This window comes from Leptidea sinapis, chromosome 30 (assembly GCF_905404315.1).
Source record: "Leptidea sinapis chromosome 30, ilLepSina1.1, whole genome shotgun sequence".
NCBI lineage: Eukaryota > Metazoa > Arthropoda > Insecta > Lepidoptera > Pieridae > Leptidea > Leptidea sinapis.
Genome location: NC_066294.1, coordinates 6773731 through 6838866, shown reverse-complemented (window position 1 = coordinate 6838866; position 65136 = coordinate 6773731). Strand labels below are relative to the sequence as shown.

Genomic DNA, 65136 nt, shown 5'->3' with positions numbered 1-65136 from the left:
GTGTTTGGCGTTAAGATCGCCGCCCACTATGACTGTGGCCCCGTGGCCGAGTAATGCTTCTATATCTGTGTATAATACTTGTTTGTTGGGCGGAAGATAAGCTTAAATAACAGTGATCGGCTGGTGATTCGCCATACTGACCCGGATGGCAGAGGCCTCGATGTTAGTGAGGACCGGAGGATCTATAGGTATACAGTGTAGAGAGAGACCTTTTAAAATAAATGAGGGTGCCGCCCATACGGGTGGTGCGATCATTCCTGACTAAGTTATAATTAGCGATACGTGGTTTTAGAAATGTCTCTTGCACTAAGAATAGGTCTAATTGATGTTCGTGAGCGAACTCCTTCACTAAGTCTTGTTGAGGCTTAAGGCCTTGGGCGTTAAAATACGCTATACGGAGCGTATGTGGTTTAACCCGTCCGCTTACGTAATTAGGCATCGCGAATGTTTTTATACTTTCGCCCTATATCGGTGAGGGCACGGAATATTTTGCCGTTGTCTGCCATAACTTGCAGGAGCGACGGCGGGTCGTCCCGGACAGCCTCGAGCCTGCTGGCCAGGGCTATTATTTCATCTATGTCGAACAGCTCTGACAGTTCGAACATGAAGGCAAAGGAGCTGCCGCCTTGGTTACCTGTTGCCGCGGACGCGGGCGCCGATGGCCTCGGTCGCGGGACCGACGCCGCCGGGCGGGTCGCTAGCGGTGGCCGGAGGGGGGCGGGGGCCGCGAGATTGGCCTCTTTGGCAGCGTTGGCAGCCGGAGGAGACCTCGCCCAGGCGTTTACCTTCAGAGGCGGCGCAGGCTTGAAGGTCGGAGTGAACTCCACCTTCTCTGCTCTGCCTTGCGGCTGGCGGCGCCCTGGGTGACGCTTGTGTTTGGGTGCCTTGGGACACCCGCGATAGCTCGCGGGGTGCCCCTTCTCCCCGCACAAGACGCAGGCCGGGGGCTCCGCGCATTGCGCTGGTCGAGGGCACTCCGGCGTGCCGTGTTTGCCGAGGCACTTCACACACCTCGGGGTGTGTTCGCAGTTGCATGCCGAGTGCCCGTATAACTGGCATCTGTGACACTGACCAGGCTCCCCGCGGTTGCGAGGAGCTTCAGCCCGGATGCCCTGAAGGGAGCAAACCGATTTTATGTTAAAAATTTCCTTTCCCTCTTGCGTGAGGTCGAGGACGACGAGAACCATGTTAAATGGTTGTTTGTTGGTGGTTCCGCGCATACGGTGCACCTCGTGTGCAGGGTAACCCTGCTCTTTGAGGTCCGACAGAATGTCGGCCTCGTCTTACTCTCTGGTGACGTTTCTAATAACGACCTTCAGACGCTTCTCCTCATGCAGGGCGTACGTGTGGAAACCCACACTCAGCTCTCTAAGAAGGGATGTCAAGGCGCGGTGGTCCGCTACCTCTTTGGTCTCTAATTTGATGAGAGATTGGTACGCCCTCGCCTGGAAGGAGAGCGTCTTCGAGATCCTATTTTTGATAACCAACCAGCGGCCTCGGTCTCCTATAAAAATAGGAGGCGGGCGCTTGGTCGGAGGCGGTACGCGGGCTTTAGCGGACGCGGGCGCGGGCGCGGGAGTGGAGCCAGTCGTGGCCGCGGCTTTCTTGGCGGGTGTGCCATCAAGAGTAGGCGATTCGCGACCGCGCTTCTTTTTACGGCTCACGGTGGTGAAGCCGTCCGTGTCCGATGCGACACTCTCCGCTCTCGACGGTAGAGCGGTTTCCGGCTGGGCCGGTGAAGCACTGGAAGCCTGAGGGGCTTCCGTGCGGTCAGGAGTGACCGCGGGAACCTTAGAGGTTGCCTGCGCGTCAAAGTAAGCCTGAAGGACAGGCGGGCGGGCTGATCGGGTGATCACTTTTCTCGGTTTGACCGAGGCCACGGAACTAACATCGGAGATGTTGCCTAATTCCATTTCGGATTCCCCGTCGGAACCCAAAACGTCAGACGACGAGTTATAGTTTTTGGATTTCGTTTTAATAGCGGCATCCACTGTCTCGTTGATTGTTTCTTTCATTAGCGGAGCGATCTTCTCCGTAAGGAACCTATCAATTAGAGCGCTGAAAAAGCCCTCGTCGGCAACCATTGGTGAAGCCATGGTTGTAATATTTAGCTAAGTTGAGCGGGTGACAACCCCCGCTGCCCGAGTCAGGCAGAGGGGGAGTATAATGATTAAGTGGACAACTATAGTAAAGTTGTACACTTGTACATTAATAAAAATGAAATATACAAAAATTAAAAGAAATTAATAATATCAATTAAGCCTAAGACTTAGCTTTACTGGATGTAGACTGGCTGGGCCGGAACCCCGATGCACGCTGTGCAGGCCCCCGCGGAGAAGACACACACGGCACGAACTGCAACTCACAAACACACACGATTAGCGTGCAGAATCGCGAAACACAGCACAGGTGCTAACTAACACGATCGTAAGACCGGGTAATTAACACAGATAATAACTAAGCTACGTTCCGCGAAGGAACGTAACAGGTGCGAGACTCAGAGTCCCGAACAATAGCGCGAGATAACAATAGCTAGCCCAGGTGGCCTGAGCAGATAGTGCGATAACGCAGGTAATAAAAATATTCGAAGGAGGACAGATAACGCGGCACGTGTGCTCGCGTTGCCTGCCTGAATCGAACTCAAAGTGTGTAGTAAAAGTAATTAAAATTAATTACCTACGGTCTAAACCTACGGTCTATTATAAACATCAAAAGGTGACAGTTAGTATCTTAGCGAAAACAAAATACATTAACTGAAGAATATTTAAATCATTTTTCAATCTACTCGATTACGAGAAAAAAAACCCCCGTTAGGTTTATGTACAAAAGAAATTCTTTAAATCTGTATGGATGTTATTACTTAGACCATTTTAGTACACTATAATACCAGCTCGGGTTAGATCTAATACTATGTATATGTTCCGATATGCACTGCGAGCACTGCAGAGTGCTATCAATGAAGAAAAATTCGTTTCGTTATGGACTGCCAGTATACTGCCGCAGTACCCTAGGGAAATATACGTCATAAATTGTCGCCATATTCTACTGTGAGCACTGGCGTTTTCGAGGTAAGCAGTACTTTGATCACGTGATCAGTAAAAAACCACTCCAGTGCCTAACGTTTTATAAACAATACAACAAACCTACAGTTTAATCCCAAAGTTATAAAGTTCTGTAATTAGTTTGAATTCATAAATAAAAAAATGGAAGAATTGCAAAAATTAAACTTATTAGACTGTATTAAAAAACATAAATTACTGTTTACTATTAATAATAATTAATAAAAAACTACTTACTCTTATAATATTATAAATTACATTTACAATTAATATTAATTAAAATATTTTTAAGTTGATAGTACTCCAACACTAGAACTAGAAAACTTTAATAAACTCATTTGATTGCTGCGTCTAAAAATGCGGATGACAGTATACGGGATTGCATTCCGTTTTAAATACTAACCAGTATAACTAACTATAAAGGAACGGCTTCACAGTATACTAAATTGACGTCACACTACAGTGGTCGCAGTGTATATCGCAACATACTCTATAATATCATTGACGTAGAGTGTGTTTGTTCATGTTGAGTCACGGGCGTAGTCACGAAATATCAGATCCGCAGCATAATATGCAAGTGTAACATAACGGGCAAGCTAGCGTCTGGCTGGCTGGTAGTATTTTACGCACAGAATTAAAAAAAAAGCCGGACCTAGCTTTTCTAGAATCACGCGTTTTCCACAAAGTACCACACAAGTAATTTTTTACTTTGTTTTGTAAACCTTTCATTCACCATTCAACAGGATAAATATAGTTTGTTTCTTTCGATTTTTGATCGTCAACGAAGACGTAGCTTTTAAAATACAGCATGTGCAGCTCGAGATTTTACTTCCTTATTTTATACAAATGATTTAAGTTTTCTTTAGTGTTAATTCCGCCAATATTTGTTTTTAAAAACAATTCGACACGTGTTTCGCCTCTACACGAGGCATCCTCAGGACGTGTTGTCTCGCCTGAAATTTCATTACTACAAAAAGGCATTAAATACAATATCAGACCGGGTCTAAACCAAAAAACGCTCGATACATTGGCAGTAGATTCAGAAGTGGCGTGTGTTAGAAGTCAACAAGATATGGCCGTTAGATATCAAATTTCAACTATTTTGAAAAAACCATCGTGTACCACATACAACCAAAACAGTTCAGATAAACATGTTTTCACTTCTTTACAAAATAAATTAAATCAAGAAAATTTAGTCATTTCAAAAGCCGATAAAGGTAATTGCCTTGTTATTCTAAATAAAAACGATTATGAACAGAAAGTAAATGATATAATACAAACCGACGATTTCGAACGTCTGAACTCAGACTCCACTAAAAACTTTACTTCAGAATTAAAAGAGTCCGTCAAAAATTCGTCATTTATTTCTCCAAGTAAATTAAAATACGTAGTTCCCATGAACCCGCGACCTCCCATCTTATACGGTTTACCTAAAATTCACAAAGAAAATAATCCTGTCCGTCCAGTAGTTTCTTATATCGGTGCCCCGACGTACGACCTTGCCAAAAAACTTAATGTAATAATAAAAAACAAATCATTATTCAATCCTCAGTATAGTTTGAAAAATAGTCTAGATTTGATAAATAAAGTAAAAAATACCAACCTTCCACCAAATGCCAAATTATTGTCTCTCGTTGTAGATAGTTTATTCACCAATGTTCCATATGAACAAAGTTTAATTATCCTTGATGACCTCTTTAAAAAACAGAGGATACATCCCGGTGAAAAGGATGACATCATCAACCTTACTAGGTTATGTATGAAACAAAATTATTTTAAATTCAAAAATCAATTCTATCGCCAAGAGGAAGGATTAGATTTAGTGATCCCATTGATCACCATTAAGTCCAATTATGGCTGAAATATTTATGGATAATTTTGAGTCTAATTACGTGGTGAGATTGAGAGCATTCTAGAAGAAACGAGGCAGTAACACCACGGCACGCCGCTCCACGCTTAATGTGGACTTTTGCTACACCAGGGGAATCCACTCGAATTTCAGGTTAAAAGAATAATAATGGAAATTAAAAATCAAACAAGAATTTGACAAAGCGGTGCTAATATTGAATTAGCATTTTATTGAGTCATTATGGTTGATTAATTTGAACTCTTCATGCTATACGCCGTCCACCACCACCCTGAGACGGCGCAGCCGGCCTTGTGTTTCCTTACGGAGGCGCAGATATGTCGACCTAGCGATACGTCATATTTAACGTACCCCGGGTATAAAATTGAGCATAATTTTTTGCCGCATGTTAGGGAGGATATCTGCTGTCGCCGTCTCGGCAAAATTGAGGGTAGGGACTTGTCTACTCTCTGGCTGCGTATAGATTAAGAGTTTGGCACTACAAGTCAGCAGATTTTGATAGGATGCGTTCCTTTTTTGCATCCTTCCCTTGGGGCAAGGTATATTTCCCTTCGGATGATCCAATTGTCGGCGCTATTGCAGTAGCCGAGGTGATACAACCGGGCATGGATATTTTTATACCAAACTCTGTAGAACCGATCGGTGACAGATCATCGTCAGTTAAAGCAGCATTTGACTGCAAAAACAGGCATATCCAACTTTGTTCTAAAGAGGAAATTTAACCGTGCCTCCAGATTCTTTAAACGGCTACTCGCGAAATCGAAGCACGTTGTCAAAATCGGCGAGCAACTTTCTAGTTACTTATTTTTTAAGTTCTGGTCGTTGTCGAAAGCTGCTCTTGGTAAATTCAACCAGCCGTCCCAGCCGCCGTTGCACATGAAGAATGACACCCTGGCGTAGAGAAAGCCGATCTTCTCTGCGTTCTTTTTGCCTCTAACTCGCCTCTTGACCTCAACGGAAAAACACCGCCGGCGAGCTGTTTCGTTGGACGTCAGGAAGTCGAGCGGGCCGGATGGCATTTCTCCAATCGTGCTTAGAACGTGTGACCCTGAGTTGACGCCGGTGCTAACGCGTTTATTCATTCCCACTCACACTCTTATTAAAAAGACGTAGTCCCTGGCTCATGGAAGTCAGCTCTTGTGCAACCGATATAAAAAAAGGAGACAGTTCGGATCTGACAAACTACAGGCATATAGCTATTACCTCCCTGCTGTCCAAAATCATGGAGAGCATAATTAACCGCCAGCTCTTGGTATACCTAGAGGGTCACCAGTTTATCAACGACCGACAGTGGCAAGGCGCTCTTCTGGCACGTAGGTCACACTAAAAGTTTTGCTTGACTTATAAAAACAACAAGTCATAACCAAAATATAATGTTTATTGGTTTTAAAAAATACTCTCCTTTACATTTTAAACATTTTTTCAAGCGATCGAACCATTTTTTAAAACAGAAGGACCACAGATCTGAAGGCATGTTTTCTACGTGCTGATTGAACGCTATCACTGCCTCTTCTCATCAAATCTTTGATTTTGGGGAAAATACAGTACTAGGTCGGGGCTATGTGTAGGATGGGTGACCAGTTGTACTTTTTCGCTTAAAATGAGTTAGTTTTGTTGGCCGTGTGTGAAGAAGCGTTGTCATGATGTATACATATACATATATAATATACATATATATAATAATATTTTTAATGATGTAGATCTTTTGCGAACTTTTTTTAACAACCAGGGTACACAAATGGTAGAATACCACTCGGTATTAACTCTTTTGATCTTCAAGTGGAATTGTGCAGATGGTAGTCGTAGCTGAGAAAAATCGCCTCATGGTGCTCAAGCAAGGTGCTTCTCTCCCAAAAGCATTTTCAAGACGAGCGGCACAGGCACCAAGGTGGAAGGCCTGGCAATTAGCCTGGATATAGCGAAGGCCTTTGTTCGTGTGTGGCACAAGGCGCTCCTCTCAAAACTTCCATCATGTGGGTTGCCCGAAAGCTTATGCAAGAGGACCTCCAGCTTCCTCACTGGGCGCAGCATACAGGTCGTTGTCGACGGTTATTGCTCGAACCTGATGCCCGTGGACACTGGAGTGCCCCAAGGCTGTGTGCTATCTCCCACGATGTTTCTTCTGCATATCAATCGTATGTTGGACATCTCCAACATACATTGCTATGCAGACGACAGCACTGGAGATGCCGTATACACGGGCCATGCAGGTCTCTTTCGGGAAATCATCGATCATCACCAGTGCCGGGAGACACATGTGTATTCTATCGAGTGCTCTCTGGAGAAGGTCGCGGTATGGGATAAATTGAACCTTGTCCAGTTTAACTCCCACAACACTAAAGCTTGCGCGTTCACCACTAAACTAACCCCTTTTGTCGTATCACCGCTCTTTGACAACACTTCCCTTAAAGCCTCGCCTAGTATCGGAATACTGGTTCTCGAAATCTCGAGCGATTGCCAATTTCGTGGCCATCTGGAGGGCAAAGACAAATTGGCTTCGAAGAAGCTAGTTGTCACTAATAGAACACAGCAATACTTCAAGGCGGCCCACATTCTAGCACTCTACACAGTGCATGTCTGGTCACACATGGAGTATTGCTGTCATCTATGGTCGAGCGCACCCCAGTATTTGCTCTTAGAATTGTCCGGGAGCCAGTGCTCTGTCAATAGCTGGATCACTTGGCTTTGCGTAGTAATGTCTCTTCATTGTGTCTTCTACCACATTTACTAGGGGAGATTTCCTAAGAACTGTTTCACCTGATTCCTGCCGCAGAATGCCACCTTCGCACGACACACTATTAGTTAGGATATCATCCCCACCATCCAGATGTGTGACGGTCCTCCACAGTGCGGGTTTCAAAGAGCTTTCTTCCACATGCTACAAAGATGTGGAATGAGCTTCTTACTGCGTGTTTCCAGGAAGATACTTCATGGGTACCTTAATAAAAGCGCATACACCTTCCTTATAGGCTGGCAACACTTCTGTGACTCCTCTGGTGTTGCAAGAGAATGTGGGTGGCAGTGATCATTTCACACCAGGTGACCCGTATACTAGTTTGTCATCCTTTTCCATAAAAAAAAGCTAGGCAGGGAGACCATTACAAGTTTTGAAGTATGAATGTCAAGTCACAGCTGTCACAAAATAAATTTTGCATCAGCACAGTAAATCCACCTGAACGTCTCAAAAAACTATAACCAGTATTTTGTACCAATAGAAAGTAGAAAACAATAAAATATAATAAAAAATGTGAATACCAAATTAAAAAAAAAAGATATACCATGTAAACTTTATTTTCATATTGCTGGAATTATGGCTAGATAAATAAGGTTCATATTTTTACAATAAATACTTTTCTCATTAGATTCCCATTATTTCATAAAACTCCAACTCTTTTGGTGTTGAAAGGCTTCCTTGAATTCCATAACAACATTTACCCTAAAAGCTTAAAATGGATCATGTGCAAATTGGGATGTTTAGCTTTGGTCAGTGTTGGGTCGTTCAAATCCCACATGAATAAATTATAATACAAGTTAATGTTAAATATATATAAACTAACAGGAGAAAAAATAACAACAAATTACTCTATTTCTATCACATGTTAAAAATTACTTTCAAACATTAGTAACAATCTCTTTATTTCTGCTATCCGAGCAGCCTGTGCTTCTACAGGTACCATAGACTGCGATACTTCCTCACCTTTAGCTAGGATTGTGTACATACTTTTTATATTATTATCCATTGCGTCACATGTTTTACCAACTGCATCTTTATATACATCCATATTTTCTGCAGTGAGTGAGGAATTTGAGTGCAAAATACTTGAAAGATTCTCTATTAGGTTATCAACAGATTGAGCTATCTTTTGGGCTTCATGTTCTAAGTCATTTAAAACTGTAATATCAATTTGTCCTATCTGTGGTGCCAATATTTGTCTATACAATTTTCCAGATGGTGTGCTTGATCTTGAAGCACTTGAGCTGCCGAAAACTGGAGTTTCTCCTTTCTTTGTAACTGGACTTGAAAGCTTAATCTTAAATTCTAAGTTGTCAGCCACGTAGTGAGTCATATCACCCTCATATCGGACATGACCATCTATGTCTAATGGCATTTTATCTTGTTTACGATTTTCCGAGGGTAAGTTGTAAGGTCTTGATGGACCAGGCTTAACAATATCATCGGATTGTCCATTATCTGAGTGAAATGATATTTCACTATATGATGCTGTCATCTTTGCGGAAATATCATCATCCATATCACCTTCATCTTGTTTTAACTTCACATCCCCAATACCCTGAATAATTTCTGTAGGTGACTGTTGGTCGTCAGACATCTTCAAGTTAACAAGATTATGGAAAATAATTTAATGACAAGCATTTCATCTATTTGAATTTCTTAAAGACTTATGTTAATAAGAATTTGTTAAACATATTATAAAGCCTTCTAAACATATTTGACGGTGTGAAGTATTCAGTGTTGTTTGAAAACTAAATAATTTGAAGTAAAATTGCAACATTCACTTTGATAACTTCTACACAACTCATAAATCAAGCGGCAAACAACAAAACGAATTTAATACAATATTACCATAGTTATCAAATTTAATTGATATTATCTAAAACTCACAAAATGCAACGAATACATAATAATTTTAAAATACTTTAATTTTATAAATAATAGGACTACTTGCGTACAATTCCACAGAACCAAAGAGGATGTAAATACTAGGTATTTACGAAATACACAGAACGCTTTTACTTTAACAACTAACGAAACTAGTGGGTACCTACAATTCGGGCGACCGGCGAATCAACATGACAGTTGACACCTGGCTCAATAAAAGGCATAAAAGGCATTTATTTTCTCAAAATTGATTCCTTTAGAATTCTTTTTGATGTCATTTGTGATAACTACTTACCAATGACGTTTGTGCAAAAAAGTTTTTGTTTCTATTTCACTATCTAGTACGAAATTTTTTTTTAATGTTTTAAACGTCTTGTGCATGTATCAGTTTATGGTAGCAGCTTTAAGTGTTCATTCGATTTATATTGAAATAAAATGGTGTATACCCATTTTGTCATTGGACATGTCCTTAAGGGAGTACGAGTTACTTAAGTAAGCGAGTTACATACTACATCATCAAAGGACACTGTGGCAGGCGACTTAGATCCCTCGCGACAAAAGTTGGTTCAGTATAAAAGTTTTATATCATCTTCTATGTTTATATTATGAGTCATAAAGTTCACTTATACCTCTGTCTACTTCAAAATTCGTGAAATTCGTAGCACAGATCTCAACGATGCTTACTTCATCTAAAACATCTATCTTGTTTTGCACAAACATTAAAAACTCGTTAGTAATAACATCCGCCATTTTCTTTTACTTAGACCACACACCACATATTTTGTTTTAACTTTTAACGCATAGTGCACGAAACACGTGCGTACGCTACGGTGACGCGAGCGTCCATGTAAATTGTAGTTGCTAATATAAATATATATATTCTACTTTAAAAAGTCTCTCAAATCTTACTTAATAAAAAAAGCATACTACTCATTAAAAGATTTTCTTGACGATAAAATAGCAAATAATAAAAATTAACTTCGACTGAACTCAATATCATTGTATAGCTAATGTCATTATATTATAAATTAAACTTAATAAGCCTATGAAATAATAAATATTGTATGATTGATGTTAATCTAAGTTTGCTTGGGATGTATATCTTTTTTTAGTATAGTACAATATATATAATTGAACTGAAACATACAGAAATTAAAAAGTGAACTATGTATTCCTCTATAAGTTTGCATGCCTTGTGGGTTAGGATAAGAGCACTTGTTAATTATAAGCCAACAACATATTATTACCTTATCTTGCAAATAAAGATGATTTGATTTGAAATGTTGTGCTTATGTTGAATTAACAAAAAGTGATATATATCCATGTATTTGCTATCAAAATAAAGTATGAAATGTAACCAATGGCGCTACTGATATTATATACCGTTGACGTTAACGGTGACACCTCGCTTAGTCAAGCTCCGTATTGTTTTAAATTTTAAAGCAGTGAAACCCGAATATTAGAATTTAAAAACTGATTAAAGTGAAAGGTATGAACTAAAGTGAACTGTGGTCAAAAAGTGTTGTTACAGAAAGTTAATTTACCGGTTTTTATTATAGAAACAAAATTAGTAGTGTGGTATGCAGTGCAAAAATTTAAAACTATTGTGGGTACAGTGAAAAAAAAAACTTTGCCGTCGGGTTGACGTAGCAGTCTCGTGTTGATCGTTTTGCCCAAGTACTTAACTCTGTGGCTAACTAAGGCGTTAGATTGTGCCGCGTCGAACCGAGTTCGAATCTCAGCTCCAAAAATATTTTGTTTTTTATTTATAATTTAATAACAAGATTATTGGGTGAAGAATTAAATTCCTACTTGAACATTCATTGAAGTTTATTATCAGCGGAACTAGGCGCTTGTGTCGATTTGAAGCATTCGCACTATGAATTTCCAAGAGTGTAATAAAAAGATAGACCGTGGATGCCTTTTAAATTGTTCCTCGTGCAAGGGTCCACACCACTTTTCCTGTATGAATATTGATTCAGCAAAATTCAAAGATCATCGTCAAGAACTGAACCGGACTGTTAAATGTGGCAAATGCAAACGTCATTCGTTGACAGATACGCCTACTCTGAACTCAACATCTTTCAACATTGACACAAATGTCAATAAAGCTAACCCAGTATTGCAGTCTCCTAACAACCAAGATCATTTCGTAACAGAAAACCGTCTTCGTGACATTCTCAGACAGGAAGTGTCACAAATAATTAAACAGCAAGTTGCCGAACAATTGAAGGACATCAAAACACAGGTTAGAAGTTACCAAGATTCCTTGGAGTTCTTTTATATTTTTTGAGATCTTCGTATTGCTTATCAATACGAAGATCTCAAAAAATCGTTGGACGAAAAAAATGAAGTCATAAAATATCTTCAAACGGACAATCAAAAACTACAAAGTTCCGTTAAAGATTTGACAACTAGGTTGAGCAACGTCGAACAACTCATGCGCGAATCTAACGATGAAATAAACGGGCTCCCTGAACATCGATCCGAAAATCTGTCCGCAACTCTTATAAGCCTTGCTGAAGCTGTTGGATGCTCTATTGGAGATGCTGATATTCAACATGTTACTCGCGTGGCTAAATTGGACAAAGAAACTATAAGGCCCCGAGCTGTAAGAGCAAAACTACGAAGTGCTCGTCAACGTGATACCCTCTTAGCCGCAGTCACAAAGTTCAATAAAAATAAAAAGGCTCATGAAAAGCTAAACTCTGGCCATTTCGGTGTTTCTGGAAGTGCTCCTCTTGCCCCAATCTACGTTAGCGAACATCTTACCCCAGCAAATAAGTCTTTACATGAAGCTGCTCGAACAACGGCTAAAGTCTCGGGCTATAAGTATGTATGGGTTCGTAACGGGCGAATCTATATGAGAAAAGACGAAACGTGCTCCTGCATTCTAATCCGCAGTCATGACACTCTCAAGTCAATTACTTAGGAACTATATGTATTTTATGTTTTAGATTTAAATGCGACTCAGTTTTCCATTTCCAAATTCGATTCTGTTGACATATATTATCAGAACGTAAGAGGTATACGTACAAAAACTAATGAAATATATTAAAATATTCTTCAAAATGAATATAAAATTATAATTTTTACCGAAACATGGTTAAACAATCAAATATTTGATAACGAATTCATCGATGGTCGTTATGTGGTCTACCGCCGTGATCGCCATACTTCCAGTAATAGCAAGTTAGATGGCGGAGGAGTTATGATAGCAGTAATGAAAGACATAACTTCAGCACGTATCAGTCATTATGAAAGCGAATGTCGAAGATCTATGGATAACTATAGAGTTGAATCTGAATAGCATCCTTAAAAAAATAAAAATTTGTGCTGTCTATTTACCTCCACCTGTCAAACTTCACACTCAAGCTGCTATTATTAATAACGCTAACTCTGTCATCGATCATACAGAAGAATTAATTATAATTGGAGATTTTAATCAGAGCTCAATTATCTGGTCACCCGTAAACAACAGTACATACACTCTACCATCATACCACCACAATCCCTTAGGTTATAATTTGATTGATTTTATCTCTACTAATAATTTATACCAAATCAATAATATTCAAAAAGCAAACGGCAATATATTAGACTTAGTACTTTGCAGTTTCAACTCTGTAAATATAAGTAAACCATTACAATTATTGTCTAAATTAGATCCGTATCATCCTAATCTCGTTTTAAATCTAAGTTTTCCCAACCTTACCTTCTTTAAACCTAAGCCCCGTAGCGATTATAATTATTTCAAAGCCGACTATGATGCTATTAAAAAAGAATTAAAGAGCTATCCATGGCAGGACCAACTAAAAGAAAAACATGTAAATGAAATGGTTTCTGTCCTATATAACAAGTTGTGGAAAACTATATCAAAATATGTACCAAAGCGCAAGGTGATAACTTCCAGATATCCTCACTGGTATGCTGGACAACTAATAAAATTACTTTCGGAAAAAAATAAAGTCCGTGCAAAATATAAAAATTATAGAAACCCGCGGGATCGACTGGAATTTGAAATCCTCCGGAATCGGTGTCACTCCTTACATGATCATTGTTTGTCTGTTTATAGGGACAATATTGAGGACAATATAACAAAAGATCCAAAGGCGTTTTGGCGATACATTAAGGATAAAAAGAAAAATAAATGTAAACTACCTGACAGAATGACTAAAGACCGTGGCAAATATCGGCCCTGAAATAGTTAACCTTTTTGCCTCCCACTTTTATTCAGTGTACTCTAATATAAAGACTTCTACACACAATCACCCATCACAAATACTATCGGACACACTCATCAATTGTATTTATACAACAGAAACAGACATTATTAAAAAAATCAAAAAAATAAATATTTTTAAAGCTAGCGGCCCTGACGATATCCACCCATTTTTCATTAATAAATGGAGTACTGTTCTCTCTTTTCCTCTGTTTCTAATTTTTAACAAATCATTACAAGATGGCATATTCCCGGAAGTATGGAAAGAATGCAAAATAGTGCCTATATTTAAAAAGGGCGACTTATCGAAAGTAGAAAATTACCGGCCAGTTGCAATACTATCTTGCCTTGCCAAGCTCTTTGAATCTCTTGTTACTCCTACCATAACTAGGCATATCAGTGCCACTATTTCAAATAACCAACACGGGTTTTTCAACGGAAGATCTGTCCAAACAAACTTAGTTTCCTACGTTTCCAATATTTGCAGTGACATAGATAAGGGCCATGAAGTACACAGTATCTATACAGATTTTAAAAGCGCATTTGACAAAGTTGACCACAATTTGCTTACACTGAAATTAAAAACCGCCGGTGTATGTGGTTCACTTCTTAACTGGCTTATATCTTATTTAGGAATGAGATCCCAAATAGTGATGACCAACGGTTATAAGTCACATACTTACTATGCAACCTCTGGTGTGCCGCAAGGATCCCACCTTGCACCAATCTTATTCTTGTTATTTATCAACGATATTAGTTCAGTAATACTCCACTCCAAATTCTCAATATTTGCGGACGATTTGAAGCTTTATGTTACCGCATCCCCTGTCTCCTGTGCACAACTACAAGCCGATTTAAATAGAATATGGACATGGTGTAACACTAACAATATGTATTTAAATATCAGCAAGTGCTTCCTTATAAAATTTACCCGCAAAAAGAAACCATCGAATTTTGTTTACACGTTAAATAATACAGAGATACAAGAAGTAAGTGAAATCCGTGATTTAGGTGTTCTTATCGATAATCAACTCACATTCAATTCGCACATAGACTCAGTCGTTAAAAAATCTACGCAGATGCTTGGCTTTATGAGACGCAACACCAATAAATTCCGTCGTGTAAAAACTAAAATACTGCTGTTTAATGCTCTAGTACGAACCCATATTGAATACGCAAGTGTTGTTTGGAATCCTTTCTACAGTTTGCAGTCGCAACGCATTGAATCAATACAGCGGTCTTTTTCGAGACATCTAGCTTTTTCAACACCTGGAATATCTTATAGATGCCCTTATACCCAACGCCTCGACTTCTTTAAACTTCATTCACTAAAATCTCGTTGCAGCTACCTAGATTTATTATTTCTGCACAAAATAGTTCATAATAAAATAAATAATTCTGACCTTCAAGAATGCATATCCCTCTCAGTACCCTTTAAATACCCAAGACAGACGATATCCAAGATCTTTCACATTCCTTACTGTAGAACAAACATTGGACTCAACGCCCCCATCGTCAGGCTTTGTAGATTATACAACGAAGTAAACTCAAAAAATTCAGAAATCGATATTTTCAACGATAATTCAAAAAAGTTTGTAAAAATTCTCGCACATCAAGCTATCCTGTGATTTTTTTTTCCAAGTAGTATGTACCTATATTTTAACCATATAAATTATATCCTTACTTTATATACATTTTAGTACTTAGACATTTTTGACTGTATAAAACACACTGTTCACTGTTACCATTGAATGATGTGTTCATCTTTAATTGTTACATATATCAGAATAATTGTACCAAGCATAAGTTTATATAAATGTGTAATATATGTAATGTTGATGATCCAAATAAATAAATAAATAAATATATGGAACAGAGATAGATATAGATCTGTCATCCGAAGAATAAGAAATTCGAAATTCATTCACCTGGACACAAAGTTTATTTTTAAAGTCAAAATTAGAAGTCATAGTTCGTAGGTAATATATTATTCTTTGCAATTCACCCACATTGCGACTTCATGCCTTATCACGACGAATGACTATTTTACGATGAAATCTGAATTTCGTATTCCGAACACGACCTGCGAAGAGCGTTTTCATCGAGTGTGACTTTTACCAGTCAATGAGAACATAAGTGGCAGGTGCGACGTTTAAAAACGTATCTCATAAGATTTTTCAATTATTGCTACTCATGAAATTGTTCCATCCCTAGGTTAGAATAAACCAACCTAAAACTATTTATCTACAAGTCAGATAAGCTAACATCGAAACTGAGGCGAGAAGCAACCATTCTCCCTCTCCACGTTCCCTACCCCGCCGTTATCCTGTTATCACTTTTAACAACTTAACACACTGAACACCCGTAGATTATTATTCATTATTATACTGTTAAGCTCGTTTTCTTACATTTTTTTCTAGCATCAGAACATAACAGAATTATAAATAATTACTAAATATTGTTCGGAATATAATAAAATATAAAAAAGTTCGTTATGGTAGGTAAGGCAGATAAGGAAATTACTATAGCTATTAATTGATAAGGACATAAACGATCGGGTTTTTTTAAAATCTGTTGAATTTGTAACATTATATTGTGTACATACCTTAAAACTTTCGGGTTTACACTCGGTGGTACAACATTAACGTCCAATAACTCAAAAAGTATAAAAATTAGAAAATAAAAGTTATAACCAAAAAATGTACATAGAAAAGCTGATCCATAATATTCACACCCTTTTTAAACAAATGAAAAAAAAAAATGGATGGCATCCATCCATTTTAATTTTTTGACAATATTTTAAGATTTCTCGGCCAAGATAGAAAAACCCGTTCATTTAATGGCCATAAATCGAAAACAGTAAGTTGCGAAATTTTATTTTCTACATTAATGGTCTTTCTTAACTTCTGCCTTTATGTGCATAGTTTGGAGATATCGGCCATAAACTTTTTTCAAGAGCTCCATTTGGATCGCGCAGCATTTTGTGATTTTATTCTTAGTATGTTACCTGTGTTAAAACTTACAAAAAAAATTACGAAAATTGTGTGTTAGTTTAAATTCTATTTTTACTAGCCTATTTGTTGGAATCAAACATGGACATTCATGTTGTCTCGCCAAAATCACGTCACACATCCTGAGGATGCCTCGTGTAGAGGCGAAACACGTGTCGAATTGTTTAAAAACAAATATTGGCGGAATTAACACTAAAGAAAGCTTAAATCATTTGTATGTACATACAATACAAAAATAAAAACAAAACTAGCGACTTGCCAGAAAGCGATGGAAAGGAGTATGTTGAAAATCAGAAAAATTCATTAGGAAAAGGACAAATTTGATAGATGCTCTTGAGTACGCTGTAACACAAAAAGGCGCTGGGCAGGTCATGTGGCGAGATTCATGGACAAAAGATGGACAGTAGAAATGACAATTTGGGAAGGACCATCTGGCAAAAGAAATAGAGGCCGCCCAAGAAACAGATGGGTAGATGACAATAAAATTAGCAGGAAAAGAATGGAGCGGAAAAGAACAGAGGAGGGATACATGGTGTAAGCTGGAGGAGGCCTATACCCGCAGTGGGGTTCGAATAACATAACTTTTATATTTTATATTATACGCGTAGTGTAAGTGTAGTAAGATTATATTATTATGTATTTGAACGTTGTTGGAATTAATTAAAGGCTTATTATTATTATTTGTTTGAAATCGCTTTTGTTGGGATTTTCTTGCTGACTGTACCTACTAGAATTCATTGTCATGTCATTCGAGACAGGTTGAGAGTTGACGGCCTTAATTTTCTTTTTCTTTGGCACTGCACAGTATGCGCATTCAGCCAATGTCGACGGACTTATATAAAAGCGTTTACACTCATTTTTTTATTTATAGTCAGTGCTAGAATAGAGAACGTGTTATTTTTTATTTTATTATTATTTCCTTGGACATAAGTACTATAAATTAGATTATATTAAAGTGTTCTATAAGTAGAGCCAATCAAAATAATATATTATACCAAAATTGCCATAAAAAAATTATATGTTAGCGTCGACTTAAATCTTTTTCGGCAGGTTAATATAAGACAAAAGGCAACATGTTCAACAACCACCGGATGGTCATTGCTAAAACCCAAAGCTCGTGAACGGTGTAACTCCCCAAGGATGTGTGCTATCTCCTACACTGCTTCTTCTATATTATCTCAATTATATGTTGGAAATCTTTAACGAACATTCCTATGCAGGTCTCTTCTCGGGGAAACGTTGACCAGTGGCGGAATAAACTTGTGTCTTCTGTCATTTCCACTCTGTAGAAGGTCGCGGAATGGGGTAAAATAAACCTTGTCCAATGTAACCCCCAGAAGACTCAAGTTTGCCTCGTATCTGAATACTAAGTCTCGAAATCTCTAGTAATTGAAATTTCCGCGTTAATCATGGAAGTCGAAGGCTTAGGCGTCATAAATAGAGTGTTTGTATGAATTGCGTAGAGACGTCACTTCATTTTGTGTGTTTTACAGCATCTATCATGGGGAGTGTTTCGGAAGAGCTATGTGACATGATTCCTACCAGCGAATTCTACCATCGCACGTCATGCGACAAATTTAGAATATAATCCCCACCTTCTGAATGTGTTTTATTCGTCCACACTTCCACAGTACGGTTTCAAAGGAACTTTTCCACGTACTTATTTTGCGCGGTTTTTATGGGACAAAAAAAACAATAGTTAAACGTTAAACTTTAGTATTGGTGTGTAATGTATTAATTTGTAAATAGTTTCATAATAACAATTGAAAATGGCTTACCGAATTTAAAGATTTTGTATTTAAATATGTGGTAGTGGAAGTTTGATGTAAATCGGCTTCTACCGTCGAATCCAAGTCATAGTTAAATAATCGTTATTATCTTATCGGTAGGTCTATCTAGGGGTTCATTCTTTAAGTCGATGTTTTCTGTACGGAAACGATTGCTCAGAAAAGCATTGCCAATCTTATACGTACTTATGAAATCACATTGGTATCTGGCGAGAATCAAACCGAGGGCGCCGTTCTTATGCCATAGGTTCATAGTGAGATACCCTAATATTTTGACGTAATAATTTATAAACGTCATATTTGCGGGAGTTTTTGACAGATGTTATAAAAACAAAGCCAGAGTCAAATTTCAGATAAAAAATCGTCGAACACAAACTGATATAAAGTTTTTGTGAAATTAATCAATGCTTTGATTTAACAATAACTTTTATTTTCATTAAGGTAAGAGGAGCAGTATGCAAGTTACAGTGAGAAGTGATAAGTTTAGTTACGATATTTGCCAGTAAACCTTAACATGGCGCTGGTATAACGACATGTGCATTAGATTTTGTTCATTTTCATCTTTGTTTTCATAATTTACACAATTTAATTGTGTTATTTCTAATTAGAAAAGAGTGCAGATATATGAGTGGCTTTTGTTTTTGCAATTTACATTGTTTAATACGTACTTTTAACTTATGACACTTGTGTAAGGCAATGGTGAAAACCAGGCGTAGTAACGGTGAGAATGGGGAGGTTGAGGATGGGAATGATACACCGAACGAAGCTGGAAGTGTGTCCGATGAGAAGGTGATGATTTACCAGTAATGGGAATGCGCTTTTAATGTGGAAATCTAACCATGCTTTTCATAGAAAAATCCCTTTGTTTTAGTTTAAAAGGACATCCTGTTCCCACCTCCTTTAAGTTTTTATTGCACGACAAGTTAGCAATGTTTGTTGTACTGGGTTTTGTTTTTATTTCTTGTGTTTAAGAAATGTCTTAAATGACATCTGGCTGTTGCTGGCTCATCATGAAAAATATCTCAACATAGATACTGTAGCCCTAGTAATAAGTAGTGCATGGCCAGTAATTCTAAAATAATGCTTCACATTTAAAAATATGAATGTTGATTTTGATATTTTAAGGAATTAGAAGTTATGAATGTTCTTAATTTCAGGCATCAAACTGGTCACAGAGAGAGCTAAGGAGTAGTCAGTTTAAAGTTAAGAGAAAGATTCAAAGCTGGCCTACAAGATGTAAGACATTTTTATGAATTTATTTTACAATTATTATAATGCAATTATGAATTGCTTCAGAGGTTCATAGAAATATTTATGGTGAAAGTTGCTTGGTCTTATAGGATTTGTTATGCAATCATAATCCATATAATATCTGTACAAAATGTGAATAACTTAGATAATTTATACATCTTGATAGTCTCTTGCTGTTAGACAACAGATTAAAACAGGCCAGGAATTTAAGTTTAGTGTGTGTGACAAGCTATGTCTTACACTCGCGATTTGTATGATATTTAGTGTTAGAGTGTGTGCATTGCTCAAAGTAGTAATTTTTTCAATGTTTTCACAGCTATCATAGTCTATCTAGACATATAAATTATCTAAGGTGAATAAGTGTTAAAATATTTATAAATTTATAAGACACAGGTCAACTTATTTAGGCTGTGTTTATATTATACACTTTAATCTTCTATGTTTGGCAAGTGCCCTCGTGCCGCGGTATTGAATAGATCGGTGCCATTTTGGCGCAACCACAGCTTTTATTTTAGCGCATTTATTTTATGTGTTTTAATAGATTGCTTATAATTAGGACGAAATGAGAGAATATATAAGAAAACTATTGAAACAAGCTATAAGACAATGCAAAATAAACTATCTTATAAACAAAATGAGAGTCAGAACTTAGTCAGGGTGTAGTGTACCGAATGGCACTTCCGATTTTGGAGTACATGAAAGATCTAGTGCCAAAGTTTGATGATTTTCATTTGAGGTTTCTCTGTTTTATTTAGATAGCCGTAGCTGTAGACGGCGAACCATCACAATGCCTAGGCTAATGTTTCCAGAGAGTGACACAGAACCAGATAAATATACTAGAAGGTAAAAAAAAAAATTATTTAGTAATCATCACACTTTTACACAAATTATCTTGACCCAAACTAGTCATAGTCTGTATTTTGGGTATAAGACACCAATATATTTAATATGATATACTTACTTAAACATACATATATAAACATCCATGACTCTGAAACAAACATCCATATTCATCATATAAATGATTGCATCTACCGTTCAAACCTGGATAAAATAATAAATAATCTATAAATTGCTACCATTCTATCTAAATGTTGCTGAATCATGGGAAAAATTTGCATTAAAATTTTAAACAAAGTTAGGATTGAAGTAAGCAACTATAATGAATAAAAACAAAAAAAATTGTATAACAGAAAAAACATGTTCATAATTTAAAAGTGCTCCCATTTGCTATATCTACTAACTAGTTGGTTGTGTAAAAAAAGAATGCTGGAAGAGTTTCTTGCGCCGCTTCTCTCTCAGAGCGCCATTTGTTTCCGAAGCGCTAGTAGTATCTAGTATATTAGAAATGACATCAAAAAAAAATTCTAAAGGTATCAATTTTGAGAAAATAAATGTTTTTTATGCCTGTTTAATGGACACTGAAATGTAGATTCCATAGAAGTTATGAATAACATTGGGTACCTTCTTGGTAATTTCAGGTGTTTTTAAATTTTTCATTCTACAGCTTGGAAAATCATTTCACTTTATCATTAACACCTCATTTACCTTCATAGTGAAGATACTGTGTTCATTTGGTTACTAAAATTAGTAATGCGACTTCATACATAACTGAATTTGGAAGCAATGTTTTATTAGAATAATTTGTGTAATTCTTTGAAAAAATAATTGAGATCATTTAGATATAACTTCTGTAGATAACACTGATATTTAATTAGCAACACATCTATATATATATATAAAACTGAATTGCTGTTCGTTAGTCTCGCTAAAACTCGAGAACAGCTGGACCGATTTGGCCAATTTAGGTCTTGAATTATTTGTGGAAGTCCAGGGAAGGTTTAAAAGGTGAATAAATAGGAAAATGCTGCTAAATTAAATAAAAACAACAAATTTGTTTTTCCTTTGATGTGCCCATACATACATTTCTATGAGAGAATTTATTGACACACAGTTTGACAGTTCTCCTGTGAAACAATTTCATTACGACAGCAGGGTGCATATTTTACGAAGTAATTTTTGATGTTATGATATATTATTGACAAATTCATATAAAAACATTATTTTATATATTATATACAGAACAATGTCTGTCCGGTCAGCTAGTATTGTATATTTATCATCAAAAAGTTTTAAATTATTTATTATTGTTATAAGACCGAAGGTAAGTTATTCGAGAGCAGGTTGTAATACTGACTAACAGTACTCTGTAAAGGTATAAATTTTTATGGTCATAAAAGCTGTGCACTTTTACTAAAGATCTTTGAGTGTTATAGATATCAGATTAAATGGAAATTTAGTGAAAGCATTGTTTACGATGTTTTGAAGAGATTTCCAAAAAAAAAAAAGAAAAAAAAAATGTTTTACTATTTTTTTTTTAGGTTTATACTTTAAGCAAAGTATTTAATTAAATTACACACACAAAAGAGGAGAAAAACAATATAAGGATTTATGATATATGAGTCATTCCTCGCCTCTTTTTTTTATGGAAAAGGAGGACAAACGAGCGTACGGGTCACCCGGTGTTAAGTGATCACCGCCGCCCACATTCTCTTGCAACACCAGAAGAATCACAGGAGCGTTGCCGGCCTTGAAGGAAGGTGTACGCGCTTTTTTTGAAGGTACCCATGTCGTATCGTCCCGGAAACACCGCACAAAGAAGGATCTTTTTTCATATTTTATTTCGATGGAGTCAATCCTGTTCTTCTTACGCAGCTTCAAATCCTCTGTCCCGGAGCGTTAAACAGCGAACCATAGATGACGCTAGTGGCCTCATACCGGAAACACAGAAGATAATATACTGGTCCGACAACACTCAAATAATTCACCTTCGCACTACACGTCACAAATGACGATATCATCCATCTGGACGTGTGGCGCACCAACACCAGTGCGGTTTTCAAGGAGCTTTTTTCCAAGCTGTGGAATGAGCTTCCTTGTGTGTTGTTTCCAGGACGATACAACATGGGCATCTTACAAAAAGCGTGTAACCTTTCTAAAAGGCCGGCAACGCTCATGTGATTCCTCTGGTGTTGCAGGAGAATGTGGGCGGCGGTGATCACTTAACGCACGCTCGATTTTCCTCCTTAATTACCATAAATAAAGGCAAATTGTATTTGTAAGACTTTAGTTATTACGGGGTCGAGAGTACATTAAAATGGGTGTTTGAACTGAATTGTCAGGTAATAATTATCACAAACATTAGTGATGTGATCATTGGCATAGGATCTGTGTTCTTGATCCCCGTCTACGTGGTTATGAGGTTTATGTTTTATTTACCATCATATTATAATATATCAGGCATTGATTTTGAAAACTTTCAACTTTTGTAGGTCCCGCCAGGTGAGAGTATTTTTTGCAGAAGAAAATGACACACCTAACAGAAGTATCAAAATACGTAGAAGCCGTGGTCCGATAAAAAACTATATGGAAGAAAGTGAAGACAAACAACAGAGTAAGTATATTTAAGCGACAAATTTAAATAAAGAATGTGGATTTAACTAAAGTTGCCATCCGCTGTCTGTCTGTACACCCCTTAACTCCTGAAACACTTCAGCGCGGGTTGGTGCTGAATAGACACACGACTGGAGGAGAACACTTGCTTACATTATTATTTAAGCACACTTTTGCCGTTCTGTTATCAGACTGCGAATGATATGTCCATATGTATATAGAACGTCATTAGTTTTAGTATTTAATAAATTTTAGATGTGTAGGTAAATTTAGTTTATTTGTTTATCTACACCCATGCTTTTAATCCTCTATTATAGATTCTACAGTAAGCTTATTGCCAACATTAAAACACCCAATGTCCTAATAACCATTACATCATCCAAACGAGTATTGTAATGTTGTACTGAATTTCATAATAACACTCCTTTGTTTTTTTTCGATCCCTTCATGTGCAAAGAGTTTCAACAGACAGCCACATTCTTATTGCTCGATGCGTAGTATCTCTATGAATTTCAAAAAAAGAATATTTTCGTTTAGGCGCGTTCCACACTACCAGAACGTCGCGCGCCGTAAAAATAGCTAGGTTATTCGAATCCCCGCCATTTTTATTCGATATTTTTATTGTTTATTTTCAAAAATTGAGCGATTTATTTTAAACGCTGCAAAAGAACATAATATTCAAGTGAATTTTAATAATTGCACTATACAAAATGTAAATTACTACTAAAATAAATAATTATTTCATTAATACTTAGTTTAATTGTATATAATTATATTAGGTTACTACTAGGACTGGCTGTTTTAATGTTAGCAGTAAGCTAACTGTTTCAGAATCTTTTAGAGGATTCAATTATGGGTGTAGATAAAGTCTTGTATGCAACTGTTGATAATTAGGTATTAAAACACTCATGTGATACTATTATCACTTATATACTTATATATAATCCACATTCGTGTTTTAATGCCCCTTATTACACAACAGTTGCATAAATAACTAAAAAACACCTAATACATATTATATGTGCCTCCATAGGCACTATAGTCGTAATATCAATTAGTCTGAATAACCGAGGCTTTACTGAATATGCTTGTATGTTGATAATTGACATAAAGAAGACAGACATGATAGATTGATTTACTAATGTTACAGATGGACTGGTGTAGTGGTGCGTTTCGTACTAGATTTCTGTGTAATAAAGGCTTATACATCCCAAATTACAATACAGCAACATTCAGGGGTAGCTTCACGTACTCAGCGACAAAATGTTGGAATAATATACCACCATCAATTCACAACTTAAGTTCGAAACCTTCTGTCAAAAAACATTATAAATTATTCTTATTTAACTATCGAAAGAACTTGTCGTTGGCTGCCAGAGTCGTTTCTTCCTATTTATTATAATTTATGTTTAAAGTACAAATTAAATTTTGAAAAACATTTTATTTTATGAACGATACGGGACTCTAACGCACGATCTTCGGCGTTCCGTGCCGGTGCTCTCACCAACTGAGCCAACCAAATTGTAAGAGTAACGTATCGTTATAAAATCTTGTTTGCTTTGTTCAACTCTCAGGTTGTGGCTTCATCTACAGGATCTACTTTTTAGAGTTGATAACCTGCTCAACTCCAAAATTTGCCTTTTAGATTGTTTCCCCCTTATTCATAATAGTCTGCTAACTTAAAGCATTGCTAATTCTCACTCTGTCTTCTTCTATTGACCTAAGTCAGAATGAGAAAAAACACTCCTTAGCAGCTGTTTTAGATTAGCGAACAATTATGAATAAGGGGGTTTAAGTTTAAGTATTTTAATATTAGTAAATGTTCTAGATTGTTAAAGTTTAAGTTATTGTACTATAAGTACTTTTAAATTTTTGTCTTTTTCTCTTATGGTGATAGTTTATATTAAATAGATGGTTTTTTTCATTCGGGGCCTTCTGAAAACTGATGAAGGGTCCTATTCGGCAATATACAATCTGCTGACATTGCAGGAAAGGCATACTGTCTCGGACATAATGTTCTTACATGATGTGCTGAGCGGTCGTCTCAACTGCCCCTCTCTTCTGGCAGGAATATGCCTACGCGCTCCGTCGTTGCGCACCCGTGACATTTCTACTTTTCAAGTTCCTACTCGTCGTACTAATTATGGCCAGAACAGTGTTCTCACTCGTTGCACAAATGTATATAATAAATCCTTCAAAGATATAGATCCATTCTACGGTTCTAGGTTGACCTTTAAAAAGCACAGCATAAAAAGTATTGTAGAGAAATCTCATTTGTAGCAAATATCTTTATTTATTTATTAATAGATTAAACTATTAAATCTATGTATTGTACTATTAAATCTGTGTATCTATCATGTTTTTCTCTTACTTATATTCATTTTTCATACTTATACATATAATCCATTATGCAGCCAACACAAGCACCTTTAAATACTTTTTTTTTAATTTCTCTGATCGTGTGTTATTCATTGTTCATTTTTTTCTTTATTATTGTAAACACTGGTGTTCCTTCCATTAGGTAAACTGTGGTAGACTATAATTGGCTATGTTTTTGTATTTAACTATAAGTGATTATTTTGTATTAAGCTGTTGTCAACCCAAATAAAATACACACACCATAGTTAAGTCCAAAATTGTATCTTTTTGTGATTATGTCGAATAAAGAATGTCTATGTCTTTGCAGATGTGCGGCGCAGCTGTAGGAAGCGTAAACTGCTACATCACAATTTCAACGAAAGCTGGATCACAAACGAGCTCAAGGTCAAAGGGTATCCGGACCTCTACGGGTACCAGGGGACTAGCTCCTCAGATGAGTTCACATCAGGCGACGAGGCTCGGGTTAATAACAAGAAACTAGTGAGTTGTGTTTTATACAAATATTGATAGATAATATAAGAAATAAGAAAAAAATATTTTATGCCACACACATAAAAGTACTTACATTCTAAATAATTTGTTAAGTTTTTAAAGTGATAACCCTCACTTCTAGGATTAAGACACAAATAAAATTTGAAAAACAAAATTTTATGAACGATGCGGGACTCGAACCCACGACCTCCGGCGTTCCGTGCCGGTGCTCTAACCAACTGAGCTAACCGTTCGAGTGACGTATCGTCGTAAAATCTTGTATGCTTTGTTCAACTCTCAGAGTGTGGCTTCATCTACAGGACAGTAAAATCCAAATACCTAATATATATTCCTAATCCTAACTTAACTAAATATGCTGTGTGGCAAAAGAAAAGGCCGATGCTCAGCGTGTGCTGTAAACCAATACCGGCTGCAGCGCTGATTTTCAGCATTGACCTGGTAAACTGTCGGAGCTAATATGATCTAACCGTATAAAAATGTAAACAATAAAGTCGATGCTGTAGATGAAGCCACAATCTGAGAGTTGAACAAAGCATACAAGATTTTACGACGATACGTCACTCGAACGGTTAGCTCAGTTGGTTAGAGCACCGGCACGGAACGTCACTCGTACGGATGGCTCAGTTGGAAGAGCGCTCGCGCGAACGCGAGAGGTCGCGACTTCGAATCCCGCATCGTTCATAAATTTTGTTTTCAAATTTAATTTGTGTAATCTAATGTAACTTTGTTCAAAATCGCAAATCTCCTAAATAAACGGTCTTACAAATAAACTTGGTATAAAGTTATAACTGATGATAAACAAAGAAAATGCAAAATGTTTACAATATCGTTGACAACACTGTCAATACAATGATAATTCTGAAGTTTTCCGAATGACAAGCTGCCTTGAAAGTAAACGCGGGAAACGTTAGACGTCCGAACAAACCATTCGTAAGCAAAATGTCTATTAGTAAACATTTTACATATTCTTGGTTTATCATCAGTTATAACTTTATACCAAGTTTATTTGTAGGAGGTTTGCGATTGCGACAAACTGCTCGTTTTGAAATATTTACTGTACATTTCTATTCATATAAGAGCATATTGTGTTAATTAAATTAGAATGGAAAATAATCGTTTAGAAATTTGGACATACAGTAAAAGCTCCTTATTCGCGCCTCCTTCATTCGCGGATAAAAAAAAAGCGATTCATTTTTTATATTCGCGGCTAATGATTCCTTTATTCGCTGATCTATCGGTGTATAAATATTAATAAAAAATATTCCAATACGTATAAATCGGCCTAATAAAATATACCTACCTTATTACAACCAACAATAAAACATAGCTTTTAATAACTGCCAAGCTAGAAAAAATGATAAAATTCAACGAAATTATGAACTGAAAAAAAAATCTTAAATAATTTTAATAATTTATAATAATTTAATAAATATTATAATAAATGATAATCAAGACCATTTCCCAAGTCTGAAAATAATAATCAATATGGTGTAAAACTTTAATCAGATTGTTGATAGCCTCAGGTCCTCGACACTAACCTATGTGAAACATAGCGGTCTGGCCCCCTGGACTCTCCCACTTCTACAAAGCCTTTAGTGGCCTCTTACAGCACCCGTGGGCCTGGGACTCCCATATTCTTTTTAAAACTCTTTTCAAAATTTCAAATGAATATTAGCATTGTCAGCATGTTATAATGTTTTTCTATCACCTATGCAAGATTTCGTCTTAATTGAGAAACTTAAAACAAATTCTAATTCCTGATTCCTGCCGCCGAATTCCAACTTCGCACGACACGCCACAAGTTACGATATCATCCCCACCATCTGGATGTGTGGCGGTCCTCCACAGTGCGGTTTTCTTCCTCGTACTACAAAGCTGTGGAATGAGCTTCCTTGTGCGGTGTTTCCGGGACGATACGCCATGGGTACCTTCAAAAAAAGCGCGTACACCTTCCTTAAAGGCCGGCAACGATCTTGTGATTCCTCTGGTGTTGCAAGAGAATGTGGGCGGCGGTGATCACTTAACACCAGGTGACCCGTACGCTCGTTTGTCCTCCTATTCCATAAAAAAAAAGGGTATAAATGTATGTATATAATCATAATAAAAACTCTAAAATAGGTGCGACTATAGTTTGCAATCAACACAATAACTGCAAATTAAAGGAAAATTTACGAAAATAATTACATTATGTATATCCTTATATTCATTTCACTCATTGAGTATTTGCTCATTTGAATATTTTTCTTGCATTATTATTACTACATGTAGATTTACAACAGTGGAAATGAGTTTTTAGCTACTTCTTCTCATTCAAGCTCAACTTTTTGTTAAATAGTGGTAATTGATAAATAGTGCAACTTTTGTCAGTCACAAGTGCCACTTCTCTTAATAAAATAATAATGCATATTTCCATTTCATTGATTCGTAACACCGGGACCAGTTTTAGCTAGTATTATATTATGTAAAACATTAATATTTAGAACTGTTTATGATAATGGAACAAGTTATTAATTGAGTTATTATGATTTCAGCAGCAGAGAACAGTAACAAGCAACGGTCCTGTAAACACAGATGAAGACACACAGTTGTCCCGACAGAGGCGGACATCGGCTAGATTCAAAAATGTTAAGGTATTTATTTTTGTTACTTTTTTTATTGCAACCGCGGTCTTAAGATTTCCTTGCGCACTCGTTTACTGCGCTGTTACAATCTAGCCCATACTTCTATATGTATCCTATACAGACGGGCACATGCTTAGGCATGAGAGGTACGAATTCCTGCAACTCATCATGATGGGAAAAGTTGCCTGAAGAGGAGTCCAGGAGGCAATCCGAGAGTCGACAGGAATCGCAAGTGCAGCAGAACTATTTCGCCTCTCAAAGAACAAAAAATTTAAATTACAAAGCTGACTGCTAACCTTTGCTAGTTGGAGAGGCATACGAAGAAGAGGAATGAATGTCACAATTAATGTCATATTAACAATATAGAATAATAGAGGATCCAAATAGCAAGTTACTTTCACGCTTCCATTTAGTAGATAGAACACTATTTTTAACAATAATTAAAAACTGTATCGCTCTTTTTATTTTCTTTGTAAAAAGATTTTTTTAACTTTTTTTTTATTTTTTTTTATGAAAATAAGGGACAAGACGTGCAGGACGTTCAGCTGATGGTAATTGATACGCCCTGCCCATTACAATGCAGTGCCGCTCAGGATTCTTGAAACCCCCAAAAATTCTGAGCGGCACTATAACTGTGCTCGTCACCTTGAGACAAGATGTTAAGTCTCATTTGCCCAGTAATTTCACTAGCTACGGCGCCCTTCAGACTGAAACAGAGTAATGATTACACATTACTGCTTCACGGCAGAAATAGGCGCCTGGTACCCATAATGTAGCATCCTGTGCAAAGGAGCCTCCCACTGGTGAATGAATAAATAAATATTTCCAGGATGCTTCAGAATCCGGTTCGGAAAATGAAAATAATGAAACAGTTATAGAGAGAAAACCTGAGGAGGAAACTAAATTACAAGATGATGTAAAAATGGAGACCAATGAACCCCCTGAGAACAACAAACCGGAGAAGACTGATGACAGCGAAAGGTTGGTAACTTGCTAGCTATGGTTTTGAAAGACCATGACACCCATATTTTTTACATCTGTTAAATTTTTACTGTTATCCACGGATGAGTACAGGCAAATTTAATAGTAGGAGAATTGACCACTACACTTACAACAGTAGTTGTAATACTGTAATAACACTGTAATAGTGAGCTATACTTATTATGGCGCGTTGGGGAAAAATTATCAGAATCTATTTTTACGATGCGTGCACACACCGTCACGTAAATTCGACACCCTGACCTTAGCTGGTCAACTAGACCATTTGTATCAATTTTTTTTATGGAATAGGAGGTTAAACGAGCGTTCGGGTCACCTGGTGTTAAGTGATCACCGCCGCCCACATTCTCTTGCAACACCAGAGGAGTCACAGGAGCGTTGCCGGCCTTTAAGGAAGGTGTACGCGCTTTTTTTTGATGGTACCCATGTCGTATCGTCCCGGAAACACTGCACAAGGAAGCTCATTCCACAGCTTTGTAGTCCTTCATACTTCAACTACTAAACCTCTTGTAACTCGTATATCTAACCACACCCAATGGACGAGAATTTCATAAATTGACATATATAATTTCGTTTTATATGCAAGTATTAAAATAGTACTTTTTTTTTTTCTTTTTCTCTCTAATTGCAATAAAATAATTTAATGATATATAAATACACGTTATTTAACTAAATAATATTTTCATTGGTTGTATTAAATACTATATTTATTTTAATATTGTTTTTTCTACAAACGAAAATAGCACGAGGAATATAATTTTTTAAGGGTTTTAGTTTTATTACGTCAAAGAAGAATACTTCTTCGCTTGCGTATATAACACTTGCGTACACAAACACTTTTTTTTATTTTAACTTTAATTTAATTTAACTCTTGAATGTTGAAATTCATTGCTTAAAGACATGCATTCCAAAATATACTGCCCTAACATTCATTAGTAGTGGTTGGTCGCCCTGTAATAACAAAATCAATATTACATGTATTATTAATACAAATTCTATTTTGCAATGGGGTAATCACATAATATAATAATAATATTATAAAATTGACACACTTTACACAAATTATCTTGCCCCAAATTAGGCATATATATTTCCTGTGTTATGGGTAGCAAGACAACGATATATTTAATACAATAAACTTACTTAAACATACATAAATACATTTAACATCCATGACTCGGAAACAAACATCCATATTCATCATATAAATGCTTGCACCTACCGGGATTCGAACCCGGGACCTCTAGCTTAGTAGTAATCACATGAGTGATTTTTTTAAAGTACCTATCTCATGTTAACCTGGAATTACGTGGAAGGAAGCTCTTAATTTATACACTGTAATAGCAACATTAAATCAACGCACGGGTTGATCTACGTAACCGGTATTATTAAAAAATCTAAAAATTTAAGTAAACAGCTGAAACTTTCATATATACTATATATGTAGTTAATAAGTTCTGGAGCCCTATTACCAAAATCGAAATACGAAGTTTCAGTTGAATGATCGTACATTTTCCCATTACGAAAGTGTTTCGGATCGGAAGATCATTACGAAGTTCCCGATTAGACATTTTGTTTTTCGTCTACGTCATAGTTTCTCAACCTTATTTTGCTCACCGCCCACTTTGAGAATATGTATTTTTTTTTGCCTTTTTAGACTATATTTTTTAATCTACCCACGCCCCATCTGCGCCATCTCAATGCCCCCTAATTTTCTCTGGGTCTTCTACTGCTCCCCCGAAAGTCTCAAACGCCCACAAGGGGGCGTTATTGCCCACGTTGAGAACCTGTGGTCTACGTTATTCCCAAATTCACTTGACATTTACTTTTTCGATAATTAACATTATTATGATCGTAAGTACAACTTCACTTTTTATGGTTATGTATATGGTTCCGAAACGAAATCCGTCCGAATAGTCGGATACGAAGTACTTTGATAAAAGGAGTTAATTTGAAGTTCGTCGTTCAAACTTCGGCTGTCGATTTTGGTAATAGACCTCCTGAACGGTTACGGTGCGCCGTAGGACAAGTAACTGTGCCAAGATAGTGCTTACACTTGCGCGCGCCTACTGGATTACTTATAAGTTGTTCCCAAATTATATTATTTAAAAAAAAATAACAAAAAATCAAACGACTTCAAAAACACTATTCCAAAACAATAGATATAATATGCACTAAAAAGTATTAAAATAATTGCGTATTTTTATACAATCTAATTAATAAATCTAATTCTAGTTACGATTATTGTTATTGTTACATTGGGACCATACGGGAAGCACCAGCTTTCAAATAAAAAAATATAATTATCAAAATCGGTTCACCCAGTCGAAAGTTTTGAGGTAACAAACATAAAATAAATACCGACGAATTGAGAACCTCCTCCTTTTTTGAACTCGGTTAAAAATTGATTTATTTAGTTGAATTATGTATTTTTTTATGATGAGGGTTAAGTAGCTCTACTCGTGTGTTTTTTGTAGCTCGACTCTGTGTGTGTACATTAATAATATAATTATTGTTATTTTAGCAACCAAAGACCAATACGAGCAGTCCGAGCTAGGCGCCGACAGAAAAAAGATGGACAGCAGGAGTCAGGTGGGGCTTATATATTAATTTATTAAAATACTAATCGAACCGACAGACGTTGCCCTGTACACACGTCTTAAATTTGAAAAAATCGGCCGAGCTGTTAGGTGGAGTTCACTAATATACAGATGCGCAGGAGAGTTATATTATATGGACGGAATTGAGAATCTAAACCAATCTCAAATTCACTGGAACACACAAAAAATCATCAAAATCGGTCCAGCCGTTTAGGAGGTAGTTTAATTGTGAATCTGAACCATTCTCGAATCCACTTGAAGACACACACTAATATCAAATTCACTGGATCACACAAAAAAAATATCTAAATCGGTCTAGCTGTTTAGGAGGTAGTTCAATTGTGAATCTAAAACATCCTCGAATCCCCTTGAACTCACACAAAAAATTTCATCAAAATCGGTCCAGCCGTCTAGGAGGAGATCAGTGACATACACACACAAGAAATATATATATATATATAAAGATGATACTTCCTTGTTGATGGATAATAAATAGTTGGTAGGATATATTGGAGTGACATTCAAAAAACTGAAACCTATCTATATTTATACTAGCAGGAAGTTTAGATGGCCGTTATATACTAAGCACAGTAATAAAAATCACTAAAATTAAACGAAATTTGAGTTATGTGGGCAATATTTATATATATATACTACGGGCTTATTGAAAGTGGGAGAGTCACGCTGCCGTCTTTTGACGTCAGCACAATCGGGCCAGACTCGTCCGGGGTCCGGGTCCCCCCCCCCCCCCCCCCCCTCCCAACAAAATTTCCTTAAAGGCCGGCAACGCTCTTGTGATTCCTCAGGTGTTGCAAGAGAATGTGGGCGGCGGTGATCACTTAAAATCCTTATTGAAATGACGTCACTGCTGAATCTGAACATAGGCATCCTCAGCACTAAGGAACATGAGAAGTTTAGATACTTCTCAGTTTACTTGGAATTGTAATTTAGATAGGTCACCTAGAAATGAAGGACGAAAGTGTGGATGGAAGTATGTATGTTGCCCTGGGCAAGTATACCAAATTCGATGTGTTCTAAAATGGCCGGCAACGTATCTCTTGCCTTCTCACTTCTCCCCAGCCCGTGAGCCTCTTGCTCGATTGCCCCGTCTTATATAAAAACAAAATGGGCCATTGCGAGTATTAACATTAAAAGCAGTGTCCTGAAGAGCTGTTTAACCTGATTCCTGCCGCGGAATTCCACCTTCGCACGACACGCCACCAACTTGGATATCATCCTCATCATCTGGATGTGCTCACCCCACTTTCTTCCACGTACAACTAAAGTATGGAATGAGCTTCCGTGCGCGGTGTTTCGTAGTGGATATGACATTCCCAACTTTGAATTCCTCTCGTGTCGCAAGAGGCGCTGGTGATCTCTTATCAGGAGTTTCATTCTTATTCATCAATTAAACTTGAAGTAGTAGGAAGTAAAACTTCTTTATGTCATATAATTCTACTATTTACAAACTTTACAGAAATTGGGTAGATTAAGCCTTAAAAAATATGTATTAAATTATAGCGATTTTATTCTTATAGACATGCATTCAAATAAGTCTTTTTATTTTATCACTTTCAAACTAATATAATATTCTTTTCGTCACTAGTGACTGATAATAAAACCAACATGGCGCGTAACCAACGGAAATCGTGACGACATTGCTAGAAAATTTCTCTCATACTCATAAGGAAGTTACTCTTCAAAAATTGAACGTCCAGACCAGTGGTTAGCCACCTCGGCTGGTGACTCAATGTGTATACTTGCAGCGTCGGAGTCTTCGTCGTCTGACAGCGAGCTAACGTTACGTCCGCGGAGATCGAACCGCACTCGCACAGCAAAGCCTGCCTTCCTGCAGATCACACCCAGTCAGACAAGAACACGAGGTAATGTTTCTCCGAATTCATCTTATACCATTTTTTTATGACCATAAAGGACGAGACAAGCAGAACGTTCAGCTGATGGTAATTGATACGCCCTGCCCATTACAATACAGTGCCGTTTAGAATTCTTGAAAAACCCCAATTGTGCTGTTCATCTTGAGACATAAGATGTTAAGTCTCATTTGCCCAGAAATTTCACTAGCTACGGCGCCTTTCGGACCGAAATTCAGTAATGCCTACACATTACTACTTGACGGCAGAAAAAGGCGCCGTTGTGGTACCCATAATCTAGCTGACATCCTGTACAAAGGAGCCTCCCCCTGGTAAATGCCCATAGTCGCCTCTTACGACACCCTCGAGCCTGGGTCTTCTTTAGTGTTTTTATGCCCGGGGAAGCACAGGGTAAAAGCATTCATGGACTATAAGTTTGAGCCTGATAATATGTGGAATGAACACTATTTCACTTTTAAATTCACTTTAAATTCACTTTTAAATGAACGCTATTTCATTTTTACTCCTCAAACACAGAGATCGATGCTTACTAAATTGTTTTGTTGCAGGTAAAACTTTTACAATTGGGAAGCCATATTGTTTAAGGGAAAGGAAACCAAAGATATTACGGAGAAAAACTATTCGATGTAAGTTAAAACTTTTTATTTAAGTAGGTTTTTAAAAATACTTGAATCGTCGTCAATTGAATTTTTACAATACCACTGAATCTGTGCTGCTTTTTCTTAAGAAGAATGGACAAGAAAGTCAAGCTAATCAACAATGGCTATTTAAAAGTATATATATATGTAAAAGAAAATGTATGTGTATGTTCATCTAAAGCTCGAGAATGGTAAGCCTAATTGAAATGAATCTTTGCGCCCATATCAAGGGCGACATTGAAATGAGATGGAAATGGCTCAACTGAGTGTTAATCGCTTTCACCAGCTATAAGAGAGAGTATGTAAAATCTTCCAAAAGCAATCGACGTAAGTCCTATACTATTTTTGTCGATTTGTAATATGTATTAATAAAATGAGTGAAAAAGTAAAATACGTTACAAGTCTAAAAATTGTATTTAAGTTGCGCAAACGTCTTCTCTTGTGGTTTTTAATTAACAGTAAAACGGTATTTAAGTTGTGCTAACGTCTTCTCTGGTGTTTGCAATTAACAGTAAAACGGTATTTAAGTTGCGCAAACGTCTTCTCTTGTGGTTTTTAATTAACAGTAAACCGGTATTTAAGTTGCGCAAACGTCTTCTCTTGTGGTTTTTAATTAACAGTAAAACGGTATTTAAGTTGTGCAAACGTCTTCTCTGATGATTTTTAATTAACAGTAATACGTATTTAAGTTGCGCAAACGTCTACTATGGTGGTATTTAATTAACAGTAAAGCGGTATTTAAGTTGCTCAAACGTGTGTTTTCTGGTTTGTTCTTATTTCGATTCTTGTGTTGTTTTATTTATAATCTTATATATCTGTTTATATTATGAGTAACTGAGAAAACAAATAGTATTCTTTTAATGTGACATTTAATGAGTTCTTTAATTCATAATTGTAGCTCAATCACCGTCAAACTCAAGTACAAGCAGTAGCAGTACCACCTCCGATACAGAAGAGGACCTCAATGTTTCCATGAAAAATAAAACTAAGGGCAGGTCAGTGTAAAAGTACCTTAATAATTTGATCGTAGTGACTTACTTAGTCTAAGGCGAAAGGTACTTGAGATATAGCGCGATGGAGCAACGTTCTGGTATGAATGTAATGCCGGAGATGACAGATATCGCGCGCGACGGAATGACTCTGTGTGACGCTGAAAAATGGCTGATGTTTAGACCCATCCTTTTTTTCGTTTAAGTTTCTCAACGATTCTTTGTTGAGGTGTATTTTGCAGTACCAATGGAAGACTCCTTTGCACAGAAAGCCGGCTAGAGTATGAGTACCACAACGGCGCCTATTTGTGCCGTGAAGCAGTAATGTGTAAACATTACTGTGTTTCGGTCTGAAGGGCGCCGTAGCCAGAGAAATTACTATGCAAATGATACTTAACATTTTATGTCTCAAGGTGGCGAACGCAGCAATTTTTGGGTTATTCAAGAAACCTGAGCGGCACTGCATTCTAATGCGTAGGGCGTATCAATTACCATCAGCTGATCATCCTGCTCGTCTCGTCCCTTATTTTTATAAGAAAAAGTATTTAACTAAAATTTGTGATAATAATTACGCGAAATCTACTTTCTCGCTTGTGACTTTGCCTTATAGGAAAAGTCTGTTTCAAGGAAGTACAAACTTTGGTTGGCTACAATTTTCGGATCAATTGTACCCAATTCCGTTCCACGCTACAGCGTCTCGCCGAGACCAAAGCTAATAATGTACAACGGAATAAATTTATTCCGATGGGACTTCGTGACCTCTTAGGATGCTTATATGATTAGGACCAGTTATGCCTGTGGCTTGTTGCATCACATAGGAAATGGAATCATAGAACAGCCTCAGGTTTGAGGGTTTTTAGTTTGCAATATATCATCATTTCAGCCGGAAGACGTCCACTGCTGGACAAAGGCCTCCTCCAAAGATCACTCTGACGATCGGTCCTGCACTACCCTCATCCAACCTAGTCCGGCGATCTTGACCAGATCGTCGGTCCATCTTGTGGGGGGCCTACCAATACTACGTCTTTCGGTACTTGGTCGCCATTTGAGGACCTTACTGCCCCTACAGCCATCTGTCCGTCGAGCTATGTGCCTTGCCCACTGCCACTTCAGTTTCTCATCGGGGCTATGTCGGCGACTTTGGTTCTCCTACGGATCTCCTCATTTCTAATTCTATCTCGTAGGGAAACTCCGAGCATAGCGATCTCCATTGCCCTCTGAGAGACAGTGAGCTTCCTCATAAGACCCATAGTTAGCGACCACGCCTGCGTTCCGTATGTCATCACTGGTTAAAAACCTTCATCTTCAGACACTGTGGTATGTTTTGACGAGAAGATTTTACGGAGCTCCCCGAACGCTGCCCATCCTAGTTGGATTATCAATATATACCTACAACTATTTCTTAAAATAAATACTGCTCTTGTTCTATTTAAATCTATATTACTTTGATCTGTTGTAAATATTTTTTTTCTCCAGACAAAAAAGCAAATCTGCCGATGACAAGAAGACCGATAGAGCATTGAAGGATATCCAACCTATTGAAGTTGATAGAAGTGTCCGATTTTCTTCTGTAAGTTATTTTGCTATTCAGTTTTCCATATAAAAATATGCATTAGAAGTAGCATAGCTGTTAAAACATGTCTGCCATAATTAAATTTAATAAGTTTTATATAATAAATATTTACATCAATCCCTTATCAAATTCAAATATTTTTTTTCAAAATAGGATGTGACATCACTTATTGAAAGTCAAAAAAACTACCACTCATTCCTGAATGCCTGAGAAGAATGGGCGCAACAAACTCAGCGGGCTTTTTTTTTAATCGAAAATATGTTTTACAATTAAAGTAACATTTACAAAGTAACATTGGACAATTAAACTTATTATTTAATAGCCTGAGGGCGGTCGCTCAATTCCCAATCTGTGGTGTCATTAAGACAGACAGATTTATGTTTTAGTAACCTTTACCACACAAACGCTTTTTAACAATTCTTTTGAATAACGTTATACTTTTGTTTTGAACATTTTCTGGGATCTTGTTGTAAAAGCATATACATCACCCCACAAAAGACTTACTAACTCGACTTAGCCGAGCAGTAGGCATCATAAGTTTATGTCTGTTCCTGATGTTAACATTATGGTTATGACAGTTTCTACCCTAGATACAATGATCTCATATTATAAAAGTTAAACTTAAAATATGTCATCAACGAAATAAAAATCTACTGATGCAAATTAGCTCATGGCGTTAACGTTATCTTAAATTGACAAAATTATATATTTTATTTATTTATTTATTTATTCAAGGTCCACCAACACAGAATACACATGTCAATTCATAAGATTGTAACATAAAGTCCAAAAATCGTGTTCCTGCTATTACAGGTGAACACATCATGCACATAAACATACAAACAATTTAGTTCTTAATTATATAAAAGTAAATTGAAGTACTATAACGCTAACATGTCAAAACAATATAAAAAGATAAATTAATTCCACAAATCATTACAAGCTACAATACAGTCACTTCAATATAAATAAAAAGCAGGGGTTAACAATGAAGCAAATATAAAACACGCCAAGAATGATTTCGCGCCATTTACGTGCACACAATATAATAATAAAATGATTTCAAATTCAAATATTTTTAGTCAAAATAGGATGTGACATCACTTATTGAAAGTCAAAAAAACTACCACCCATTTCAAAATGAATGAATGCCTCAGGCCTGAGAAGAATGGGCGCAACAAACTCAGCGGGCTTTTTTTTAATCGAAAATATGTTTTACAATTAAAGTAACATTTACAAAGTAACATTGTACAATTAAACTTATTATTTAATAGCCTGAGGGCGGTCACTCCATTCCCAATCTGTGGTATCATTAAGAAAGTCATTTATGTTATAGTAACCTTTACCACACAAACGTTTTTTAACAATTCTTTTGAATAACGTTATACTTTTGTTTTGAACATTTTCTGGGATCCTGTTGTAAAAGCATATACTTCGCCCCACAAAAGACTTGCTAACTCGACTTAGCCGAGTAGTAGGCATTATAAGTTTATGTCTGTTCCTGGTGTTAACATTATAGTTATGACAGTTTCTCGCATATTCACTTATGTGCCTATGAAGGAATTTCTTGATTAAGTAGTCACAATAACAATATAGAAATCATCACTAATTGTTAATTAATTATTACTTAGCGAAACAAAACTCCTAAAAACCTTTTATGTGACCTTAAAGTATATGATTTTTACCATATTTACAGGAGTGCTATGTCCATCCACACTTCTGCTGGCCGATTTTAAGGCTTCTTCTTTCTTTCTAATCCGGCTAATCTTTGATCTAGTAAATGTTTGATAATTTTTTATAATTTATTCATTCATAATAATAAAGTTTTAACAATAAAAATTTACAGGTAGGTGGATTAGATGAGCACATCAAATGTCTCCGCGAGATGGTTCTATTTCCACTCATGTATCCAGATCTATTTGACAAGTTTAAAACCCGACCGGCCAAGGGTGTGTTGTTCCATGGGCCCCCGGGTACTGGCAAGACTCTGCTAGCTCGGGCACTGGCCAACGAGTGCAGTCTGGTCGGTGGAAGGAAGGTAGCATTCTTTATGAGGAAAGGTGCAGATTGTTTGAAGAAATGGGTGGGGGAGAGTGAACGACATTTGAAGTTACTGTTTCAACAGGTAAATATGTGTTAAATACTTAAAATTTTTCCTGAGAGAGACAACAATATTTATTTCATTTCCTTTTTGAAGTTATATTGGTTAAGGCGCGTTATCAAAAAATGATGAGAGTGAAATTTTAAGGTGCGCGCGTAACACAAAAGTAACAGGTTGAAGTTGGTTCCTAAAATTTTCTGACGTTTGCGACATTCGTTATTTTTTTTTTGGTTTCTTCGTCCATTATTAGGATAGGCAAAGGGTTCAAGCGCGTACAGCCGTATTAGTTATTTAATAATTAATTGTCAAAGCCATCGTTGCAAGATTTTTACAATATTCTTTTTTGTACAAACGTGGAATAGCTCGAAGAATAAATAATTTTAAGAATTTTTGCTTCGTTAGGCCAAAGAAGTATAACTTCTTGCGTGCATACATAAGTACACATACAATTTTTGTTATTGTAGGCGCAAGTGACGATACAAAGTAAATACTGCAGCCTAAAATAAGTGAAATATTAGTGAGCCTATTTATTTTGTTTAAGAGAGTTCACATCTAATATTACAATATTCCATGCAACATGCATCTTACATTACATGCAGTGTTACATTATTGCATTAAATACTTGGGCCTATTAGGTCCTCCTTATGTGCTTATAGTACATGCTTATGATTTCATCTACGAAGCCAATCTGCTTGAGGAATAGAGGTTCCTCAGTAGTTGAAGGATACAGGATATAGTATTCGCTACTTTAAAATATAGTTTTAAAGTAAAGACTTATGATGGATATCTAGACAACAATATAATGCATAAATTCTTCCATCTCAGAATTAAAACAATACGAATTGTATAATAGACGACCGATATAGCCGAATGGTTAGTGACCCTGACTACTAAGCTAGAGGTCCCGGGTTCGAATCCCGGTAGGTGCAATCATTTGTATGATGAATATGGATGTTAGTTTCCGAGTCATGGATGTTTATATGTATTTATGTATGTTTAAGTAAGTATATTGTATTAAATATATAGTACAGGCTATGCCTAGTTTGGGACAAGATAATTTGTGTAAGAGAGTGTCAATATTATTATTATAAATTATAAAAGTCTGCAAGTCCAATTAATATTATTCTGAGTATCATGGCTGATTTTGGATTCTTTTTCTGTTTTCAATATATTTACTGAAAATATTTTAGCAATAAAACGCTTTTAAATGTTATGCGGTTTATGTCATCATAATAACCAACACTTCAAGCGACACGGTAATGTACTGAGCCCTGACGTCATTCACTCTGAATGGAGTTTATACATATATGGTCCGCTAACTTTAAACAGCCGCTAAGGAGTGTTTTTTCTCATTCTGACTTAGGTCAAAAGAAGAAGACAGAGTGAGAATTAGCAATGCTTTTAGTTAGCAGACTATTATGAATAAGAGGGTTAGTAAACATGGCCGATTGCCATATTTTATTTATCAAACCTGGTTTATTTTTTAGAGTCCTTTCTAATTGTATTAAATTCGATGAACATTTATTCTTTTTTATTGTGATTGTATAATGCTGTCATGATGCCCATTCAAATAATTTTATTTTTAACCAGGCAAAGAAGATGAAGCCGTCGATAATATTCTTCGACGAGATAGACGCGTTGGCGCCCGTTCGTAGTGTGCGTCAAGAACAGGTGCACGCCAGTGTTGTCGGTACACTCCTGGCCGAAATGGATGGAGTGTGTGAAAGGTTAGATAGATAGAAAAGTTAAGATCATTTATACGTCTAGAGACTGTGACAGCTGTGAAAACGTCGAAAATAATTGAGGTTGACAGTCAACATAAATTGAAATACAAATCGCGAGTGTAAGACGTAGCTTGTCACACATACTAAAGTAATAAACCTGGCCTGTTTTTATCGGTTGTCTAGCAGCACGTGTCTAGATCTAGACGTATAAATAATATAAGGAAACAGGTTAAGAATTTTGGTGGAATTACTAGTTTTTGCGATTTTATATTAATGATATTAAAATATAAATGATAAACTATTGTCCGTTTAAAAAAAATATTGAATTAGGCGTTACTTTGCGGAAATCCATAATTATACAAATGATTTAAGTCTTCTTTAGTGTTAATTCCGCCAATATTTGTTTTTAAAACAATTCGACACGTGTTTCGCCTCTACACGAGGCATCCTCAGGACGTGTTGTCTCGCCAAAATCTGGCACGAGACTGGAGATTTCAATCCGTTTAGTATTTATTATTTCTTTGATAAGGTGTAATCATACATATATTAAAGCTTCTTTGATGAAGAGTAGTATCTACTATATTAGAAATGACATCAAAAATAATTCTAAAGGAATCGATTTTGAGAAAATAAATGCCTTTTATGCTAGTAAAATATGTTTCTGTTTCTAAGCCACGCCCATATCCCTAGGAGTTGTCTATGCAGTGTCTCAAGAGCTAGTAATTATACCGGCCTGATGTTTCCAGAGTAGAGGTGGTAGTGATTGGTGATGTTTTATTAAAAATGGCTCTGTCCTAAATCCAACTACTCCACAGCTGAATATGTAAGTGATCTGACAGCCTGGGACTAGATTATGATTATTTTATTATTTATTAATATAATGAAAATTGTCTTTGTTTGAGGCTCAATCACGCCTAAACCACTGATCTTATCGACATGAAACTACCACCATTCGATACGAAATTTATCTTAGATGATTTATGGCTACTTATTTTTCGAATTCCAACGTTCCTTCATTCAAAAAAGAATGCTGGGAGAGTTTCCTGCGCCGCTTCTTCTCTATCAGAGCGCCATTTGTTTACGAAGCTTTGGTACTATCTAGTATATTAGAAATGGCATCAAAAAGAATTAAAAGCGCGTACACCTTCCTTAAAGGCCGGCAAGGTCCTGTGATTCCTCTGGTGTTGCAAGAGTATATGGGCTGCGGTGATCACTTAACACCAGGTGACTCCTATTCCAAACAAAAAAAATCTACAGGAATCAATTTTGAGCCTTGATAAATAAATGCCTCTTATGATAATAAAATATATTTCTATTTCTAAACCACGCCCATATCCCTAGGAGTTGTCTATGCAGTGTCTCAAGAGTCTGTTATTATACCGGCCTGATGTTTCCAGAGGAGAGGTGGTAGTGATAGGTGCCACCAACCGTCTGGACGCGGTAGACCCTGCCTTGCGACGTGCGGGCCGCTTCGACCGTGAGCTTCACTTCCCTCCGCCGCATGCCGCCGCCCGCCGGCAGATCATGAACATTTACACGCGTCACTGGGACCCGCGACCTGATGCCGAAACACTCGATGCTATAGCGGAGGCCACACAGGGCTATGGAGGTTTGTGCTTTTTGAAGTGAAACTTCTTTAGAATCGTTGTGATCTCAAACCGGATGCAACGGAAAAAACGACAGGTAAGAGACACAAATACAAAAATGTGTAGGATGAAGCCGGCAAAGAATGAGACAGAAATATGCATACTATTGAAGTGAAAACTCCTTTATCGTCGTTGTGATTTGAAAGTCGATGAAACGAAAAAGCGACAGTAAAAAGAACAGTCACATCATTTCAGAATATTTTACATGGGAGATAATGAGATAGGAAGAATAATACAATGTTTTGGTACCAGGCGATCATAGTTAAAGAAGAGATTGTCTTAAGTATGGCGCGAGTATACCTTAATATTTTCTGACTACAAGCGCACGACTTATTACTACATGGACATCAGGAGAACATATTATTATATATATTAGTGGTGGTAGGAATGTCTTTCATAGCGGTTGAAATCATGTGTCATCCTAGCAACACGTACCAGGAATTTATATGCAGTTTAGAGGTTAATGCACCATGCAGGTTTTACTTCTGACATGTGTATTTTGTACGCACGCAATGTTTTTTTTTTATGAAAATACGGAACGAAACGAGCAGGACGTACGTCTGATGGTAATTGATACGCCCTGCCCATTACAATGCAGTGCCGCTCGGGATTGTTGAAAAACTCAAAAATTCTGAGCGGCTCTACAATTACTGCTTCACGGCAGAAATAGGCGCCGTTGTGGTACCCATAATCTGGCCGGCATCCTGTGCAAAGGAGCCTGCCAGTGCCTTGAAAAACTTGTATGAAGTACATTAAGTAAGTACCAGTGGTCTCCCACTGGTACTTACTTAATGTAGCTTTGCACGAACGCTTTGGACGAACGAAATTAATTCAAAATGTATAAAAACTTCAGAGTATTGTACGTTCCTTGGCAGCCATTTGTATTATACGTCAAAATTAGTTCTGTGGATGCTCGTTAGTGGCGCTTCAAATAGGCACAAAAAATTTGCTGCCAAACATATGGAACAGCCTGTCCAGTGGTATTTATACAGGTCAGTGGGTATACTGCATTAACTGTCCTCTGAATTTGTCATGTCAAATCACTATTTAGTTTAATTTTAATATGAACTTATTTGTTTTAACACAGGGTCGGATTTGAAGGCGCTTTGCTCCGAAGCCGTATTGAAGGCGCTCAGAAGAGTTTATCCGCAGGTGTATGAAAGTGAACACGCCTTGCTGATCGATCCAGAAAATGTAAGTGATCTTGTACATTCCTTTAAATTGCCGATGGGAAGGGCAAATTAAGCGTGTATTGTTTTTATTATATGTGTACTTTACTTCAAAAAAGGAGGAGGTTCTCAATTCGTCGGTATGTTTTTTTTGTTTATCATAGAATGAACCATACATACATATATCATATCATACATACAAAAACAACTGACACAATCTAATTAATTAATGTAATTCTAGTTACGATTATTGTAATTTTTGGAGTCGGTGTCATCCATGATAGGTTTGTAACTACATACATAGTTATAGGTGAGATGTGCTTGAGTCGTGAGGAGGCGAGAGGCGCGAGCGTATCGCGGCGGAAGGACACCGATTCCAAAAATAATAGTAACTAGAATTAGATTATTTATTAAATTGTATAAACGATACGCAATTATTTGAATACTTTTAGTGTATCTATTGTTATGGAATAATGTTTTTGAAGTCGGTTGTTAATTTGATAAAATTTTTTTTTAAAAGTTTTGTGTGGTGTGATTTCGCTCGTGCAAACCAGGAACATTATTTCAATTTTTTATGGAAGTGGAGGACAAACGAGTGAACGTTGCAACGCTAAGAGGAATCACAGGAACGTTGTCGGAGTTTTTGGAAGGTGTGAGTTTCTGGAAGGCACCCAACACCGTTGCGTTCCATGCACGAAGCATCAACACTCGAGCACTGTTCCGAACAAACATTTTCTGCTGTTACAATATGCGTATCATAATTTTATTTATTTCTGCCCTGAAGCAGTAATGTGTAAGCATTACTGTGTTTCGGTCTGAAGGGTGCCGTAAATAGTGAAATTACTGGGCAAGACTTGACATCTTATGTCTCTAGGTGACGAGCGCAATTGTAGTGCCGCTCAGAATTTTTGGGTTTTTCAAGAATCCTGAGTGGCACTGCATTCTCACGTTCATTTTCACGTCCCTTACTTATAAAAGAAGGACGTACAGATGATGGCAATTCATACGCTCTGCCCACAATGCAGCGTCGCTCAAGATTATTGAAAAACCCAAAAATTCTGAGCGTCAGTACAACTACGCTCGACACGTATTGCCCAGTAATTTAACTTGGTACGGCGCTCTTCGGACCGAAACACAGTAATGCTTACACATTACTGCTTCACGGAAGAAATAGGCGCCGTTGTGGTAATATAGCCGGTAACCTGTGCAAAAGAGCCTCCAACTGGTTAAGGAGTCCTGTCTCGTCCCTTTTCAAAAAAAAAAATATCTTGTCGGCAGGTGGAAGTGGCCAGGTGCGATCTGGAAGACGCAATGTGTTCGTTGGTGGCTGCGGGCAGTCGCAACGCACCCATGTGTGTTCGCCGCTTGCCGCCGCACTGTCGGCCGCTGCTAGAACCGCAGGTGCGGGCCGCCGCGCGACTCTTGCCGCCGCATAACAGGTACATTACATAGGTACTAGGATGCCGCAGTCGCTCGTCGTACCGGCGTATATTTGAGCGAAGCGAGGTAAACTAAGTCTGTGTACAAAAACAAAACAAAATTAATCCTAACAAAAATAATAAAAAGAATCTTTTGGAATTTGGCGCCATATTTAAACATGAGGAATTAGCGCCTTATTTGGTCACATGAGAAACTTGTGCCGATTTGCAAATTCAATAACTAAGAACCTGACAGTCGAATCACTCTCGATTGATTGTGTTACAATTAAAACTTATTGTGATTTGATCAATCGGCTCAATTTTTTAATAATAATGAACAGCGCGTGCTAATTTAGAATAATTTGTAGATCATGTTTGTTTTTAATGATAATGGAAATGGCCGAGAAACAATTAAACACAGAAATCAATTGTAGCCACCCGGTGGGATAAACTCCGCTCAGATAAGCTTCGCTCAACATAGACAATTAAATTTATAAGACCGCGAATCTCCTCTCGCTCTAAGATTACTTTTAATGTATCACCTTATAAAATCAATTATGCAGAAAATACATTTGTGAGGCGCTCTTTTACTTCTTACAATTTACATCTTACTGAAATTGATATATTTTCATTAAATACAAAGTAAATAGTAGGCGATATTATTAAAAATTGTTAACTCTAAATAATTAAATCATTGTTGTTGTGTCCTGTTCTTAACTATACTCTTATAACTGTTTTAATTTTCGTTTTGTTTGTTGTAATTCTCTAGTTTTCAAATATCTTTGTTGTTTTTTTTTTCATTTTTGTCCATTGTGAACATATTTAATTTATGGAACTGTTTTGTTTTCTAGTTTATGTATATTTGTAACCGTACTATTCTAAATTGTTCATGAATAAATAAATACTAAATAGACGGATGGAAATGTCCACATGAAACCCCTAGTGGACGTAGGTAATTATCCAATATTATTGAGGCATTTGATCTGCTGCGTTCCCAAAGATGGAAATTGGAAATTGTGCTAGGCTGGTATGTTAGCAGTAATATAAAAAACGCTGTAGTAAATAAAAAGTTAGATGACAAGTTAAATTTAAGATTTAAAAGTAAATGTCTATATATATGTACGGTACAATTGGACGTAATTCCAGAAAAAAGTTCCAAACTACAATCATATCGAAATTGAGTTAAGAACACGAAACTGGCCACTTGATTCATATTAACGGACTGACAAAAAATGGCAGCCCTACTATAACTCTTTAAATGACATCATGACCTATTACCCCAACCCACACATGTATGGAATACACAAATATTTACTAAATTTTAAACACGAATTCCTTTAAATGTGATATTTGTGGCTTGGAACGTTTTCAAGAATTACATCCAACTATACAAATCAACACCTTCTTTAGAAAAAAGTATGTTATGCTATTTGCACATCCTGTTAATGTCATTATTAAAGTCAAAATTCGATCTTGAGAATTACTGCAAATGGTTTATAGTTGCACAATCGAAGCCGGAATGAGGAACGGGATATTATCTTGTAAAAGACCTACTGGTCGTTTATCCTGTCTACTGTCTTCCAACTAAATAAAATGATCTAATCTTTTTCTTATAAGAATCGAGATAGAGTCACTGCAAGAAAAAGAGAAATCGTTTTTGTACTCTTTCGATCCTATCAATGTAAATTTGATAATATGCGAAGGTCACTAAGCGCAAATATATATGTTTCTGTAAAAATTAGAAAAAGTGTGTGCGTTTTTTACGCGCGATTGAAGTAAAACTTAATTATAATTAACCTTAGGAATAATTAACAAATACATATATATACGTTTTGCGCTTATCTGAAAGCTCATAGATAAAGTATGTTATTTTCGTTTGCCCTTGTTTGTCCCACCTATTCTAGGAGATCCAGTATATAACAAATATTCTTAAAAAGTTGAATGATAAGAAGATTTAATTTATACCATTAAATATATACTTACATTAATTAAAAGCGGGCTATTAATAAATAGTTGAATAAAAATAATTTAATTATTAATACCACACATATCAATATAACGTTGTTATTGAATATTAACGAATATAGCTCTATGGTCGAATCTTTTGCCTGTCCGATGGACGAAGAAATTTTAACGTATGTCGCAAACGTCAGACTGAGAACTTTTATTTATTATTTATTACAAAGTAGTCATAAATGAACAAATACACTTGGAGATTTTCCAGAAAATATTAGTGAGCAATTTGAAACAATTTTTTAAACCATTATATTATAACGTTTAAAAATTGTTTCAATTGACTTTTTTCCGCCGGAAGTACTAATGTTACTTCCGTTAGAAAAATATTCTTAGTTACCCCCAAGTCACACCTAAAGAAGTTTTATCTACACCCCATGCTTTAAATCCTCTATTAAAGATTCTGAAACAGTTCGCTTATTGCCAACATTAAAACACTCAATGTTCTAATAACTATTACATCATCCAAACGAGTGTTTGTACAACATTAGTTGTACTGAATTTCATAACAACACTCCTATGTTTTTTTTTCGATCCCTTCATGAGCAAAGAGTTTCAACAGACAGCCAAATTCTTATTGCTCGATGCGTAGTATCTGTATGAATTTCAAAAAAAGTACATTTTCGTTTACGCGCGTTCCAAACTGACTGGTGTTTCAATGTTAGCAGTAAGCTAACTGTTTCTTTTAGAGGATTCATATTCTGGGTGTAGATAAAGTCTTGTATGCAACTGTTGATAATTAGGTATTAAATCACTCATGTGATACTATTATCACACTCGGCTTCGCCACGTGAGATAAATCCACATTCGTGTTTTAATACCCCTTATTACACAACAGTTGCATAAATAACTATTACTTCATTTATGTTTGTAGATCAAAGGAGGGCTGTTCACGTAACGCGCTGCTTATAAGCGGGGAGTGTGCCGATACTCACGTGGCCTGCGCTCTGTTGGCCCAGCTGGAGCATCTTACGGTCAAGGAACTGAGCGTGGCGTCACTCCACTCAGCACTGGCCTTCACGCAGGAACAGGCGCTCATATCGGTGGGTGATGAAAACTTTTATCAATGGGGGATTGCACAGGGTGCCGGTTAGATTATGGTTAACACAACGGCACCTTTTTTTCTGCCGTGAAGGCGTAATGTGTAAGCTATATGTGAAGCAATGAGTTTCTTGCTACTTCTTCGCATTAGCTCAATCCTTTACGAAGTAGTGGTAGATTCAATAAGTAATTTTATTTGACATTCATAAGTGTCATTTCCTTGACCTACATGAATATAGTTATTTTGATTTGATTTGATATATATATTTCGGTCTGAAGGGCGCTGTATCTAGTGAAATAAAATTACAGGTCAAATGAGATTTAACATCTTATGTCTCAAGGTGATGAACTGTTATGCGGTTCCCACTGGTAGAAGTTTTTGGAACGAAGTTCTATACGGCAGGCTTGGAGGAGATTGGGATTTTGCTGCGTGACTGAACTGAAAAAAATGTGATGGTAAAACCGTAAGAAAAAGTCTGTGGAATAAAACCATTAAATGAGACGTGCGCAGGCGCGACAGTCGTGTACACAAGCGAGTAGTGTATAATACCTTTCTCTTTCTAATGGACTTTATTTAATTTAATGAATGAATAAATACCAAATTGTCAAACAAAAATAAAGAGACATATTTTGTTATTTTAATTGATAATTTGGATTACGATTTTTTTTATTTTACGAAATTTATTATTTCCTAAAATACTGAATTTCCTAAATACTTTCCTGTATTTAAATAAAAACTAATCTGCAAAATTTAAAAGCAAAAATCAAGAAAACCAACGAATAAACGATTTTTTTTTACAAATTGTGTCGATTCTACATTAGCCGAAGGAACTTTGTTCGTACCTGGTGTCCCACGACATCACATTTTTTTTTAAAACTAAGACAACTCCATACTTTTATTTTGCAAAATGTATAATACAATATTTGAAAGGACCTCACTTTTCACATCTTGCCGTTATGAAATGCTAATGTCGGGGTTTTATATTAAAATAAATCATTAGTGGCCGTTTTCAATAATCTATCTATCCTTAGTTTAACTTACTAGAGGTAAACACACTTTCCTTTCACGCTTACTTACATTTCAATAACCCATCGACATAAGCATTGGACTATAACTATATTGGACATAACTATGGATAGATATGATCTTGTCATTAAACGGTGACAGCAATGTATCTGTAGCTAGAGATACGTTATTGAAAACGGCGGTCAGTCAGCAAGTTGCTGCCTACTGTGATAGTGTGCATAATAGAACGCAATTGTAGTGCCGTTCAGAATATTGAGGTTTTTGAAGAATCCTGAGCGGCATTGCATTGTAATGGGCAGGACGTGTCAATTACCATCAGCTGAACGTCCTCGTGTCGTCGCTCATTGTAATGATTGTGCAGATATTCTCGGAGTGCCGGCGCGCCGACCGCGGCTGCGTGCTGTTCGTCCGCGGAGTGCTGGACGTGTGGGAGTCGCTGCGGGGCCCGGGGGCGGCGCTGATGCTGCAGCTGTGGCGCTGCGGGGCTGCGGGCGGCGCCTTGCTGCTGGCCACCTCGCACACCGACATGCTGCCGCCCGAGGTGACGACCATCATTCGACGATATTATTTATATAATACTAGCTGACCCAGCAAACGTTGTATTGCCGATATTAAAATCGCGATACAAAAGTAACTCTTGATCGTAGATGGGTGAAAATTTGAAGTTGTATGTATTTTTTTATGCTGTATGAGTCAGCAACATCAAACAAATTTAAAAAAAAAATTAAAATAAAAATTTCGTGTGGACCACCCTTAACATTTAGAGGGATGAAAAATAGATGTTGTCCCATTCTCAGACCTACCCAATATGCACTCAAAATTTCATAAGAATCGATCAAGCCGTTTCGGAGGCAATCGGTCCCGCACACCGTGACACGAAAATTTTATATATTAGACTAGCTGACTCGACAGACGTTATTCTGTAGATAAAAAAGACCATACTGTTTTACAAGACTTTGCCAATAATATTTCAAAACATCAAGAATTATTTCGCAAAAAATGCTCCCTGTTATTATAATGAAATTGTTTAACAGTGGAACTGTCAAACCGTGCGTCACGAAAATCTCTCATAGAAAATATGTTTATAGAAAACAATTATTGAAAATAAAAATAATTATGGGTCCCAAATCGAAATTAAAACTATCCTATCTCGCAAATTGGACTAAACTGCACTCCATGAAGTAATACCCATTAAAATCCGTTCATTAGTTTAGGAGTCCATCGCGGAGAAACAACGTATCACGTTATTTATATATATTAATATTAACTAAAACCTGCCATGTCTTACTGAGGCTAATTATAACGTCAAAAATCAAAATGCTTACATTAATAAGTAAATCATATTTTAATTGAAATAAATTTTTTTTCATAAATAGATAATTGAGGCCATCGGCACAAAAGAGCTTGAACCCGCATTTTTACATTAAGCAAATCAGTCCAGAGGTCCTGGAGAATTCAAAGAGTCAGTGTTCCTACATAGAAAATAAAAATACGTGCTGAATTGAGTGCCTCGTCCTTTTTGGAAGTCAGTTGAAAATAAAAGCACTGTTTTTTGAGCTATAAACATAATAATCAATTAAAGTCAAGAATAAAATTAAAGAAAAAGCACTTATCACAACTTTTTGATAGCATGGTATCAACTCAAAGGAAGTTGACAACCAGACTAAATTTCAAATGTAATTTTTCTCTATGTACCTTATATAACCCTATCTTTGTCAATTTATTGTTGCTAAAATTTATGTTTTCGTACCTTTTGCTACCATCTAAATAGCTATTCAGAATTCTTGGTATTTTTTGCTTGGCGGTCTTCAGCGATAGACGGTCTTCGCCGAACTGACCTTATATGTAGTATACAGTATGGATTTCAGTTTAATGCAATAAATGAAAATACGAGGAATACTTAGCCCACAGAATTAAAGTTAAATTAATTATTTAATTTATTATTAAATACCTAAATTGGATTAGTAAAAGAAAAAACTCTGTTTAACCAGCGAGTTGTTGACCTAGTGTCCCAATCCTATAGCACTTTCGCTTAAAATAAAAGTCTACTTTTTGACAAAATTAATGAAACTATTTTGCTACCCACATTATTTCATATATTCTAAATCCATTCTTTATAATGAGTATCATCGATATTCACTGTAATGTGTAAACTCCGCCTGGTGTGCGCAGCTCCGTGAGATATTCCCCGAGTATAAGGAGTGCATCTACAAGGTGCGCGAGGCCAACGTGACGGAAGTGATCAACTTCCTGAAGCCGGTGCTCACGGAGGCGCCGCTGCGGCCGCCCGTCCTGCAGACAAATGAGCCGCCTCCGCCGCTACCTAGGGGTGAGATTTTTTTCGGATTATCTTATACTGCGGTCTATGAAACTGTTATTGCGATTCAAATGACGACTTAAAATGAACTGCTTTGCCATTTCATACCACGACGTCATTAGAGCTATCCAATTTAGGTTGACGTCGAATCAAGTCGGAAATTGAATCGCAAACTGTTTAAGTTCATTCATTCATTCGTAGCAAGAGGTAATATTTCAACCTAAACTGGATGGCTTATGTGTGAAAGTGAGCGACTCAATAAAGTTGCTTCTTTCTTAGCGGAAAGTGAAAACGCAACGCATGTTATTCGAGTACGAGAGACAGAGTTATGCAACAACTGTACAGCGTCATCTCTTTCTCACACCGCCGACCACAAACAAATTTCTTTCGTTCATTCTTCCGTAAGCGATTCAAACGCCATTCAGTTATATACACTTCATGTTACGAATTTTAGTGATTCAGTTTAGGTACCTAAACTGAACTGCATCGGAATTGAATCGCTAATTAAAAGTTGATGGTAGGCCTTCTGGTATCCGAACAGGCAGTAATGTGAAATGCCACAACTGTTTTTATATAAGTGACTACTATTTGACCTTCAAACTAAAACACAACATCGATCGCTGTACGATATGATGGGGGTGAATCGCCAGCTTATCGCTTGTTCAAAATTTACAAATCAAAAGTACCGCAACACCACTACTGTCTACTGACGTCATGCAGACGTTAATATGACAAGGTTCCGTCACTGTGCTAACGCGCGGGGGCTACGAATGCAGCACCCTTTTTATATTTTTTATTTTGGAAAGCAGAAATATATAGATTTTACATAGCTTTAGCCTTAATTTAGGTACATACAATAATCCAGCAATTTTTTCACAAACGTGTATATCCATAATTACTAGATTAATTACTCGATCGGGTACAACTCGTTCTCGGGCAACATACAACAGTAAAGTTATAGATAAAGGTATGGGTTCCAGCTGCAATCTGGGAACGAGTTAGACACATTTCCTGATTTCATATACACACTTCCCGTACTTATGAAAGAATATATGAATATTATGTTGGTATCTACTGTTATACCAACGGCCATGATCTTTGGAGAAATTTATATCTGCAGTAGTTACTTGTGAAAGATGAAATGTGTACTGCTACCGACAATTTCGCTTTAAAGGTCTTGGTGCCATATACTTGATATTCAATTCAAATATTTTTATTCAAAATAGGATATAACATCACTTATTGCAAGTCAAAAACTACCACCCATTCCAAAAAGAATGCCTCAGACCTGAGAAGAATGGGCGCAACAAACTCAGCGGCCTTTTTTTTATAATATAAAATTTAGAAGGTTTGATCAATAGTCCTTATTCAATAAATAAGGACTATCGATCGATCCATTCACTAATTTATATACAAATATTTGATCCTTATATTCTCGTCTTAATACTTAGGAAGTTAAACTATTAGCCGAGAAACCAAATCTTTTATGTAGTACAATATAATATAATAACAATAATATTGACACACTTTTTACACAAATTATCTTGCCCCAAGTTAAGCATATATAGCCTGTGTTATGGGTTACAAGACAATGATATATTTAATACAATATACTTACTTCATCATACAGAAATTTGTGTGGAGGCATAACAGCTCCGGTAGAACGTTGCGCATACAGCTACTACTCCTGGATCTGATGAATCTTCCATTCCAGCGCCACCGCCTCCCCCGCCTCGCGAAAGTGCCGAGGAGATAGCGCGACGCAAACGCAAGGAGGACTACAAACTGCGCGAACTCCGGATATTCCTGCGAGACATCTGCAGGAAGCTGGCCTCCAACCGCCGCTTCTACAAGTTCACCAAGCCTGTCGATCTGGAGGAGGTGAGTGTTTGATACTGACCGACAGTGGTAAAATCCGCGCTGGTATATATCTCACTTGCTGTACAGATTCTTCTGTCGATGGAGTTTCATATCCATCAAAGTCAATTCAAGTCAAAGTCAAAGTCAAGTCAAGTCAAGTCAAAGTCAAGTCAAGTCAAAGTCAAGTCAAGTAAATTCAAAGTCAAGTAAAATTAAATTAAATAGATATGTGTGTCCCTATATTTGAAAAATGTTTGATTATCATTAATCTAAAATTATTTGGATTGTTCTAGAAATCTCTAGAATGATTTAGAGTCTTCTAGATCGTTATTCGGAAAGTTTTCATGAAGATGAAACTAAGCAATTACCTGTACCGTTGTCTGAACTTTGTATATATTATATACTTAGGGTTTGTTCTGTGGACCATTCTTTCAAATCTTTAGTAATTCGTTTAATAATATTTGGAACACTCATTCTTATCAGTTTTGTATTAATACATGTCAGAGCAACTTATAATTTTCGTTCTGAAATTGAACTTACTGCAAATATCAACAGGCCAAGGTCCCTTAGTGGTGTACTGAGATCTTCCAGTAATGCATCTTGCACCTATTTGTGTGGCATACTAGTTAACTACATAGCCATTTCTAGTTATGTCATTTATCGTTTGCTTTCATTTGTGTGGTTCTTTGGTATGTTTCTGTTCTGAATAAAGAAACATTCACATCCTCTTGGGTGTGTAAAGAAAATACATTAATTAATTTAGAAAATTAATTGCATTTGTCGTTAGTTTGCGGAAATCCATAATTATCCATTTTTTTTAAGGTTCCATAGCCAAATGGCAAAAAACGGAACTCTTATAGATTTTTCATGTCTGTCTGTCCCCTGTAACTTCTAAAATAAGATAATGATAAAACTAAAAAAATAAATGATTTACATTACTATGCAAACTTCCAGCGAAAAATGATTTGAACGAGGTGTAGTAAGTAGTTTTTTTTAATACGTCATAAATCGTATTATCAATAACATAATTCAAAAAAATACACTATTGTTAAAACATCGGTCAAAGTTGAACTACAAGAACTTTTGTAGTATGTTACTTGCTGCTACGGAACCCTTCATGGGCGAGTCCGACTCGCACTTGGCCGCTTTTTCTTTGAGTTATCTTGAGTGCCAATTTGTCTTCAATCGACACGTGTTTCGCCTCTACACGAGGCATCCTCAGACGTTGACATGAAAAACCGGCATGAGTCTCGTGCCAGATTTTGGCGAGTCGACATTTCCTGAGGAATTTACACTCAAGATTCTCAAAAAATGGCATACATTAATTTAAATTAATTTTCAAGGTGACAGACTATCTCGACATCATCCAGCAGCCAATGGACCTGGAGACAATGATGACAAAGGTGGATATGCATAAGTACAACTGCGCGAAAGAGTTCCTCGACGACATAGACTTAATTTGTGCCAACGCACTGGAGTACAACCCGGACAGGTGACACATTATAACTATACTTATGAATACAAATAAATTCTGATAGGTATTTTACCCTCGTTTTGATGTCTCTATACAGAGTACAGCTATTTCATATATGCTTCAGAATCTCCCCCAGGCATTTTCTAAGCAAACTGATGCGAGTTGCCATCTGGAATACCAAATTTAAAACAGACATTTACTCACCACAAGGTCCATTCAGTAGCTCAGGTGTATATATGCGATAAGGGTCGAACACCTCATCCTAAGTAAATGGCTTCAGAATCTCACTGGACGTCAATTCCCCCAAAAATAATTTTAAAACTCCCCCGAGCATATTATTAGATTCATGGATTCAGTTGATCTAGGGGAATTGGGGCAGATATCTTGTACACACGATCAAATAGTACAATAGAAAAGTTGCATTGTCAACAAATATCCCCATATTATGCTACAAAAATACTGGAACACTTTTTTGTGCACACCAGTTGTATCCGAAGCGACAGTAGTGATATAATTTGCATCAAAATGGATCCCTAGAAAATAATTGTCTTTTATTATTATTACTTCTATAAGCTGGTGCACACAACACACTATCATGTATTCTCTGTACATTACCATACCAAATTTGATATTATTTTTAACTTTTTACACAATATAGTGTTGGCAAATTGGTCCTAAAGTAAAGAAGGTGCCAATGGGATCAAATAAACAATTTTTCAGCACTTAGTCAATGTACCATTTTCCATTTACGTGTGTGTAATACAATTTATTACAATAATACTTAGTTTGTAAGAAAAAATATCTAATCATTTTCTTTTCCATACCTCTTTCATAATCCGGTGCTGTACAAAGGGCTAGAGGGGTTTGTAGGTATGAAACAATTTAACTACCTTTAAATACTATAAAGTATTATGTAATTTATTATAGTAAGTAATATTATAATATAATGTATATTTTGTATACATCCTCTAACCTTTTGTTATAAGCATGTTGAGCCGTATTGAGCATGTCATTTTGTAGTAGCGAATACCATATATTGCTAATATAGTGCTTTATAATAATTGAGATATTATGAAATATAACGGTATATTATAAAAGTAGAAGGTTTGAAATATAATGCCAGTTGATTTGAAGAGTTTTGTGGCCTGCCATTGAGAGTTTTAAGTTGTGGTCTTTGATATGATATGTTGCATTGTCACCTCATTAAAGTAGTTTAAAAACTAAAACTCAATTTAACATTATGTATAGAATTTGTAGTCTTAGGATATTATTCGAGATCTTCACTTACCTACTACTTTACCAATGGGAGGTTCGTTTGCACAGGATGCCGGCTAGATTATGTAGGTACTATAATACGCCTATTTCTGCCGTGAAGCAGTAATGTGTATGCATTACTGTGTTTCGGTCTGAGGGGCGCCGTAGCTAGTGAAATTACTGGACAAATGAGATGTGACAATTTATGTCTCAAGGTGATGAGCGCAGTTGTAGTGCCGCACAGAATTTTTGGGTTGTACTATAATTCCGCGCGGGACTGCATTGTAATGGGCAGGGCGTATCAATTACAATCAGCTGAACGTGCTGCTCGTCTCGTCCCTTATTTTCATTTAAAAAAAACTTATCTAAACTCTCACATTAACGTAAAATCTTTTATTGAATGCTAGTATTCATACGATGTAAGAGTTCTTATTAACTTCATATCAAGTCTGTTATTCCTGGATTAACATGAACCGTATTTGAGCTCAACTTTTGATCCCGTGATTCTACTTGTGTTGCAAAAGAGCATGGTGTTGTCATACCATTCAGTGACGCCAATTATTTCATGAGATTATATTTTCCGACGTGAAGTAGTAATGTGTAAGCGTTATTTTGTTTCCGTCTGAAGGGCGCCGTAGCTAGTGAAATTACTGGGCAAATTAGACTTAACATCTTATGTCTCAAGGTGATGAGCGCAGTTGTAGTGCCGCTCAGAGTTTCTGGGTTTTTCAAGAATAGTAGGCGTATCAATTACCGTCAGTTGAGCGTCCTGCTCGTCTCGTCCCTTGTTTTCATAATTAAAAAAAACTAAAGCCGTATGTAAATGTATTCAGGACGTCGTCAGACAAGCAGATCCGTCACGAGGCGTGTTCGTTGCGGGACCATGCGCACGCTCTTATCGACGTGGAGATGGACAGCGAATTCGAGGTGGAGTGTCAAGATATCGCGAGCCGGCGCCGAGACGAAGGTGGCGCCGCTGACAACGACCTGCCCGACTTTATATACACCGCGTCCAACTTGCGTGAGTATTTTGTAGTTATTTATCTACACAATAGTTTCTCAACCTTATTTTGCTCACCTATGACTTTAACTTTGAGAATATGTTTTTTTCTTGAGTATTTTCGTGTATTTTTAGACTATATCTTTTAATCTACCCACGCCCCATCTGCGCCATCTCAATGCCTCCTAATTTTCTCTGGGTCTTCTACTGCCCTCCCCGAAAGTCTCAAACGCCCACAAGGGGGCGTTATCGCCCACGTTGAGAATCTATGATTCTACAGCCATGCTTTAAATCCTCTATTAAAGATTCTGAAACAGTTAGCTTATTGCCAATTTCCTAATAACACTGACCTCTACTATATACCACTAGACTGGCGGCTGTGGAAGTGCTTTTGTGCCTATCTGATATTCGCCATTGTGGCGCTGTTGGCCGTGAAGCGAGAGTCTGCGGTACTAAAACTAGTGATGACAACCTCAGCAAACATCGACAGGTGGTGGGAAACTTTTTACAAAAAAAACATGTGTACTTTATTACGTTGATTCATGAAGTATAAATAACACGGAAAACGAACGAAATTAATTCAAAATGTAAAAATACTGCAGTGTATTGTACGTTTCTTCTCAGCCATTTGTATTATACGTCAAAATTAGTTCTCTGAACGCAGTGGCGCTTCAAATAGGCACAAAAACTTTACTGTCAAACAGCCTGTCCAGTGGTATTTATATAGGTCACTACCTAATATAATATAATAATAAGACTGTTTGGATGATTTCACCATCGTGTACTGTGTCTTCTCTCTGATGAGTGTTTTAATACCCAATTATCAACAGTTGCATACAAGACTTTATCTACACCCATAATATGAATCCTCTATATAAGATTCTGAAACAGCTTAAATGCTAACATTAAAAAAGCCAGTACTTGTAACCATAATATCATCCAAACGAGTCTTATTATTGAATCGGATGATATAATGTTGTACTGAATTTCATTAAAACACTCGTTTGGCTGATGTAATGGTTATTAGGACATTGGGTGTTTTAATGTTGGCAGTAAGCTTTTAGAATCTTTAATAAAGAATTTAAAGCATGGGTGTAAATAAAGACAATTTGCTTATGATTGCTTTTTTCGGGCGTATAACGTTTCCCGCGATAATATGTAAGGCTGCCTGACAATCGGAAAACTTCAGAATTATCATTGTATTGACAGTGTTGTCAGCGATATAGTCAATATTTTGCATATTCTTGGTTTAAAGGACATGTCCCGTTTTTCTATGGAGTCTGGTTTTGTAATTTTGCGGTCACTAAATAATATCATACTACGATGCCCTATGAAACATTAAGTAATCTAAAATAGCTACTTCAATAATTATAAACACCGGCGTTTTTGTTTACTTAAATATCAAAGCTACCATTATGTTTAATGTAGCAACATTGCAAAGCAAAAATATATAGTTTGGCCTATGGACTTGCATCCCGTGCCACTAAATAAATAAAAAAAAAATACATAGTCTTTATTACTACCCTTATGTCAACATGGTATTTATGTTATCTGCCTTCAACTGTCAACGTCAAAATGTTTACGTTTAGCAAAAAGTCCAAGACGAGGAAAGACAGTCCGTTTTGGATTATATTATAAGTATCATTTACTCGGTGGATACGATGTTTCCTTGATTTACTATCAACTCCGAGCTCCATCCTAAAGTCATTTATACATTCCCCCAGTTTACTCTGGTGGTTAGCGATCCTACCTACTAAGCTAGAGGTCCCGGGTTCGAATCCCGGTAGGTGCAAGCATTTATATGATGAATATGGATGTTTGTTTCGGAGTCATGGATGTTTAAATGTATTTATGTATGTTTAAGTAAGTATATTGTATTAAATATATCATTGTCTTGTAGCCCATAACACAGGCTATATTATATGCTTAACTTGGGACAAGATAATTTGTGTAAAAAGTGTGTCAATATTATTATTATTATTATTACTCTATAATTGTAATTGGAGGCTACAGCAAAAATAATCTATTTGTTGTGTTGTCGTATGTACTTTTGAATGTTATGACTTGTGAGCAGTGAGACACCTACTCTCAATCTGCCATATAAGACGTTTAAATTGACACTTGAAAGATAATGCTTTGAAAATAAAAAATAAAAATCTGTGAGTGTATTGCTAACATGTACAAATTCGATAGTTACATAAAATATGTTTATTTATTTTAAAATAAAAAATACTTTCATTTCAATGATTAAAATATCAGTAAATGTTATTTTTACAATAAAACGAATAATTCATTGAATTCATACTAAAATAAAAGTAAAAAATGAGATTTTTAGATGTTAATGATAGTGTTATTCAAATATTTTTTTTTGTGAAAACGCAGGTGTTGTAATTATTTTATTCATCAAATAATGCTAGATTGGAAGGCCTTAATCTAAAAAAAAATTATTTATAAAGTTTAAAAAATAAAAATATTAAAGGCCCATTTACGGACAAGTCATTTATACCAAGGATGTTTGTAGGGCCGACAATGTTTAATTTTTTAAGTGGTGGTCTCTGTGTAGGACACACGATGGATGAGAGTCAGACGGACAGCAAAACTATGACGACGCCGCACAACGGGGAGAAGATTGAGTCTCACAGCACAAAGAGAAAGAGAAGGAGAATGAACGCCTGGTCCAAGGGGCAGGTTGTAAAGAGACCGAAGACTGCGCAGAAGGTATGCTAGGTTTTTAATTTCTATTTCTTCGCGCGCGTCACTGTAAAACAAATGTAAAAACACGATAATTAATTGTCAAAGCCGTGTTTGCAAGATTTTTCCAAAATTGTTCTTTCTAAAAATGTAGAATAGCACGCGGAATAAGTCATTTTATTGATTTTTGCTTCGTTAGGCCAAAGAAGTATAACTTTTTGCGTGCATACATACACACAATTTTTTTTCTAAATTACGGTATAGGAGGAAGAACAGGTGTACAAGTCACGTGATGGTAAGTGATCACCGCCGCCCACATTCTCTTGCAACACCAGAGGAATTAAAAGAGCGTTGCCGGCCTTTAAGGTACGCGCTTTTTTATAAGGTACCCATGTCGTATCGTCCCGGAAACACCACACACGGAAGTTCATTCCACAGCTTTGTAGTACGTTCAGATGGTGGGGATGATATCCTAATTTGTGGCGTATCGATGGAAGGTGGAATCCGGCGGCAAGAAATAGCTCTTAGGAACACTCCCTGTCATAAATGCGGTAGAAGACACACGATGAAGTGTCGCCTCTAAGCAACTGGTAATTCGAGCAGCTCTGCGTTGGATGCGGTCAAACTTTTTTAAAACTGTCTGGAGGGATATCGGTGTCGTGTCGTGTCATGGTGACTGTCACAAGAGCTCCGCGCAAATGAATATACCTGTTATATACTTATGATATACTCAATATCAAGTGGTCAATGAATACGATCGACTCCAATGTTTCTCGTGTGCCCTCGGCCTTGTGTTCTCGGTATTTAAAATTCAATTTGTATTAAAAAATCCCGGTATTGGATAGTTCATAATAATTATATCTTCCTGCGATTTAATATTTTGTATTAAAATCTCTGTATGTGTTTTCCTATGATAATTAAGATAGTAAACGTTACTGTTTTCGTCAACCTTCAGTAATATACCTTGGTACATTCGAAACAGCGAACTCCATCGGGACCTTAACATTGAGTTCGTTGACAAAGTTATCCAAAAATATGCTGAAGCTCATCAACATAGACTTCACCATCACGTGAATGTCGAGGCCATCCAGCTCCTTGACAACACTGATATAGTAAGAAGACTAAAACGAAGAAAACCTTTTGAGTTAGTGTAGTGCTAGTGAATTAGTGTAAAACTGTATAAAAATAGTGATATTATACAAGACACATGAACAAAAAGTGACTTCCCCTTAATAGAGACATTAAGAAACGTGTTTCTTTATATAAAAATAAGGGACGAGACGAGCAGGACGTTCACCTTGAGACATAAGATGTTAAGTCTCATTGCCCAGTAATTTCACTAGTTACGGCGCCCTTCAGACCGAAACACAGTAAAGCTTACACATTACTGTGTTTCGCGGTGGAAATAGGCGCCGTTGCGGTACCCATAATCTAGCCGGCATCCTGTGCAAAGGAGCCTCCCACTGGTAAATGTAGAAATAAATAGGTGTTAATGGACACATTCATAGTTTAATCTATCTAGCAGTAAGTTAAAAGTAGAATTACTCATTAGTCTAAGTTAAGGGTAGATTGTAATGCAAGTGGGGCAACATTGTAATAACTATATTATTATTAAAAATATTTTTCACTGATTGGAAAATTAGTGCTGTTAGACACAAATTGCAATCACTGCAATGTAGACGTGTCTTTTTAGATTCTTTACATTTTTATAAGATTTTAAATAACCATATTGACTCCAACCTTTTCGTCGAAAGGATATAGTACAAAATTCCTCGTGATTCACGTTCAAAGTTAACTTTTTATATTCAAACCTATCACACAAATTATGCAAAAATACATTTTTTATCAATCAATCAATCAATCAAATTCTCTATTTGCGTATAAATATGATATGTTACGATGGTATAATCTTACAGTTTCACATGTTGCGCCAGGCTTAACTAGTCATGCAAATTAATTTAATATAGTAAATAGTATAAGGTAAATAACACATAACAGGATTAGATGATATATGTCTACATGTCAGAAACAATAAATATTAATTATCATAATACTAAAAAATAATACAGAATTACAGACTCACATAATAATAAAATAATAACAGACTAACATCATAAAAATAAATATTGTCTAATTAATTATTAATAAAAAGTTTCACATTTTATGTTATCACATTACTCGCGTTCAGAAATTCATTTATCGTATAAAATAGTCGCTCACTTAACCAGTGTTTTAAGTTATTTCTTAAAAAGTCTTTTATTTAATAATTTTAATCTGTATATTCTGACACTCATAGCTTAGACGCTCATATCACTTTTATAATAAAAATTTAATAATGATTGACATATTTTCACTAGGCATTAGTTTATATAAAAGAAAAGTAAGTGAAGTGATGTTTGTTTAAAATGTTTTTTATTCTTTTTATTTTTATTAGATGTTTGATGTGACAATGTAAATGTTAGTTTTTAAGTGAATATTTGTGAAACATATTTAACTACCGTCATTTTGCTTTGTAATTTTAAGTTTGTTTGTGCTTGATTTAAATTTTAAACTTTTCCTAAATAAATAAAAAAAATATTATGTAAAAATAAAGTAATTTTAATGATAATTGCAGAGTTTCAAAGACAGCCCCACCGTGATCACCGACGAGGAGTCCAAAGAGAACAAGCCCATCACGTCGACGCCTCTGCCCAACGGCGAGGCGACCTCCTCGTGCTCCGACGACGATGTGCCGCTGCGGCGACCGGCCGACGACTCACTGCTCAACCTGACACACACGCCCGAGAACCACTTGCACAGGTACGGATGACAAATATTTATTAACAAACTATTTACTATATATGTGTTCAATTAGAAAAGTCGACTTAGATCACTAACACACGTAGGAGAATTATATGCCGACTCTATTGAGAATCTAAACCAATCTCAAATTCACTGGAACACACTCAAAAATCATCAAAATAGGTCAAGCCATTTCGGAGGTGGTTCAATTATTGTGAATTTAAACCATCCTCGAATCCACTTGAACTCACACAGAAAATTTCATTCAGATCGGTGCAGCTGTTTAGGAGGAGTTCACTGTCAACACACGTACAGAAGAATTATATACATAAAGATACACAATAAAGCATTTTTTCATATAGAGAAATATACCATATTAATTTTATAAACAAAATTTCTGAGCGATACGGGACTCGAACCGGCGCCCTATCGGGTTCTGCATTTTTGATAAATTTTGAACGGTTGGCTCAGTGTAAGAGCGCTCAGATGGAATCCGAGAGGTCGTGGGTTCGATTCCCGCATCATTCATAAAGTTTGGTAACAAAATTAATTTAATTAATCCCAGAAGTGAGGGGATATCACTTTAAATATAACAAATTGCTGAAATATAGCATAACCACAAAATAATTATGAAAATGGGTCGCTAACTGATCTTCAAGGTTGTTATAAACTCATGAACGCTGGTGTCCCGCAAGGTTGCGAGCTATCCCCTGCATTGTTTCTTCTGTTTATGAATGATATGCTGCAAATTTGCAGCATTAATTGCTGTGCCAATGACACACTTCAACATGGACTCTCGGTATCGCTTCGAGAATATGTATGCATTGCTATGCTAAAAAATATCGCCAAATTCACAAATTTGTTAATAAATCGCTAGTTAGTCGCTTTGCGGTACTTACTCCTCCCACCGGTGGGATTCCTACATAGAGACACACTTTGATAAAATATTAACGATCTTGTAAACATTCATAGTAGAAGTTAAGTAAAAAGTTAAGGTTTTGTAATTACAATCTTAAATTGTTATATATACATAAATGAACTTAACTTTTATCTTGTTTACAGTGCTGCAAAATCTTCGGAGAAACAAACAAAAACATCACCAAAGAAGAGAAATTTAGGGCACGAGACATCTAGTGGAGGTAAATACTGAAGGGCTGTAAAATTGATACACACCATATCAACTTGTTGATACTTTCTTATAACACAAATAAAACTACTCTCAGGTTGTGGCTTCAAAAGGTCGTTGGATCGTTTCCCGCATCGTTAATAAAGTTTTATACACGCACTGAGTTGATATGATATCTTCAAATAATTACAATATTTTTGTTATGGAATAGGAGGTTAAACGGGCATGCATATCTTATGATATGTGGTCACCTCGGCCCATGCTCTTAGAGTAAGCAACGGTTCTACCTATTGCCCACCTACACTTCATTATTGTATCTTTACTGTCACAATGTTACTTCCAGTTCAGATGGAAATAACATTGGAAAGTAATACAAAATATGCTATCTATCCATTGAATTAGGCGTTACTTTTCGGAAATCCATAATTTTCCAAATATATTGAGTTTTCTTTAGTGTTAATTCCGCCAATATATGTCTTTAAACAATTTGACACGTGTTTCGCCTCTACATGAGGCATCCTCAGAAGATGTTGATCCGTCAAACTCTGGCCTGAAGTTTAGAGTCTCGGATAGTATTTGGATGCTATCTATCATCCATCCTCCTCTCCATGACAAAACTTTCAACGACATTACCGATTGTCAAACAGACAGCGAACCGAAAGCGTGGTGAAGCGTTTTCATTTTGATAAATATAGAATCGTTTGAATCTAGTCACATAGATAAGCGAAAGCAAACCGAACACGTGGCGAAACGAAAGGCGTGTCACGTCAGGGCAAACCGAAGGCGAACGCGCGAAGCGAGGCGTGAGCGAGATAGTTGTATTAGCTGGCTTTGTATACACGACGACAAACAGAGAACGAAAGCGAGACGCGAATCAAGAGCGAAACTGGATGTTTGTGTTTATTTACAAAACTATGACACGATTGACGTTCCGCAACGCTACGCCTTCGGTTTGCTATGCCTACGCATTCTCCATGCTTTCAGTTCGGTTCGGTTCGCATTTATGTTTGACAATACCTTTAGGGTATATTGTTTAGTTG

The 65136-nt window shown here is 36.6% G+C and overlaps 2 protein-coding genes across 2 annotated transcripts; one reads left to right on the top strand and one right to left on the bottom strand.

Annotated features, from left to right (window-relative positions):
* Positions 1-8199: 8199 nt before the first annotated feature.
* On the bottom strand, positions 8200-9640 carry LOC126973911 (BLOC-1-related complex subunit 6). The gene has a single exon (XM_050821282.1). It carries the CDS (start codon positions 9255-9257, stop codon positions 8526-8528), a length of 732 nt encoding a protein of 243 aa, XP_050677239.1. The 5' UTR covers positions 9258-9640; the 3' UTR covers positions 8200-8525.
* Positions 9641-18875: 9235 nt separating this feature from the next.
* On the top strand, positions 18876-55266 carry LOC126973851 (ATPase family AAA domain-containing protein 2-like). The gene is made up of 23 exons (XM_050821198.1): positions 18876-19008; positions 19261-19356; positions 19725-19803; positions 20574-20661; positions 23151-23272; positions 25958-26130; positions 28674-28772; positions 29593-29744; positions 32287-32354; positions 34129-34245; positions 34803-34880; positions 35791-35887; positions 37358-37451; positions 39301-39579; positions 41146-41282; positions 42677-42888; positions 44013-44119; positions 45373-45533; positions 48400-48568; positions 49955-50134; positions 51766-51922; positions 53625-53791; positions 55114-55266. Exons 2-23 carry the CDS (start codon positions 19264-19266, stop codon positions 55264-55266), a joined length of 2982 nt encoding a protein of 993 aa, XP_050677155.1. The 5' UTR covers positions 18876-19008; positions 19261-19263.
* The last annotated feature ends 9870 nt before the right edge of the window (positions 55267-65136 follow it).

Coding starts and splice junctions, on each gene's coding strand:
- LOC126973851 (XM_050821198.1), top strand. CDS start 19,264: ATGGTGAAAACCAGGCGTAGTAACGGTGAGAATGGGGAGGTTGAGGAT. Junction 19,357..19,724: donor GAAGTGTGTCCGATGAGAAG/GTGATGATTTAC, acceptor TCTTAATTTCAG/GCATCAAACTGGTCACAGAG. Junction 23,273..25,957: donor AAGTGAAGACAAACAACAGA/GTAAGTATATTT, acceptor ATGTCTTTGCAG/ATGTGCGGCGCAGCTGTAGG.
- LOC126973911 (XM_050821282.1), bottom strand. CDS start 9,257: ATGTCTGACGACCAACAGTCACCTACAGAAATTATTCAGGGTATTGGG.